Below are 72,089 nucleotides of genomic sequence, written 5' to 3'. Positions count from 1 at the left end.
TTAATGATGAATAAAGCTCAGCGATTGACAAAATTCCCTTTTCAATGTAAAAGGGTCTCAATAAAAATGATTATTGGAAGAAAATAAGCTGATCCCCCGTCTTGTTTGTGTTCGGTGCATTTACTGTAACTACTACAAGTCTTGAGCTGTTTGCCTAAATGGGGATTACATATTGTAAAGCTAATGTTTTATAACAATTTATGAATTACACTACTCAAAATACTACATATTACTTGATGCTAAAAACTGTACAATTAATATATGAATAATTAAAATGACCTGTGATCCTTAAAATAGCCAAATGCTCCTTTTAAAACAATACCATTTCTAGTGAAAAGAAAGGGTTGGACACCTATGGTTTTGAAGACAAGGCAGTTTCCCAAACTCGCGTTCCCCCACTCTGGTCCTTGAGTAACCCCAAGGCCCCAACAACACATTTGTTGTAGCCCCAGACAAAAATCACCTGATTCAACTTGTCAAGAGCTTGATGATTAGTTGACAAGTAGAATCAGTTGCACTTGTCTGGTGCCAGAACAAAAATATAACGTTGGGTGTACTTGAGTACCGAAGTTGGGAAACAGACTTTGAATCTCAAACCACCCCCTCTCCCCTACCAACTCTCTTGGGAGGGCCCTCTGTTGTCACGTGTTGCTGAAGAAACTCAGAGGGTGACTTTCAGAGCGTGACAATGGGATTGATAAACTCATCAACATCGGGACACACTCCTGACTTGAATGATGCAATTCATGTTCATTTTTAAATAATAAAATGAGCTTCAAATTCAAATGAACAAATCCCCCTTGTCGTTTTTCAAGACACAAACCTCAGTTTCATTTCATTTGGGAGGTGTTTGATCTGTTACATGTGCCAAGTCTCAAAATTAGACATAAACAGATGCATATTACATATAATTAGGAACGTCTCCCAATTCTTTTGTATGGAATTACGCAAACTCCAAACATATTGCAGTGCATCTTGGAATAGCACTTTGCTTTGCTCTGAAGCCTGCAGCCTTGCTGGCTTGGTCAAAGTGGCTGAGGGTCTAATTAGCCCTTCACTCTTGATAATTTTCACTCCCTCAGCTTTGGGACATTTGTGCAAATGGGAGGAAAGAGGGGTGATTAGGGATTCAGACACTGACATAGGTGACTGAGCGAGCTATGCACATCTCATTGTACAAAGTACTTCATTCAATAGACACGACCAATACTGACCATCAGCACTGCCAGGATGACCATGATGATTCTGAATGCCCTCATCTTTGATTGGTCCCTCCGCTCCCTGTCCTGCCCCCAACCCTGGATGAATCAGAGCTGTCAGAACAGTCACGCTGCAGAAGCACATGATCATAATAGCCAGTAGGAACAGACCAAAAAAAAGTTTTGTTTGGAAAGGATAAAAAGTACAATCCCATCACCCCCACCCAGACGACACTTGTACCAGGGAACTCTGAGCGACAGCGTGGACCATGGCCAGGTAGCGCTCCAGATAGGTACAACAGTCTACCAGACATGATAAGGCTGTTAGCTAACAAGGTGATGACCATCAGTACAACCACATTCAGATAGTAGCTAGGTCCTCCATGGGTGTCTGGACGAGAGGAGGTGGAAGAGAACATGTGTGCTTGCATGCCCATGCATCAGTGTCTGTGCCTGCATGTCCACTACTGATGCAATCAATGTTACGAGTAACTAAAATCATAACCATAAAATTGGTTTGTTAAACATTAGAAATAATAATACCAATAGTTTGAATAAACCTTACTGTGTATCCCTCAAGTGTGAGTGACATATTGTTCTCTTTATGTGAGTGGAGAGAGTAACCTACCCAAACAGATATACTGATATCAGATATCATAGCTAACAACGCATGATCTGTGAAATTACATGTTTGGGTACACCTAAAAAAAAAATACAGACTACCAAACATTAGGAACACCTTCCTAATATTAAGTTGCCCCCCCTTTGACTTCAGAACAGACTCAATTCGAGGCATGAACTCTACAAGGGGTTGGAAGTGTTTCACAGGGATGCCCATGTTGACTGCAATGCTTGCCACAGTTGTTAAGTTGGCTAGATGTCCTTTGGGGGTTGGCCCATTCTTGATAACACAGGAAACTGTTGAGCGCGAAAAACCCAGCAGCGTTAGTTCTTGACACAAACTGGTGCGCCTGGCACCTACTACCATACCCTGTTCAAAGGCACTTGAACAGGGTATGGTAGTAGGTGTCAGGCGCACCAGATTGTGTATGTGTGCCTCTGAATGGCACACATACACAATCCATGTCTCAAGGCTTAAAAATCATTCTTTGACTTGTCTCCTCCCCTTCATCTACACTGATTTGAAGTGGATTTAATAAGGAATCATAGCTTTCACCTGGTCAGTCTATGTCATGGAAAGAGCAGGTTTTCTTAATGTTTTGTATACTCAGTGTATATTAACTCCCAGGCCATGTCCATAAACCATGACTACCAATGATCAATGACTATACATGTTTTATACAGCTTCTGTTTGGCGTGTCTTTTCTGTTGCACTTGAAACTACCCTCCTCAATTTGGTTCCATGCTGGCTGAAGACCTAGCTAGCCAGTAACTAGCTAACACCAAAGACAGTAGCTTCAATGCTCCCTCCACTCAAGATACTACCTTTCCGAACTGCATATCATCTGAAGATGACCATCTCCCAAGAACTGCCAGATCACAAAATTGTTTTTTGTTTAGTTTTTAAAGTGAGAAATTATTCTCCTAATGAAAAGCACGATATAAAATAAATCCATTATTAATAATTCAGATGAAAGGGGTATAAGTATCTTTGCCTTAAATGAATAGGTGAAACTTGTATTTCGAAATTGACAAAGAAATAAACATTTATATATTTTTTTTAAAGACTTTGTTGGGACACAGTGATAAATTGAGTTGAAAAAATGAAAAGGAAGTTATAAAGTAAAGTTTCATGAATGAATTTAAAGCTTTTTTAAGCATTTATAATAGCTTACACTATACATTATTATAATAGTGCAACCTAAAAAGGGGTCAATTTACAGTGATTGTAAAGTGTTATGATTAGCCCTCATGGGGTTAGAGCTCAAGAAGGAAAAGTAATCTTAGGGCTCTATAATTCAATCTGTAGTGCTGAAGAGCTGCGGTACAGTGTGATATACACTACAGGTCAAATGTTTTAGAACACCTACTCAATCAGGGTTTTTTCTTTATTTTTACTATTCTACATTGCAGAATAATAGTGAAGACATTAAAACTATGAAATAACACATATGGAATCATGTAGTAACCCCCAAAAAAGTTATATTTTATATTTTAGTTTTTTCAAATAACCACCCTTTGCCTTGATGACAGCTTTGCACGCTCTAGGCATTCTTATTATTTTCATGAGGCAGGGAGAAAACTGCTGTTTTAAAGCTTAAATTACAGTGAATATGTAAATAAATAAATGTTCTGTATGCACACAAAAAAAGCTTATTTCTCTCAAATGTTGTGCACAAATTTGCATTTCTCCTTTGCCAAGATAATCCATATACCTGACAGGTGTGGAATATCAAGAAGCTGATTATATAGCATGGTCATTACACAGGTGCACCTTGTGCTGGGGACAATAAAATGCCACTCTAAAATGTGCAGTTTTGTCACACAACACAATGTCACAGATGTCTCAAGTTTTGAGGGAGCATGCAATTGGCATGCCAGAGAATTTATGTTAATTTCTCAACCATAAACTGCCCCAACGCCATTTTAGAGAACCAGCCTCACAACCATAGACCACGTGTAAGCATGCCAGCCCAGGATCTCCACATCCGGCTTCTTCACCTGCGGGATCGTCCGAGACCAGCCACCTGGATAGCTGGTGAAACTGTGGGTTTGCACAAATGAAGAATGAATAAGAATAACACAAACGGTTAGAAACCTCAGTGAAGCTCATCTGCATGCTGACTGCAGTTCGGCGTCGTAACTGACTTCACTAGGCAAATGCTCACCTTCAATGGCCACTGGCACGCTGGAGAAGTGTGGTCTTTATGGATGAATCCCGGTTTCAACTGTACTTATGGCGTTGAGTGTGCGAGTGGTTTTCTGATGTCAATGTTGTGAAAAGAGTGCCCCATGGTGGCTGTGAGGTTATGGTATGGGCATGCATAAGCTACGGACAACAAACACAATTGCATTTTATCTGTGACAATTTGAATGCACAGAGATACCATGACGAGATCCTGAGGCCCATTGTCATGCCATTCATCTGCCAACATCACCTCGTGTTTCAGCATGATAATGCACGGCCCCATAACGCAAGGATCTGTACACAATTTCTGGAAGCTGAAAATGTCCCAGTTCTGTCCCAGTTGGCCTGCATACTCACCAGACATGTCACCCAATGAGTATGTTTGGGATGCTCTGGATTGACGTGTATGACAGCCTGTTCCAATTCCAGCCAATATCGAGCAACTTCGCACAGCCATTGAAGCGGAGTGGGACAACATTCCACATGCCACAACCAACAGCCGGATCAACTCTATGCGAAAGAAATCTGTCGCACTGCATGAGGCAAAGATACTGACTGGTTTTCTGATCTATGCCCCTACTTTAAAAAAAAAAGGTTTCTGTGACCAACAGATGCATATCTGTATTGCCAGTCATGTGAAATCCATAGATTAGGGCCTAATGAATTTATTTCAATTGACTGATTTCCCTATATGAACTGTAACTCAGTAAAATCTTTGAAATTGTTGCATGTTGCGTTTATATTTTTGTTCAGTGTATATTGACAAATGTCAACAACAAAAAAGGTCCATCAAAGTTAAAACCTTATAGGAATGCTGTAAGTACAGAACTTACACTCTGACAGAGCTCTAGAGTTCCTCTGTGAATATTGGAGAAACTTCCAGAAGGACAACCATCTCTGCAGCACTCCACCAATCATGCCTTTATGGTACAGCGGCCAGACAGAGGCCACTCCTCAGTAAAAGGCATATGACAGCCCGCTTGTAGTTTGCCAAAAGGCACCTAAAGACTCTCAGACCATGATGTTTACATTCCTCTTTACCCATCTCATATGTATATACTGTAATATAAACTGGGTGGTACGAGCCCTGAATGCTGATTGGCTGACCGCCGTGGTATATCAGACCGTATACCACGGGTATGACAAAACATTTATTTTTACTGCTACATTACATAATCAGTTTATAATAGGAATAAGGCACCTTGGGGGTGTGTGATATTTGGCCAATATACCACGGCTAAGGGCTGTGTCCAGGCATTCCGCATTGTGTCATGCTCAAGAACAGGCCTTAGTCATGGTATATTGGCCATATACCACACCCCCTCGAGCATTATTGCTTAATACTATTCTACTGTATTTTAGTCAATTCCACTCCTACATTGCTCGTCATAATATTTCTATATTCCTTAATTTTATTATTTTACTTTTAGATTTGTGAATTTTTAGATAGGATGTAAGAGCACAAGCATTTCACTACACCCGCAATAACATCTGCTAAATATGTGTATGTGACCAATCAAATTTGATTTGACTTGATTTGAGTAACAAGATTCTCTAGTCTGATGAAACCAATATGTATCTCTTTGGCCTGAATGCCAAGCTTCACATCTGGAGGAAACCTAGCACCATCCCTACGGTGAAGCATTGTGGTGTCAGCATCATGCTGTGGGGATGTTTTTCAGCAGCAGGGACTGGGAGACTAGTCAGAATTGAGGTAAAGATGAACGGAGAAATGTACAGGGATCCTTGATGAAAACCTGCTCCAGAGTGCTCAGGCCCTCAGACTGGGGCGAAGGTTCACCTTCCAACAGGACAATGACACTAACCACACAGTTAAGACAACGCAGGAGTAGCTTTGGGACAAGTCTCTGAATGTCCTTGAGTGGCCAGGCCAGAGTCCGGACTTGTACCTGATCGAACATCTCTGGAGAGACCTGAAATAGCTGTGCAGCGAAACTCCCCATCCAACCTGATAGAGCTTGAGAGGATCTGCAGAGAAGAATGTGAGAAACTCCCCAAATACAGGTGTGCCAAGCTTGTAGCGTCATACCCAAGAAGACTTGAGGCTGTAATCTCTTCCAAAGCTGCTTCAACAAAGTGCTGAGTAAAGGGTCTCAATACTGATGTTAATATATTTCATTAAAAAATTTAAAAAATGTTTGCTTCGCCAATAAGGGGTATTGTGTCTAGATTGATGGGGGGGAAAAAATGATTTAATCCATTTTAGAATAAGGCTGTAAAGTAACAAAATTTGGAAAAAGTCGAGCGGTCTGTATACTTCCCGAATGCATTGTATATATATTTAATCTACATTACAAAATAATAGACTTATCTGAGAATCATTTTGTTAGTGACAACATTTTTAGATGAGACAGAATTGTTTTTTTTGGACAAGAGTAGTGGCAGCCAGAGAAAGTATTGGAAAATAGTTGGTGACATAAAGAGGTTTCTGTGAGAATACCCCACATTACCCTATTTTCAGACACTGTTGAATAATTGGGTCATTCCTCGAAATGAGTGCCTTTTGCATCCCTTTGATATTTTAATTAGAAATTGTGCGCGAATACAGAATTTTTAAATCCTGTTATATAAAAAGAAAGTGCCCTTCAATATAGACCACATGGAAAATTCTAAAATCTGACTTCTAGGAAAATTTTACCCCACTTAACCCCAACATTTCTCTACGTTTTCACCATTATTGTAAAGCCCTAGTTATTTTGTTGCTTTGACAAAGTCATTTCTGAATACTATTATTATTTATTTAATGCGATACATTTTAAGGTAACCCAGTTACATGAACTAAATTATTGTTTTAATATGGTGAAACTATTCCCCCCAAAAATTATTTGAAAGAAACATTGAACATCTAATAGTCAAACAGAAGGTGAGCTGGTTCTACTCTTTTTTGCCATTTTCTGGTGTTTGAGTGGGGCATAACGTGTCAACCCTGTTACTGATAAGTAGATGTGTGAAGCTTGCATTCAGTCGCCCTTCCCTGTTGCACCCAGTGGTGGTCGGTGCTGTTTAAGATGGCTTTTTTTTTATGAACATGCCTTATTTCTATTACAGCATATTGGATGACTGTCATTCATATTCCATTCATGCAGCTCAATGTAACATCGATAGGTTAACTACTACATGACACTCAAATTTTCCGTATACCCATCATGAGGTTGCTACAACATAACCTATGAATGTAAGTTTACAACGTAGGTGCACATGTTGAGAGACATTTGAGTAATCAAGGTGACAGATGATAATACATTCAATACCATCTTACCCATTCTTGTCTGCATCGAGCTGATCTAGGGTGTAATCATTAGTCCGACAGTTGCAAACAATGGTTTCTATGGGACAAATTAAGGTATGTTTATCCCTGTTTCGTTCCGTTTGCTTCCGTTTAAGAATGTTTTTCAACAGAATCGGCAGAATGAATACACCCCTGATCACACTAAAACACAGTTAACTTTCACCACAGCCACATACAAACAGCATGATCACTTTGATCATTGTAGCTATAATTCCTTCTCGACATGCTCTCCTCCTGTCACCTTTTCCCATCGCTTGTGGAATTCAGTGCACAAAACATCAGCTGTCTGTGACCAGGAGAAAAACCTTTCCAAGCCATAACCTTCATATCATAACCACTATACACTATACACATATGCTGCCAAACATACCCTTGTAAAACTGACCATCCTACCAATCCTCGACTTTGACGATGTCATTTACAAAATAGCCTCCAATACCCTACTCAACAAATTGGATGCAGTCTATCACAGTGCAATCCGTTTTGTCACCAAAGCCCCATATACTACCCACCATTGCGACCTGTACGCTCTCGTTGGCTGGCCCTCGCTTCATACTCGTCGCCAAACCCACTGGCTCCATGTCATCTACAAGACCCTGCTAGGTAAAGTCCCCCCTTATCTCAGCTCGCTGGTCACCATAGCATCTCCCACCTGTAGCACACGCTCCAGCAGGTATATCTCTCTAGTCACCCCCATAACCAATTATTTCTACAAAAATCTCTGAAACTGGAAACACTTATCTCCCTCACTAGCTTTAAGCACCAACTGTCAGAGCAGCTCACAGATTACTGCACCTGTACATAGCCCACCTATAATTTAGCCCAAACAACTACCTCTTTCCCAACTGTATTTAATTTTTATTTATTTATTTATTTTGCTCCTTTGCACCCCATTATTTTTATTTCTACTTTGCACAGTCTTCCATTGCAAAACTACCATTCCAGTGTTTTACTTGCTATATTGTATTTACTTTGCCACCATGGCCTTTTTTGCCTTTACCTCCCTTCTCACCTCATTTGCTCACATTGTATATAGACTTGTTTATACTGTATTATTGACTGTATGTTTGTTTTACTCCATGTGTAACTCTGTGTCGTTGTATCTGTCGAACTGCTTTGCTTTATCTTGGCCAGGTCGCAATTGTAAATGAGAACTTGTTCTCAACTTGCCTACCTGGTTAAATAAAGGTAAAATAAATCAAATAAAATAAATACACAGCCTACAATCGCTGTCACCATTATTAGCTGGTGTCATAGTCAACATAGCTACTAGAACTAAAGCGTTAGTAAACCCCCTACAATCATGCAATACAGTGTACAGTCAGAAAGCAGTTTAGCAGTTACACCGGTGTGCCCCAGTGGAAAAAATGAATAAAACCAAAAGCTTACCTTGACTTGGAAGAGTTCCAGTGTTGGATAGCCACAGCCAGCTAGCTAACATAGCATCCCTCTCTGTTTGAGCCAGGTGTTTGAGTAGGCTAAACTAGCTGAAAGTGGGAAAATAATACAACAAAATATAGCTAGCTCTCTCCCTTGCTTCTCCTTCATTTTTGAAGAAATTAATTTGTTCAAAACAGTTGTCTTTCTCTCTCTTTGAGTCAACTGCTCACCACATTTTATGCACTCCAATGGTAGCTAGCTGTAACTTATACATTATCTGATCCTTTGATTGGGTGGACAGCATGTCAGTTCATGCTGCAAGAGCTCTGATGAGGACGTCCTCTGGAAATTGACATAATTACTGTGTAAGTATATGGAAGGGGGTGAGAACCATGAGCCTCCTAGGTTTTGTATTGAAATCAATGTACCCAGAGGAGGACAGAAACTAGCTGTCCTCCAGGAACATCATGGTGCTACCCTACAACAGTGTTTTAAACAGTGTGTTTTAATCTAATTATTTGGTGATGTGAATGTATTTAGTATAATTTTATCTAAAAAGAATAACTTATTTAATATTTCACCATTTTTATGAAATTTATGGAGGATGGTCCTCCCCTTCCTCCTCTGAGGATCCTCCACCGGTTGCACACAACAAGCTTCCATTCCCCCTGTCACAAGGGAATTTATAGCTGATTTGAGATTAAATCATCAACCCAGTTACAGTCAACCATGTTACTTTAGTTGACACTTTATAGGCACTTGCTATTCATAGGTTGCACCTCCATCCCTGGGTTGCGTCATGCCATTGTTATGAACGTTCTCAAGCCGCCCTTTATCGGCGGTGCCATAGTGGGGCCGTGAAGTGGTGATAAGCCCAGTCATTCTGGAAGGAGGCTAACTACTGTTTTGTCAAATTTCACTATAGTGCATGGAAATACGATGACATTGCTAAAGTACTCAGATATTTAGTAGGATTACACTTTGCCAGCATTAGCATGTTGTCAAATTTACTTTAGATAGATGGCAATGTTGACATTAGCTAGCATTAGCTAGCCTCCCCTCCAACTTAGCTAGCCAAAGTTATAGTTGGCTATTAATCTGGGGACATCAAAATTATGACAAAGGCTTTCCTATTAGTTATTTGCCTTGTATTTCCAAGCCACTGTAATGCACTTTTGATGAAAATCTTCATCAGCGCTCATTGACGATGCATTGAGTAGCATGCTCGGTATGGCATCAGTCCAAAACGAATGTTCAAAACCATATTGTGAAGAAACATGCAACCCATTTATATTTTTTAAATTTAATCTCATGAGACGTGAAAACATGTTTTTTATTAAGTTGAACATGTGCTCTTCATGACAAAATGTAAAAATTATGTGAAGAAAAATCTCACCAAGTTACACTACCAAAGGGGACTCACTTCGTGGAACGACCCAGTTAACTCGCTGTAAATACACTATCAGCCAGAACAACTTTTTCAGTTGCGCTCCTTTGCAAGACAAACAAAATATGAAGAACATATTGGCTGTCTGTGTCAGTGGATTCGTCCATTATTATGCATATGCTTTTTCATTGTTTGATTCCAGACGTGGTCTATTGCGCATTTTTGTTTGTAGTAAATAGTGGCGACCCGTCATTCAGGGCAGAGCCACACCTGTTTTGAGCCCCACATTTTTAGCACAAAAAAAGTAACAATTATTATATATATATATATTTGGAGGCGTTGCCTGTTTTGAACGTTATTTTGGCATTAATACCAGTCACATATCAGTTTGCAAACAATGTAAAAAAATATATATATCATTGAGTTAATAAAGCAGCATACAAACATGGTCTCTTTTTTTGTTTTCTTAGGTAAGGTAGCTCCAAAATGCAGGTGTTTCAGCCTAGCTCAGTGCTTTCTGTGGTGGTGGGACAAGCCAGCAGAAAATACGCTCATTGTCTTAGTCTTAATTATGGATTGCCTCTTATGCGCTTGTCATCCACTTACGCCATAGTTTGTACATATCAATTGTCAGTAGAAACCACATTTGTTTAATTAAGCAAGACAGCCATATCAGCTATGTTTTTATAAATGTCAGTAAATGAGGCTGAATGAACTGTTTCATCGTCAGACAAGGCTCCGCTGATAGCCAGGTGTAGCAGTGGTATAGTGCAATTAATGTATTGTTTAGTGTTGTGTAGTGGCTTTGCTGGCAAGCATCCCATTTTATATTTATTATTTCCAGAGATGGAAACCAGAGACTTGTTTCCATCAGATTGACTTGCTGCAGATATGTGATGATGTTTCATGATAAAGTGCACATAAAAATAGATTTTGCAGTAAATTTCCATGTACCGAATAAAAAATACATGTTAAATGAGTTCCATAGCATTTTCAACTCAACTGATTTTCTCACAAAAAAAATTATTGAGCAAGTGAGCCCGCTCTGGTATTGGCATGTGTGCTCTAGCTCTAGCCAACAGCGCTATTGGCTAGAGGTAGAGCACACCTACACAGAGTACAAAACATTAGAAACACGATCCTAAAATGTAGTTGCACCCAATTTTGACCTCAGAACAGCCTCAATTAGTCAGGGCATGGACTTTAGAAGGCGTTGAAAGCTTTCCACTGGGATCCTGACCCTTGTTGACTCCAATGCTTCCCACATTTGTGTCAGGTTGGCTGGATGTCCTTTGAGTGGTGGACCATTCTTGATACACAGGGGAATCTGTTTAGCATGAAAAACCCAGAAGCGTTGCCGTTCTTGACACACTGACGCGCCTGGCACCTACTACCACACCCTTTTCAGAGGCACTTAAACCTTTTGTCTTGCCCATTCACCCTCTGAATGGCACACATACACAGTCCATAGCTGTGTTCAAATACTCATACTAACATACTGTATACTTAATGAGCATATACTATTAGTACATTTTAATATACTGTAAATGAAACGTATTGTTTCAGTTGAGCTTACTAAAGCTTCGCCTGTCTACCGGAAGTTGATGCTGTTGCTATGCAACCTCTTGCTAGCTTGTTAGCATAACAAATGACTAGCTAAACATTTTACGATTTCAGTTGTGTTCATAAATGCAATCTTCAGTGCCAGAGTGCGCTCTGGACGTTCGTAAATCCAGAGCATTGTCAGCAGTGGTGGAAAAAGTACCCAATTGTCATACTTGTGTTAAAGTAAAGATACCTTAATAGAAAATTACTCAAGTAAAAGTGAAAGTCACCCAGTAAAATACTACTTGAGTAAAAGTCTAAAAGTTGGTTTTACATTTTAAGTATCAAAAGTAAAAGTATAAATAATTTAATATTCCTTATATTAAGTAAACCAGACTGAATAATTTTATTGTTTTTTAATTTACTCATAGCCAGGGGCACTCTCCAACACTCAGACATAATTTACAAGTAAAGTGTTTGTGTTTAGTTAGTCCGCCAGATCAGAGGCAATAGGAATGTTCTCTTTAATAAGTGCGTGAATGTGACATTTTTCCTTTCCTGCTAAGCATTCAAAATGTAAGAGTACTTTTAGATGTCAGAGAAAATGTTTGTAGTAAAAAGTACATTATTTCATTGAGGAATGTAGTGAAGTGAAAGTTCAAGTGAAAAATATAAATATTAAAAAAGTATTACTTAAGTATTTTTACTGAAGTACTTTACATCACTGATTGTCAGATTGTCCGTTCATAAATTCTGAGCGTGTCAGAGCGCAGAGCAGGGTTGATCCGAGCCTTCAACGCAGTCAAGCTAACTGGCTAACGTTGGCTAGCTACTTCCAGGCAGAAATGAGACTGAGAGAACACCTCACTCTGACCGTTTTACACACCCTAGCAGAGCTGGTTAGGCTGTTTTCATGTTATCTAGAGCATTGGTGACTGTAATTGTGCTGCTGGCAACAACATAATTACTTTTTTTTTTTGCTGACATTTATTGACACCGGTCATATTCAACCGGTGTTGAGCATTCCTAAATTCATCATTCTCAGGGATGCAAACTGGTGAGGGCCCAAAAAGGTGACTTTTTTACACTGAACATGCAAAAAAATCCCTGCTAGGGGGAAATGCAGGTTAACTAATTAAACAAAGAATATGATCTACATGATCAGTCTCTGTGTGTAAAATAAAAAAGTGGTTAAGTAGCCCTATATTTGAGATATTAGATATTACAATCTCTTTCAATAATGACAGGAATGGAGGAGGTATTTTCTCCAGTGAGATTGCTAAGCGAACACCGCCATGTTTAGGCTGGCTAACAGACTGCTGCCTTGCCTGCACCCTCTCTCATTTAGTTTCCAGTTGTCCAATGTATTCTAAGTCAGTGTAGTGACCCGTAATCCTACATAATTGAAGATCATCCCATAATTTCAGATAATTCTAAAACGAGCAGCATCCACCACGTTTTGTTTCTGAACCTGTCTCCAGCCGCTTGATCTCGGTTGGGAAAAGGCTCATAGGGGTTGGGTTAAATGCAGAAGACACATTTCAGTTGAATGCATTCAGTTGTACAACTGACTAGGTATCCCCCTTTCCCTTCCTTCATTTGCGGTAAATTTGCAGATGCTGTCGAAGGAGACTTGGTGGAAGAGGGACTGGGGGTTGTAGACGGTGCGGATGGCCCGAGTAATGTATGGAGGAGAGCCACAGAACCCCTGGTTCACCCAGGAACGTTTCCCCAGGCTGTGCAACTCACCTGTCCACTGAAATGGTTCTCCGACTGGTTGTTGAAGTGCTGCATTGGTGCCTGGTTGGGATCACCTTGCTCTCTATACTCCGATATGGGATATTATTACTGTAGGTTCTCAAGCAACATGATAGTGAGGCAAGACCAGTCTAGCAAGGTTGTTAACCATCACCTGTTGGTGGGATCATTTTAAAAAAGGGCAGATGACATAGGCAAAAGGTATTTTGACAATGAATATAATCTAGGGCTAGACATACACTTACAGTGGGGCAAAAAAGTATTTAGTCAGCCACCAATTGTGCAAGTTCTCCCACTTAAAAAGATGAGAGGCCTGTAATTTTCATAATAGGCACACTTCAACTATGACAGACAAAATGAGGAAGAAAAAAAATCCAGAAAATCACATTGTAGGATTTTTAATGAATTTATTTGCAAATTATGGTGGAAAATAAGTATTTGGTCAATAACAAAAGTTTATCTCAATACTTTGTTATATACCCTTAGTTGGCAATAACAGAGGTCAAACATTTTCTGTAAGTCTTCACAAGGTTTTCACACACTGTTGCTGGAATTTTGGCCCATTCCTCCATGCAGATCTCCTCTAGGGCAGTGATGTTTTGGGGCTGTTACTGGGCAACACGGACTTTCAACTCCCTCCAAAGATTTTCTATGGGATTGAGATTTGGAGACTGGCTAGGCCACTCCAGGACCTTGAAATGCATCTTACGAAGCCACTCCTTCATTGCACAGGCGGTGTGTTTGGGATCATTGTCATGCTGAAAGAACCAGCCACGTTTCATCTTCAATGCCCTTGCTGATGGAAGGAGGTTTTCACTCAAAATCTCACGATACATGGCCCCATTCATTCTTACCTTTACACGGATCAGTCGTCCTGGTCCCTTTGCAGAAAAACAGCCCCAAAGCATGATGTTTCCACCCCCATGCTTCACAATAGGTATCTGACCATATGACATTCTCCCAATCTTCTTCTGGATCATCCAAATGCTCTCTAGCAAACTTCAGACGGGCCTGGACATGTACTGGCTTAAGCAGGGGGACACGTCTGGCACTGCAGGATTTGAGTCCCTGGCGGCGTAGTGTGTTACTGATGGTAGGTTTTGTTACTTTGGTCCCAGCTCTCTGCAGGTCATTCACTAGATCTCCCCGTGTGGTTCGGGGATTTTTGCTCACCATTCTTGTGATCATTTTGACCCCATGGGGTGAGATCTTGCGTGGAGCCCCAGATCGAGGGAGATTATCAGTGGTCTTGTATGTCTTCCATTTCCTAATAATTGCTCCCACAGTTGATTTCTTCAAACCAAGCTGCTTACCTATTGCAGATTCAGTCTTCCCAGCCTGGTGCAGGTCTACAATTTTGTTTCTGGTGTCCTTTGACAGCTCTTTGGTCTTGGCCATAGTGGAGTTTGGAGTGTGACTGTTTGAGGTTGTGGACAGGTGTCTTTAATTCTGATAACAAGTTCAAACAGGTGCCATTAATACAGGTAACGAGTGGAGGACAGAGGAGCCTCTTAAAGAAAAAGTTACAGGTCTGTGAGAGCCAGAAATCTTGGTTGTTTGTAGGTGACCAAATACTTATTTTCCACCATAATTTGTAAATAAATTCATTAAAAATCCTACAATGTGATTTTCTGGATTTCTTTTTCTCATTTTGTCTGTCATAGTTGAAGTGTACCTATGATGAAAATGACAGGCCTCTCTCATCTTTTTAAGTGGGAGAACTTGCACAATTGGTGGCTGACTAAATACTTTTTTGCCCCACCGTATGTGCATACTGCACCATCAAAGAGTGGGCCACCAACAAAAATGTTAACAATGGAGCACGTGCATCCTATGACATTTTCACATGCACATCTATTGATTTATATGATATATATGTAGGAGTCAATGAATGCCATTCCATGAGAATGAAACATTACTTTTCTAAACATAATGGTAAGCTATACAAGTCTCATAACAACAGAAACATAAACAGTAGAGTCATAGGTCCTATGTTTTGGTGTATGGTAAGAATTGTTTTTGTATTTATCTCAATCTCTAAGGGTAGGCTATATATCATTAGTTGAAATTACTGGAAGTCTTACAGACTGTGGCTTTTAAAGGGGCAATCTGCAAATCAAACAAAGGGCTAGATTCAATCCGGACCGAGGAAGATCCACGTTATAGGGTGATTGAAATGTAGAGGTAATGTCCGATTGAGCCGTCATATGCAACGTTTACCGTGAATGCAATCTCTGCGAACATTGCCTTCAAATTTCAAACGTGATATAGCGTGGATCTTCCATGGTCCGGACTGAATCTACACAAAAGTGGTCACCCCCCGGCTGCTGTTGTTTCGGTAAACAGCTGAGGGATGGGGTGGAGAAATGTAACTACTCTCAAATTCATAGACCGAGCTATTTATGCAAGGACTGACTATTATTTTCCCCTAATCCTACCACCCCTCCCCTAATTGGAGAAAACTGATGGACAAAAACACTTCGGCTTCTATACCCAGCTTATACATAGTATATACATTTTACAGACACAGTATATTAGTATATTAGTTTTCTTTATTTTGTTTTTAGTCCCATCTTTCAGCTCCCCTCCACCCCTCACATCTATATCTGAACACCATCCAGTTTCTATTTTTCAATTGTGCTCTAATGTTCCACAAAAGTTCTGAACTGTTCTATTCTCATAGTTTCTACAGATTGTAAATTAAAGATAAAAATGTTTGCTAAGTGTATTATTATATTATTGATCAATTGGCTATGACTTTTCAGATCACCCAGCAGTGCTATTTGTAGAGATACTCCAAGTAAATGTTGCAATTATTCAGCCATTCCTGAACCTGCGACCAAAAACATGCTACATATGGACAGTACCAAAACAAATTATCTAATGATTCTGTCTCTTCGCAGCAAAATCTGCAGAGCTGGGATGGTATATGTAACATTCTATTGGTTGCAATAAGTTTTGAATCGGTCGTAATGTGTAAGTAGATAAACTATGTGCCATGAAATCGGTACATTGAAGATCTCTTCCCAAATATTTGGCAATCTGTATGGCACAGCTGTCAAATTTTGTTCCTTAAATTAAATTGGTATACTTTTATTTATCACAATTGTCTTTAACCAATTTCAACAAATGTGGTTTCTACTGACAAACTATTGCATAAGGGGACGACGAGGCAAACCGTAATTTCGATTAAGACATTAATGAGCGATCTAGGACGTACGTAGTCATAAATAGTGACAGAACAGTGACAGAATTCAGAACATGGGCCGTTCTTACAGTGTTCTCCCTGTACACCAAGTCAGAAACGTAGGATAAATCAAGGGGGCATGTAAGCAGACAATGAAAGCTCTTACAATATTCAATGATTACATTGCTCTAAAACAGGATATAGGCCACATGTGAACTACCAAGTCAGAACAGTAGGCGAAATTATGAGGGGGAAAGTGACCAAATTTTTAGTGTGAGCCACATGGGCTACTAACAGCTTACTACACAACATACACAAAGTATTACTTTCTTAGCTACAAACAGTATACATATCTCCCTGGCATATTACAACATTTATGCAGCACCATACAATACATTTTTGCACTATCCTTGTTGTGCTCACTTGAACAGGAAGATGGTGCGTCGGTCCTTCATGGAAATTTTGCCATCAAAGTCTGGTATTCTCTGGATTTTGGTGCTTTCAAGACAACTGGGAACTCAGAAAAAAACAATGTTGAATCTTGATGACATCAGGGATCTTCAGGTCGGAGCTCTAGAAAGAGGCCAGAGTTGCCGACTTGCAATTCCAAGTTGGATGACCGTTCAAAATGTATTTTCGCAGTCAGAGCTAATTTTTTTCAGAGTTCAGTTGTCTTGAACTCACTGAAGTCAGATTTCCCAGTTAAGAGTTTCCAGATGTTTTGAGTGTGGCAGAAATCATGCTGGATTGACAGCATGGCCAATGTTGAATGTTTATCCTTTTAAGGGATAAAATAGACACTTAAGCAGGCTAGTGATTGCTTTGCAATGGTTGCAGTTAGCCACTGACTCCTTCCAAACCACTCATTGTTAAATTTGCGATTTCCAACTTGTGAAATGTTTATGTCCAATTAGCACCAATACGTTTTATCTACAATTTCTCTTCGTATGACTAGGATTGAAAAAGATTTGCCAGCAGATTGTTGACGTGATTCATGATGATGACTGCTACAGTAGCTTGCGAGCTAAGATCTTGAAAGTATGATGTTGACATGTCAGTCCAATCAAAGCAACTGTAGATATAACGTGATTTGATGTTATTTTATCTGTGGCCAATGACCTTAAGTAACTCTATGGCAGTACCTAAGGGGCTTGGAATTTTTTATCTCAACCTTAGATTTTGCAGTGACGTAGTGTAACCATGAGTGACAGAACACTGAGCCAATCACGGTGCAACTAGAGAACATTACCAACCCCTATGCACAGTATTTCCCGCTGGCTGCCCCACCACCACAGAAAGCACTCTGCCTACAAGCATTTCGCTTCACCCGCAATAATATCTGCTAAAAATGTGTATGCGACCCATAACATTTGATTTAGAGCCACCTTTCTCAAGAAAGCAAAAAAGAGACCAAGTTTGTATTCGTATTTATTAACTCAATTATTATTATTTTTATATTACATTGTTTGCAAACAGATATGTGAGACATATTAATGCCAAAATTCAAAAGGCACTCGCACATCTGAGCTATCTTTTGTGCAGGCGCATGGTAAGAGTTGGATAAGATGAGGAAAAAGGAAACTGCACATGAGGCCGATACGTAAAGCTTATTAAAGATCAGTGATACTATCAAGAGCAGTGTGCAGTTTCCTTTTTCCTCAGACGTATTAATGCCAAAATAACATGCAAAACAGGAACAACAAAAAAAAGTGTTTTTAGCTGCCTCTATGGTACAGTTTTTATTGCTATCTGTACTGTTAGTGTTTTTTTGTTGCACTTTGCCCATTGCTCTTGAACCCTTTGCTTACAGTAGTTCACTTGCTTTTCCAGCTGCTACCGATATGCTCTCCCAACACAACTACGGTGCAAAGGTGTGCATTTACAAATAATGTATTCCTTGTGAAATATTCTGTTTTATCTGAATATCATGGGAAATTCAATCATATTGTCGAACCAATTCTTGATCAAATTTTAAAGATATACAGTACTGTACTAATCATAAGTTTGCACACACCTACTCATTCAAGGATTTTTCTTTATTTTTTACTATTTTCTACATTGTAGAATAATAGTGAAGACATCAAAACTATGAAATAACACATATGGAGTCATGTAATAACCAAAAAAGTGTTAAATCAAATTATATTTTAGATTCTTCAAAGTAGCCACCCTTTGCCTTGATGACAGCTTTGCACACTCTTGGTATTCTCTCAACCAGCATCATGAGGAATGCTTTTCCAACAGTCTTGAAGGAGTTCTCACATATGCTGAGAACTTGTTGGCTGATTTTCCTTCACTCTGCGGTCCAACTCATCCCAAACTATCTCAATTAGGTTGAGGTCGGGTAATTGTGGAGGCCAGTTCATCTGATTCACTCTCCTTCTTGGTCAAATGGCCCATACACAGCCTGGAGGTTGTTGTTGAAAAACAAATGATAGTCCCACTAAGCACAAACCAGATGGGATGGCGTAACACTGCTGAATGCTGTGGTAGCCATGCTGGTTAAGTGTGCCTTGAATTCTAAATGAATCACAGACAGTGTCAACAGCAAAGCACCCCCACACCATCACACTTGCTCCTCCATGCTTCACGGTGGGAACCACACATGCAGATATTATCAGTTCCGCTACTCTGTCTCACAAAGACACGGCGGTTGGAACCAAAAATCTCAAATTTGGACTCATCAGACCAAAGGACAGATTTCCACTGGTCTAATGTCCATTGCTCGTGTTTCTTGGCCCAAGTAAGTCTCTTCTTCTTATTGGTGTCCTTTAGTAGTGGTTTCTTTGCAGCAATTCGACTATGAGGGCCTGATTCATGCAGTCTCCTCTGAACAGTTGATGTGGAGATAGGTCTGTTGCTTTAACTCTGTGAAGCATTTACTTGGGCTGCAATCTGCGGAGCAGTTAACTCTAATGAACTTTTCCTCTGAAGCAGAGGTAACTCTGAGTCTTCCTTTCCCGTGGCGGTCCTCATGAGAGCCAGTTTCATCATAGCACTTGATGTTTGTTTTGACTGCACTTGAAGAAATTTTCAAAGTTCTTGACATTTTCCAGATTGACTGACCTTCAATGTCTTTGCTTATTTGAGCTGTTCTTGCCAAAATATGGACTATTTTACCAAATAGGGCTATCTTCTGTATACCACCCCTACCTTGTCACAACACAACTGATTGGCTCAAATGCATTTAGAAAGAAAGAAAATCCACAAATGTACTTTTAACAGGGCCATCTGTTAATTAAAAGGCATTCCAGGTGACTATCTCATGAAGCTGGTTGAGAGAATGCCAAGAGTGTGCAAAGATGTCATCAAGGCAAAGGGTGGCTATTTTGAAGAATTTGTTTAACTCTTTTTTGGTGACTACATGATTCCATATGTGTTATTTCATAGTTTGGATGCCTTCACTATTATTCTAGAAAATAGTAAAAATAAAGAAAAACCCTTGAATGGTGTCCAAAGTTTTGACTGGTACTATATATATATATATACACACAGTTGAAGTCGGAAGTTTACATACACTTAGGTTGTGCATTACAACTCGTTTTTCAACCACTCCACAAATTTCTTGTTAACAAACTATAGTTTTGGCAAGTCGGTTAGGACATCTACTTTGTGCATGACAAGTAATTTTTCCAACAATTGTTTACAGACAGATTATTTTAATTATAATGCACTGTATCACAATTCCAGTGGGTCAGAAGTTATATTATATTTATCCTATTTAACACATGTACAAGTGTGTACTAATACGCATGTGTGAATTGGAAATGTGTTTTTTGTACATCCCAACTCTCCCTGAGACACCCTCAGAGAGTGGGGTCACGGCCAGGGTCTGCCATTATCACCTTGTTGCTGGAGCAATTAGGGTTAAGTGCCTTGCTCAAGGGCACATTGCAGATATCTCACCTTGTTGGCTTGAGGATTCGAACTAGCAACATTTTAGCTACTGGCTCAACGCTCTAACCGTTAGTCTATCCGCCGCCATATCAATCTAACTAATCAAAAATAAATAAAATAATAAATCTGATCTATTGGAAGATTATAGTTGACTTGGTGGCACGTGAACTAAGACTTGGCGAGTGTGTCTGTTTTTTGTGAATCAGATGCTTCAAATGATACAATTCAATAGGAATGGCGGACAAGCAAACACAACAGCATTAGGTTGACAGTTTAAAATTAAACCGTTTTTGTCATTCTAACTTTAATGTATCACTTCAAATGTATCACATAAACCAGATGAAACAAACTGCTCAGATTATAGTCCTGCTCAACCATCTCTTAATCCTACTAGCCACCACAGATTAGATTGACTAGTAGATTAGACCATTTCAATGGAGAGTCTCTATTTGGGCATGCTTTTTAGTTCAGTACTTGGCTGAATCTGTGTCTGGGAAACCGGCCCTACGAGACTCCAGAGAAGAGTAGTTTGTAAGTTCAAAGGGCCAGTGGTGATTAGGTTGCTGGTGAAGTAGGTTGGCAAAATTCCATAAATTTTCCAAAACTTTCAACTAGAATTTCTGAAAAAACCTGTGCATTATGGGGAAGTTTACAGACTTTTACAACCCTGTGGCAGAGTCTGCTTCTTACACAGCTAGCTCCTCACAGCTCATCGCTCTCCAACTGTGCCTCCGTAGATGAGCTGGAGAACAGGATGGGGCTGTTGTCTGTCGTGGGAAAGGCAGACTTGATGTCTAGGCCTTGGCCAGTCAGTGCTGCATAGCGACTGCCTTACCACGGAGCCTTCTTCATAGGCAGAGGAACATGTTGATGCCACTGGGCTGCAAAGAACAGAGATGGCTCTGGGCATTGTAGTCCATGCATTTGATATCTTGATACACTTAAAACACAATCATTAGCAACTATTGAGTCATTCAAAACTATCACAATAAACACTGTGACGGGCAAGAGAAAGCTGTTAAAAGTTGTATTGAATTTAATTTACCATAGATGTCTAGTCTCGCTGTGCATGAAACAATTCCAGCCTTATTCTTTGCTGATACGGTGTACCAGCCAGCATCCTCTTTCCTGGTTGGCTGAATCAGGAGGAAAACATATCCAGTGGCATCCTGGTGTAAGCTAGAATCAAAAAAACATATCTTCAATTAAATGATCACACAAAACTAAATGTATTTATCAACTGTGTTCTAATTAAATGTTTTTGGTGAATAACAAGCATTAATTTTCTAATCTGGCTGAATTGGAATGTACTCTATGCATGGGTTTTGTGTGTTACCTCTTGTCTACATGAGTTTGAATATAAGTGGGCAGTCAACTTTCTGGTTGGAGGGTGAGAGGTTAGTTCGGGAATATTAACCTGACTCTGGCCTTGGTGTGAGGAATGGTGTCATTGTCTTTCTTCCAGTAGATGACAGGTGGAGGCATGCCCAGCACCCTGCACTCCAGTCGGACGGGGGTGCCCTCTGCGATGCCTGTGTTCTGGAGCTTCTCCACAAACTGGGGGACCTGCTTCATCTCTTTTTCTGAATGGGAAAATAAGTTATTCTCTGTCATGTACAATTACTATAATACTTATTAATTGTCATGGCATACGTCAATATATAAACAAATGTATGTTTTTGTCATCACTTATTCAAAACCTATCATTGATTACCTACATTATATAATTGTTACATTTTATACTAACTTTCAACAATAAGTCATCATAAATGCTTCTAAATATTTATTAATAATGTAATACTAATTTGTTACCAAGATGTACACTATTTGGGTTTCATGAAAATACTTGTTTTGAGAACTCTTACCCACAACTCTTAACTCTAGACTGAAGGAGCTCTGTCCTGCTTTGTTGCTGGCAATGCAAGTGTATGTCCCAGCGTCGTCCTGTTTTAGAGGGTCTATGACAAGGGAATGGATTCCATTCTCCCTCACCAGCATCCGGTGGTAGAAGTTTGGGTAGATGGGCCTCCCGTTGATCAGCCACATCAGCTCTGGGTTTGGAAGGCCACTAACCTGGAAAACAGAGAAACACAATAGCACTTCTTGTGAGATGTATACAGTACTATCTATCTTCAAAGGCTATCCTAACTGATATTTAGCACAATGTTTTTTTATAGTAAATCTAAAATGTATTAAATGACCATTGCTTAAATCACTCTATTCAGTTATTTTACAGTCCATGGTTATGTCACATACCTTGCAGTCTAATCTACAGACTCTGCCCTCATGAGCCACCATGTCCCCTGGAGCCTGGAGGAAGTGAGGTTGGAAGAAGCGTTCCTGGGTTGGTTCACCCTCTTCCACTTCCTGTATGCGGGCCCGCACCCTGTAGGCATGTAGGGATGTGCAGAACATGTTACAGTACATGTATATTGGCCCGGGTATTGCTGAGATATCTTGTCATCTGCAATCGTTAAGACAATGATGTATGAGATTAGTGTTGCTATCATAGGGATAAAACTCTGATTGGTTTATCTCTATATGGGTTTATGGTTGCTATGAGGGTTTGTGTCTGTTCAACAGTAGTCTGGGCAATATCTACATCTGCGATCTTACTGTTCGTAACCTCTACAAACAACAGTAGGAGCTGAAATCATGCTGGCTCTCCATGCTGAGGGGTCTTCTTGCCTCTGCAGATCACAATGCACACTCAGTCAGTCCTTCTCACCTCTGAGAGTGAATCATAGGTGTCATTCGGTTTCGGAGAGGACCTGTTTGGATGATCAAATGACCAGAGCAGCTGATTCGTCCCTGGTGATCATCAATTAATTCATTATCAAATCAGATTTGGCAAAGGGGTAAGAAAGTTGTATAAGAGTGAAACAATTACAGGAGGTTATGTTACCTGGGGGTTAGCTGCCAGGACAGTGTAGTTGCCATCATCGTCGTTATTGGTGACCTCTATGTGTAGGGCACAGGTTCCGTCCCCCTCTCGTATCTTCTTATAATGATAATTTTTTCTCAAGATCTGCTTGCCATCCTTGAACCAGTAAACCTGAAATGGGTTGAAGACCGAGGAAGATTTCTAACAAATGTTGAGTACATGTCCACTCACTGTATGGTGAACATACAGATGAACTGCCATACCGAAGTCCAGATCCTCGGCGACCCCCCGAATATAATACAACAGAGAGACCCAATCAAGCAGAGCACTCTGTCCTTCCTCCCTGGCATTGGCAGATAAAATCCTGACAGGATCACATACACATACTAAAAATCTTTGTTATCACTATACTATAAGGCAATTAAGATGAAAACCTCTGCTAAAAACACATTCTGGGTGACATGATAACATATTTTTAAAAACATAAATGTACTGTCTCACCTTAGGTACAGGGATCCCCACCACTTTACAGGAGAACGTCATAGGCACACCCTCCATGGCCCTGAAGTTCTTCAGTTTTTTGCCAAACATGGGAGCGATGCACTTCCCTGTTGGGATCTCATCGTGTTGTACCTCGTCATCTGACTCCTCGACTGGCGTGCGCTCCAGACGGAACTCTATCTCACTCATCAGTCTCTGCTCAAAGTTGGACACTTTGTACTCCTAAAATAAAGAAAGGCCGCTCTATAAAAATAATTGCAGTAGTCATACCAATAGTGTAAGTCATTAAAGTGCTTTCCTTGCGTAGGTTAAATTTAAGCAAAACTAAAAAGAACATCACTGTTATAATAAATATCTAGGTATCATATCAATATATAATATAAATAATTATAATAAACATATTAAGATCAAGATGCTGCAAATAATAATACTATGGCAGGAATAAAAATAGTATGACACCTGATATAATGGCAGAGACTCCTGCATGTAATGAAGGAAACATATTTACCAATTGAAATATCGTATCAAATACTTTACCGAGATGGAATGGGGATACATTTCAGAAACAGTTTTGGAGTGTTTACAGTACTTGAGTAGATTTACAGAGGAGTCAGACCCAGGGCACCATTTCACCATTTAGCAATGGTGATATTGTTTTAAAGGCATGATGGGAGTCAATCCAATTCCAATTTTCCTAATTGAGATGCAATGAAGAACATTGGAATCAAATCAAAGTTTATTGGTCACATACACAGATTTGCAGACGTTATCGCAAATGCATATGTTTCTAGCTCCAACAGTGCAGTAATAACACCTAGCAATACACAACAATATGCACTAAACAAGTTTAAATAAATAAATTAAGAAATATCAGAACGAGCAATGTCAGTCCAGAATATAAATATACAGTGCAGTCGGAAAGAATTCAGACCCCTTCCCCCAAATGTTTTTGTTTAGTTACAGCCTTATTCTAAAATTGATGCAATATGTTTTTCCTCATCCATCTACACACAATACCCCATAATGACAAAGCAAAAAGTGTTACAAATAAAAAGCAGAAATACCTTACAAGTATTCAGACCCTTTGCTATGAGACTCAAAATTGAGCTTGGGTACATCCTGTTTCCAATGATCAACTTGATTGGAGTCCACCTGTGGTAAAGTCAATTGATTGGACATGATTTGATAGGCACACACCTGTCTATATAAGGTCCCACAGTTGACAGCGCATGTCTGAGCAAAAACCAAGCCATGAGGTCGAAGGAATTGTCCATAGATCTCCAAGACAGGATTGTATCAAGGCACAGATCTGGGGAAGGGTACCAAAAAATGTATGCAGCATTGAAGTTCCCAAAAACACAGTGGCCTCCATCATTCTTAAATGGAAGAAGTATGGAACCACCTTTTCCTAGAACTGGCCGCCCAGCCAAACTCAACAATTGAGGGAGAAGGGCCTTTGTCAGGGAGGTGACCAAGAATCCGATGGTCACTGACAGAGCTCCAGAGTTCCTCTGTGGAGATGGGAGAACCTTCCAGAAAGACAACCATCTCTGCAGCACTCCACCAATCAGGCCTTTATGATAGAGTGGCCAGACGGAAGCCACTTCTCAGGATAAGGTACATGACAACCTGCTTGGAGTTTGCCAAAAGCCACCTAAAGGACTCTCAGACCATGAGAAACAAGATTTTCTGTTCTGATGAAACCAAAAACTATTTGGTCTGAATGCCAAGCATCACATCTGGAGGAAACCTGGCACCATCTCTACGGTGAAGCATGGTGGTGGCAGCATCATGCTGTGGGGATGTTTTTCAGCGGCAGGGACTGGGAGAATAGTCAGGATCGAGGAAAAGATTAACAGAGCAAAGTACAGAGAGATCATTGATGAAAACCTGCTCCAGAGCGCTCAGGACTTCAGACTGGGGCGAAGGTTCACCTCCCAACAGGATAATGACCCTAAGCACACAGTCAAGACAACACAGGAGTGGTTTCAGGACAAGTCTCTGAATGTCCTTGAGTGGCCCAGTCAGAGTCGGGACTTGTACCAGATCGAACATCTCTGGAGAGACATGAAATAGCTGTGGTGACTGTTTAACAGTCTGATGGCCTGGAGATAGAAGTTGTTAATCCGTCTTTCTGTCCCAGCTTTGATGCATCTGTACTGTCTCCTCCTAGATGGTAGTGTGGTGAACAGGCCGTTGCTCGGGTGGCTGAAGTCCTTGATGAAGCACTAAATAAACTTCAGTTAGTTCTAAATAGGGCTGCTAGAATCCTGACTAGAACCAAAAAAATTGATCATATTACTGCAGTGCTAACCAACCCTACACTGGCTTCCTGTCAAGGCAAGGGCTGATTTCAAGGTTTTACTGCTAACCTACAAAGCATTACATGGGCTTGCTCCTACCTATCTCTCTGATTTGGTCCTGCCGTACATACCTACACGTACGCTACGGTCACAAGACGCAGGCCTCCTAATTGTCCCTAGAATTTCTAAGCAAACAGCTGGAGGCAGGGCTTTCTCCTGTAGAGCTCCATTTTTATGGAATGATCTGCCTACCCATGTAAGAGACGCAAACTCGGTCTCAACCTTTAAGTCTTTACTGAAGACTCATCTCTTCAGTGGGTCATATGATTGAGTGTAGTCTGGCCCAGGAGTGGGAAGGTGAATGGAAAGGCTCTGGAGCAACGAACCGCCCTTGCTGTCTCTGCCTGGCCGGTTCCCCTCTTTCCACTGGGATTCTCTGCCTCTAACCCTATTACAGGGGTTGAGTCACTGGCTTACTGGGGCTCTTTCATACCGTCCCTAGGAGGGGTGCGTCACTTGAGTGGGTTGAGTCACTGATGTGATCTCCCTGTCTGGGTTGGCGCCCCCCCTTGGGTTGTGCCGTGGCGGAGATCTTTGTGGGCTATACTCGGCCTTGTCTCAGGATGGTAAGTTGGTGGTTGAAGATATCCCTCTAGTGGTGTGGGGGCTGTGCTTTGGCAAAGTGGGTGGGGTTATAACCTTCCTGTTTGGCCCTGTCCGGGGGTGTCCTTGGATAGGGCCACAGTGTCTCCTGACCCCTCCTGTCTCAGCCTCCAGTATTTATGCTGCAGTAGTTACTGTGTCGGGGGGCTAGGGTCAGTTTGTTATATCTGGAGTATTCCTCCTGTCCTATTCGGTGTCCTGTGTGAATTTAAGTGTGGTCTCTCTAATTCTCTCTTTCTTTCTCTCTCTCGGAGGACCTGAGCCCTAGGACCATGCCTCAGGACTACCTGACATGATGACTCCTTGCTGTCCCCAGTCCACCTGGCCGTGCTGTTGCTCCAGTTTCAACTGTTCTGCCTGTGATTATTATTATTGGACCATACTGGTCATTTATGAACATTTGAACATCTTGGCCATGTTCTGTTATAATCTCCACCCGGCACAGCCAGAAGAGGACTGGCCACCCCACATAGCCTGGTTCCTCTCTAGGTTTCTTCCTAGGTTTTGGCCTTTCTAGGGAGTTTTTCCTAGCCACCATGCTTCTACACCTGCATTGCTTGCTGTTTGGGGTTTTAGGCTGGGTTTCTGTACAGCACTTTGAGATATCAGCTGATGTACGAAAGGCTATATAAATTAATTTGATTTGATTTGATGATCTACTTGGCCTTCCTGTGACACCGGTGCTGTAGATGTCCTGGAGGTCAGGCAGTATGCCCCTGCTGTTGGGCTGCCCGCACCAGCCTCTGGAGAGGCCTGCAGTTGTAGGCAGTGCAATTGCTATACCAGACAGTGATACAGCCCGACAGGATGCTCTTAATGGTGTAGAAGTTTGTGAGGGTCTTAGGGGCCAAACTTAATTTCTTCAGCCACCTTCACCACAGTGTATTTATTTCAGGTCATCAGGGATGTGCACGCAGTCATGGGTGAACAGAGAGTACAGGAGGGGGCTGAGCACACACTCCTGCGGGGCCCCCGAGTTGAGGATCAGTGTGGCGGAGGTGTTGTTGCCTACCTTCACCACTTGGGGTCCGCCCGTCCAGGAACCAGTTGCACAGAGAGGGGTTCAGACCCAGGGCACGGAGTTCAGTGATGAGCTTGGAGGGCATTATGGTGTTGAAGGCTGAGCTGTAGTCGATGAATAGCATTCTTACTTAGGTACAGTATTTCTCTTGTCCAGATGGGATAGGGCTGTGTGCAGTGAAGTGGAGATTCCGTTGTCTGTTGGGGCAGTATGCGATTTGTAGTGGGTCTAGGTTGTCGGGTAAGGTGGAGGTGATATAATCCTTAACTAGCCTCTCAAAGTACTTCATGATGACAGAAGTGAGTGATAGTCATTTAGTTCAGTTACCTTCACTTTATTGGGTACAGGAACCATGTTGGATATAAGCAAGTGGGGACAACAGACTGGGATATGGAGAGATTGAATATGCCAATGAATACTCCAGCCAGCTGGTCTGCACATGCTCTGACGACGCGGCTTGGGATGCCGTCTGGGCCGACAGTCTTGCGAGGGTTAACACGCTTAAATTACTTACTCACATCAGCCACAAACAACGAGAGCACACAGTCCTCGTGAGCAGAGGGGGCCCACGTCGTGACTCAATGTTGTTTTCCTCGAAGCGGGTGAAGAAGGTGTTGCTGCCATCTATCCATGTGTTTTTTTGGTTTGGATCAATTCTAATCGCCAGAGTGGGAACAACATCATCTATGCACTTCCTGATGAACCCATTCACTGAGTCAGTGTATAGTGTGGAATTTCAGTGTATACGTACACTACCATTCCAAAGTTTGGGGTCACCTTGTTTTTGAAAGAAAAGCAATTTTTTGTCCATTAAAATAATATCAAATTGATCAGAAATACAGTTTAGACATTGTTAATGTTGTAAATGACTATTTTAGCTGGAAATGGCAGATTTTCTATGGAATATCTACATAGGCGTACAGAGGCCCATTATCAGCAACCATCACTCCTGTGTTCCAATGGCATGTTGTGTTAGCTAATCCAAGTTTATCATTTTAAAAGGCTAATTGATCATTAGAAAGCCCTTTTGCAATTAGGTTAGTACAGTTGAAAACTGTTGTTCTGATTAAAGAAGCAATTCAATTGGCCGCCTTTAGACTAGTTGAGTATCTGGAGCATCAGTATTTGTGGGTTCAATTACAGGCTCAAAATGGGCAGAAACAAAGATCTTTCTTCTGAAACTCATCAGTCTGTTCTTGTTCTGAGAAATGAAGGCTATTCCATGAAACTGAAGATCTCGTACAGCGCTGTGTACTACTTCTTTCACAGAACAGCACAAACAGGCTCTAACCAGAATAGAAAGAGGAGTGGGAGGCCCCGGTGCACAACTGAGCAGGAGGACAAGTACATTAGAGTGTCTAGTTTGAGAAACAGACGCCTCACAAGTCCTCAACTGGCAGCTTCATTAAATAGTACCTGCAAAACACCAGGTTCAACATCAACAGTGAAGAGGCGACTCCAAGATGTTGGCCTTCTAGGCAGATCTTCCGTTGATACTTAGATGTATATTTTTTTTAATAATTGCAAACACACATTTTTTGGTAATGGAACTGAACAGGTAATGTTAGTGGTAATGGTAGTGCTGTCTGAGATGTATAGAAATTATGACAACATTACAACATAATGACTTTCAGAGGGATAACAGATGGGATCCATGGCTTCAGTTGAAATCTTGTATTTTAAATAAATGTTTTTTTATACGTAAGAAAGGTAGAAGGTTGCTCACATCTTAGAATGTCATATACAGTACCTCAGCCTATTTAGGACATAACATGAGTTTGGTCGATATTTCAGTTTAGAAATCGTTTAAATCAGTGGTCACCAACCTTTGCTGAGTCAAGATCACTCAGTCAAAATGCAAGCCAAGATCTACCGCTCAGATAATTTTTAAACAAGCCTATGCAACATTAACCAGGCTATAGGGCGGCCCAATACATTATCGCTGCACATTGGCTACGCTTGAATTGCCCTGCTAATGTTGTTCTTCTCAGACCATTTAGAAATTATATTTCAAAATTGTTGGTCTATGATCACACTGGTAAGAGATCATTTGTTCTATTACTTGTGAGGCACAGCTCAGTGAGCATAATAATGAGTTTTTTTTTTACTGGACTGATGACCTGCATCTGATGGTCAGTCTGTGGGGAGGGAGCAGTGGTGAGACTGCCTCTCACCCGACTCAACGTCCCTCCTCTCTCCCTCCCTCCGCTGAGAAAAGGGGACACAGTCTTCCAACTGACGCGAAACATACACTATATATACAAAAGTATGTGGACACCCCTTCAAATTAGTGGATTCGGCAACTTCAGCCACACCCGGTGTATAGAATCGAGCACACAGCCATGCAATCTCCATAGACAAACATTGGCAGTAGAATGGCCTTCAACCTGGCACCTTCATGGAATGCCACCTTTCTAACAAGTCAGTTCCTCAAATGTCTTCCCTGCTAGAGCTGCCCCGGTCAAATGTAAGTGCTGTCATTGTGAAGTGGAAACATCTAGGAGCAACAACGGCTCAGCCAAGAAGTGGTAAGCAACAAAAGCTCACAGAAAGGGATTGGCGAGTGCCAAAGCACATAAAAATCGCCTGTCCTTGGTTGCATAACGCTTCACCATCTGGCATTCCTAAATCGTCCAACATCAGTGCCTGACCTCAGTAATGCTCGTGGCTGAATGGAAGAAAGTCACGGCAGCAATGTTCTAAGTTATATTGCAAAGCCTTCCAGAAGAGTGGAGGCTGTTATAGCAGCAGAGGGTGGACCAACTCCATATTAATACCGATGATTTTGGAATGAGATGTTTGACGAGCCGTCCACATACTTTTGGTCATGTAGTGTATGTCGCACTGCATCATGCACCAATTCATGTTGTTACTCCTATGACTAAAGAAAGGGAAATGTTCCTCGATATTAAATAAGACACAAGCCGCAAATAATAACAATGCAAGCTTATCGAAACACTTCGCTATACTCATTAATTGTAGCTGCAGTGTTGGTTGTAGTGTGAGTGGAAGTAGGGAGAAGGCACATTTGATGGCTTTTAAAGTTTTGAACAAAGTATTAATAGTGCTGAATAACAACTTAAACATGAACTTACTCATTAAAAACAGCAGCTGTTCGCTGTATTCATTGAGTCTTTCTCATCATGGTTGTAAAAGTCTCACATTATCAACTTTCTGTGCATTCCAGGCATCATTTTACATTATATGGCACAAGGAAACTGCAGACTCTTGATCTGAGCTATCTGCTTGGCCAGCGTTAGAGTCCTATAGGTGCACTTGATTTGCTCTCTGGAACTGCCGGATAGGCGGAGGTCTACCTTCAGAAACATGAAATGGTTCCAAATGGGAACACCTTGCCATCCTGGTGCTCGGGCTGCTGAATGAAGTGCACCTACTGCCAACAGTGCGAAACAGATAAAATAAATAGGAATGCAAGGCTTTATCATAGTTTTTTTCATGTTTGGTGATCAACTAGGAATGGTTTGGAGATTGACCAGTCTATCACAACGGGTTGTGGCCCACTGCTTTAGATTATTCATGAAATGGATATTAGTTTACAAATACTTTAAAAGTGCATGACTTATTGGCGACAGATTCCGCATAAAAATAATATGCATATTTCCCCACCAGATATGTTTATGTCAAATTGTCTTGTTGCCGATAAAATTGTGCTAATGACGTAGTGCCCGCTCCGGTATTGGAAGGCGCACTCCATCCAACAGCGCGACGACATTTATTGGATATTTCAAACATTTTTAACAAATCAAAAACTGAAAAATTGGGCATGCAAAATTATTCAGCCCCCTTAAGTTAATACTTTGTAGCGCCACCTTTTGCTGCGATTACAGCTGTAAGTCGGGGTATGTCTCTATCAGTTTTGCACATCGAGAGACTGACATTTTTTCCCATTCCTCCTTGCAAAACAGCTCGAGCTCAGTGAGGTTGGATGGAGAGCATTTGTGAACAGCAGTTTTCAGTTCTTTCCACAGATTCTCAATTGGATTCAGGTCTGGACTTTGACTTGGCCATTCTAACACCTGGATATGTTTATTTTTGAACCATTCCATTGTAGATTTTGCTTTATGTTTTGGATCATTGTCTTGTTGGAAGACAAATCTCCGTCCCAGTCTCAGGTCTTTTGCAGACTCCATCAGGTTTTCTTCCAGAATGGTCCTGGATTTGGCTCCATCCATCTTCCCATCAATTTTAACCATCTTCCCTGTCCCTGCTGAAGAAAAGCAGGCCCAAACCATGATGCTGCCACCACCATGTTTGACAGTGGGGATGGTGTGTTCAGGGTGATGAGCTGTGTTGCTTTTACGCCAAACATAACGTTTTGCATTGTTGCCACATTGTCTGACCAGAGCACCTTCTTCCACATGTTTGGTGTGTCTCCCAGGTGGCTTGTGGCAAACTTTAAACAACACTTTTTATGGATATCTTTAAGAAATGGCTTTCTTCTTGCCACTCTTCCATAAAGGCCAGATTTGTGCAATATACGACTGATTGTTGTCCTATGGACAGTCTCCCACCTCAGCTGTAGATCTCTGCAGTTCATCCAGAGTGATCATGGGCCTCTTGGCTGCATCTCTGATCAGTTATCTCCTTGTATGAGCTGAAAGTTTAGAGGGACGGCTAGGTCTTGGTAGATTTGCAGTGGTCTGATACTCCTTCCATTTCAATATTATCGCTTGCACAGTGCTCCTTGGGATGTTTAAAGCTTGGGAAATCTTTTTGTATCCAAATCCGGCTTTAAACTTCTTCACAACAGTATCTCGGACCTGCCTGGTGTGTTCCTTGTTCTTCATGATGCTCTCTGCGCTTTTAACGGACCTCTGAGACTATCACAGTGCAGGTGCATTTATACGGAGACTTGATTACACACAGGTGGATTGTATTTGTCATCATTAGTCATTTAGGTCAACATTAGATCATTCAGAGATCCTCACTGAACTTCTGGAGAGAGTTTGCTGCACTGAAAGTAAAGGGGCTGAATAATTTTGCACGCCCAATTTTTCAGTTTTTGATTTGTTAAAAAAGTTTGAAATATCCAATAAATGTCGTTCCACTTCATGATTGTGTCCCACTTGTTGTTGATTCTTCACAAAAAAATACAGTTTTATATCTTTATGTTTGAAGCCTGAAATGTGGCAAAAGGTCGCAAAGTTCAAGGGGGCCGAATACTTTCGCAAGGCACTGTAACTGCAGTATGCTGCAATTACTGTGCCCAAAATAACAGTTTTTTTTACTACAGTAATGTTGCAGTGTAACTGCAGTTAGTGTGCAGTTATTCTGGAATTATTGCATCCAAAATACCAGTCAATTGCTGTTAAGACAGTTTCAAACCTGCAATCTTTTTTTGTAAGGGTTACAAAAAACATTCAACCCCATTCTGCAATTACTGAAGTACTAGGAATAAACATGTTTATCCAATATCGTTACTGGCGTAAATACAGTGTTTCTGCATAGGTATAAGAGCAACTTAATGTAAAGTGTTACCGAATGTTCTGAGCAAAGCATTGCTTGGGAGAGAGATGTTCGCTGTACCTCGTCATAGTTAAAGACAGTGGCGGGAATGTTTGATCCGAGGTGTCTGCTCGCTGTTTTCCCCTCATAAGTAGACGGCTTCTATGAGAGGATAGGGATGAATGATGAACACCAACACAAATGCACACACACTAATGAACAAACACACACACCCATGGATACACACAGAGACACACAGGCATCACTACCGCTAATGTGTGAGTAATGTGTGATTAATATGATATGCATGGTGTTACATACAGAGGTACACATACACATACAGTACATGATGAATGAATATGGAAAATGAATGATTGGAAAAGGATTGCTCGCTGATGCTCTGCTGATTGCTCAGTTTAGATGAATGCGTGTTCTTACTGCTTCCAGATTGTTTCACTTTGTCACTTTACCCCAGTTCCAATGTTAAAGGAAAACAAAATGAATTTGCAATAAGAATTCCAGAATAGCAAATTGGAAGCAAGTGAGAATGCACCATGCAGTCTCCACTTTGTATTCTTTTCAAATGTTTGAAGAACGTGGTATTCAAACAGGTGTTGGGTTGAAAAGAATTTGTAGAAGAAGAATGCTTTATTTATTTGAGATCCCTCTGTTCATTTGTTGGTTCCACTCCAAGCCATATTATTACTACATAACTCATTCATTTAGTTACATATTCAGTCATTCACCCAATCTATAATGGAAGGTACAGTATGTGCCTCACGACATGACAGTACAATTGAAGGGATATATCCTATACCTGTTGTACATGACCACGCATTAAACCTTCATTGAACCTAAGCTTTTTCTCAATATCGTGGAGGAGAGTTTGTTGGCTGCTACGAATATCATCATCTAAAATAGGACGAGTGCTTGTAGGCAACTTCTTCAGTATGCCTTGAAGTGGCCTGGGGAGCAAAACAAATTAATTAGCAAAAATGTATTTTTACAATATATAAAACTGAAACACAATGAATTGAATAGTGAAGTAAGAGGATTCCGCCCCTGCTTATTCCCTTCCCTCTAGTAATCTTCCAATCAGGATTATTTTTTAAACTGGGAACTTTCTGGAATTCAGGAATCATAGGGTCTTACCTATGAGCACTCCTGGGCAGGCCCATAGAGTTGGTGGCTTGTGTGGTGTGTAGAGAGGGCAGGACAGAGCTGAGGAAGGCCACATGGTTCTGGATGGGGCTGGAGGTACTGGAGGTCGGGGACGCTGCCTGCGGGGGCGACTGCTGTGGCAGGGCGAACACAGAGTTTAGGTAGGCAGCAGGCAACATGGTTGGGGAGTTGGGGGAGGACATGAAGGAAGGGGGGCTGGTGGGTGACTTGAGGACTCTGGTGGGTAAGACTCTGGGTTGCGGAGAGAACTGGTTGGGGTTGGAGGAGTTGAGCTCGGCAGCCAGCTTGTGGAGCAATGGAACGGGGGACTCTGTAGGAGAGGGACTCCTAAATGGAGAGAGGGGAGTCTGGGCAGTGATGAACTCCTTTGGCCTAGAGTAGTTGAAGCTCTGTGACGTAGGAGCCAGGTTGAGGAGGGAGGCGTGGGTTGTTCTGAGCAGGGGAGTGGGGGAGGTGTTCTGCATGGTTGTGGGGGCCTTTTTGAAATCTACAGGGATGGAGCTGAGAGACGCTGTGGGGGCTGTATTCAGATGAGGTGTGGGAGGTGTGCTAAACTTGGGTACGTGAATGGCTTTAGGCAGGGAGGAGTGGGTTAAATTCAGCTGGGAAGAATGGGTGGTGTTTTGCTGGGTCATATAGGGTGGGGATGCAGGGCTGGTGTACAGGTGTGGTGCAGGAACAGTTCTCAGCAGAGAGGCAGATGGAGGGGAGCTCTTACAAGAAGGAGCTGTCTTCAATTGAGGAAGGGACAGCAGGGTACCCATAACTGGTGCAGGAGGGGCTGTGTTCAGTAGCGTTGCAGAGGTAGTGTTCTTTGGTGGTACAGGGCTTGTGTTTAGCAGGGGTGAAGAAGTAGAATAGGAATGGGTGGTGTATGGGTTCAGTAGTGGTGCAGATGCAATGTTTAGCAGGTGGGCAGGGGGACTAGTGTTTAGCTGGGGTGTAGGGGTAGTGTTCAAGCTTGTCACAGGGGCAGAGTTGAGAAAGGGTGTTGGGGCTGTGGTCAGTATGGGTGCGGCGTGGGTGGTCTGCAGGAGCATGGGGGTAGATGAACGGGGCAGGTTTGACTGAGGCTGGGCTTGGGTCTGTGCCTGGGACTCGTGGTGTGTCTGGGCTGGCCAGGCAGATGCCTCCGGTTGGCTCTTGGTGGCTCCGTTTGGCTCAGTCTCAGTCTGCTGCTGCTCCATAAGCACCTGGTTGTGCAGAAGCTGCAGCTGGACAGGGTCTCTGAGAAAACAGAATATGTTGAAAACTTTATATAATAAAACTAGCCTGGTCCCAGATCTGTTTATGTGGTCTTGCCAATTCATAAATCCTTGTCACGCCAAACCATAGGAGTTGGCAAGACTGTATAAACAGATCTGAGACCAGGCTATAATTAAACCATATGTTTGTCTTACTGTGTTCCTCACCCAAATAACTACAAATACTCGAGACACAGTTCCGTAAAAAGTAATGAGCACAATATGTCTTTCAGGGGCAGGTTTGAGAAATAGTCTGCCCTTTTAACGTATAGGAGTATCCAGGGAGCATCCAGACTCTAAACACACTCAGATCTGCAATTGGAAATGTCAGTAATGTTCTGTATCAAGCTTGGTATAAGACCATTCATTGCATTATTCTAGCATTTTTAAAATGAGTTTTAATGCACTTACTGAGATGCATGTTCTGTAGCTTCTTATTCAATATCAGTCACTTTGATAATGTAGAGTGAAAACAAGACAATAACTTATTGTTCCTCAATCAATTATTATTATTAACACTATGCAGAACACATATCATCTTAGTGCCTTGATCGAACAGAAATATGAAAAACACAATAGCAGAGTGCAACAATTCATAGCATGTGCATGTAAAAAGCATAGCATTGCACTTCAGTATGTTAAGAAATCACCAACCTCAGTTTTTTGTAGTTTTAAACTCCACATAGTTAAGCACAGATATGTATTCAGTGGACAAATGACAACTGGAATGCAGCAGATCTGATAGGGAGCTCAAGAGGAGACATTCCCACCTTCAATGTTTGTTTACTGTTTTAAATACAGCCCAAACAACTCAAGCTGCTTTCTTCATTTCAAAACAAGGACCGCAATTGAAAAAATACACCACAAGACTGAGACCAAACCTTTTATAGAATTACTTTTATAATTAAGCATATTTTCTCGTAACAAAATCAACTGCAGGTGCAAAATTTGGGAAACACAATGGTGATAAACCAAATAGTTTGTGGTCTGATTGGTTGTTCATTTGGCCCTAAATCATGTTAGGATTTGTCTTAAGTTAAGTGATACTAGATAAGTTGAAAAATACTTGAGAATTAGAATACTTACAGTTTGGGCTTGGCTAGTACTGGAGGTGGTTCCTTATTGGCCAACTGCGACATATCTTCATATGAATGGCTATTGGATGCTTCACTCTGGTTTTCCGTTTCATCCTCAGGCAGTTTAAAGTGCACACGGAGGCCTGCTCTGGAGCTGGACCTGGGCCCGTTGTGGTTAACCAGAACCCCAGGCTTAAGGCAGGAGGAGTTGGGGGGATCAGGGAGGTTTACATGGGGAGGGGGCTCAGGTTTATGGATAGGAGTCCCTGCCACCTTAGGCCAAAGACCAACGGGAGGGTCAGGTAACACTGAAAAGGCTCTGGAGTCTCCCTGGTCAGTCTTGGGCATCTCACCACTGCTCTGGGGATCCTGGCATAGCCCACTGGAGCTAGTAGGCAGGTCTGGGTGAGGTGTGCTCAGGTAGAGTGGGTCCAGATGATATGTGTTGGAGCTACGGGTGCCTATACGGAGGCTGCTGCCCAGGCTTAGTGGATCCAGGCTGGGCATGTTGGGGCTGATAGGCACCTGGCGCAGCATGCTGGAGTTCAGAGGGTCTAGACGGAGGGTACTGGTGCTCAGAGGTTCCAGTCGTAAATTGCTGGAGCTGAAGGGATCCAGGCGGATGGTGCTGGAGTGAGGCTTGATGCTGTTGGTGACAAGAGCCTCAGCTTGAGGCTTTAGTCTGGGCAGAGTGAGATCTGATGAAGAAGGCTCTGGAACTTGTGTGGACTCCATTGTTAAAGTGCCTACGAGAGTTTTCACGTGGTTGTTGTTGGTGTTTTCATTTCCTAATGAGGTACAGGGAGAAGGATAGGTACAAAGCCAAGTGAAAGTCTAAACATCCCTCTCACAGTTTTCACATTTTTCACATTTTGCTGCCTTGAAATTACCTCTAAAATGGGATTGTATTGGATTTTCCCCTTCTAATCTACACAACCTACTCCACATTTTCAAAGTGAAAGAACAATTATAGAAAATGTTTTAAATGTATACAAAAATGTAAAACAAACATGGCATGATTGCGTACGTCTTTACACCCCTGAGTTAATACTTGGTGGAAGCACCTTTGGCAGCAATTACAGCTGTGTGAATTATTTTGAATAAGATTTTACCAACTTTGCACAACTAATAGGGCAACATTTATCCATTGTCTTTTTTTATTGGATTTTATTGCTCAAGTTCAGAAAAATTGATGGACAACAATATTCAAACCTGCTTTTAAAATTAGATTTAAGTCAGGGCTGAGGCTGGACCACTCAGAAGCACTTAACACCTCTTGGAAAGCCCTTATGTTGAGTCTTTGGCATTACAATTTGTAAAATTGACCCGCTGAAAAAGAAAACTAATTTCCAGGGTTAGGTATTCAGAAGACTGAAGTAGATGTTCCTCTTACTTTTTTACCTGGGCTTTGAACCTATCATATTTATTTTGTTCCTGACAAACTCCTCAGTCCCTGCCGGTGACAAGGATACCCATAACATGATGCTTCCACCACAATACTTGAAAATGCAGAGAGTTCCACTCTGATGGGTTGTAATTTGACTCAAACATTTTTGTTTTTAATTTAGGCCAAAAAGTACATTTATTTGCAATGTTGTCTTGCAGTATTACTTAACGTAAATAATTGATGATTTGGAGTGGATTTTTTAAGACCGGATTCTTTTTTAAAAACATTTTCAAAAAAGCCAGTAATGTGGAGTAAATACAATGTTGTTAATCAATGCACAGTTTTCTCTCAGCTCAGCCAATGAATCCTAAGATTCAAAGTGATGTCGTTGAGGAGTTTCCAATTGCCATACTCAAAGGGATATTCAGTGTCTTGAAATTATTTCTTAGAGACCCCTGATCTATGCCTGGGGAGAAAGAAAAATCCCAGACATGCTTTTAAAGCTCATTGGTGGCTCTGAGGTTGAATCATTGTTTGACATTCACTATCAATTTGAGGGACCTTCCAGAGACAGGTAAAGTTGTTCTTAAATCATGATAACCACAACTTTGACAAACAGATTGTTGTGTGATTTTGTATGAAAATATTAACTTACTTATCTAGATGTGCCACAGAAAAGAGTTTGAAGACCATTGCAATCAGGACTGTTTTATATTTTTATTAATTTCAGAAAAACTATAATTTTTCTTTCACTGTGGATTAAAAAAAAACTTTTTTGAATTTTTGGCAGAAAAATGTGAAAACTATGCAAGTGTGTGTAGACTTTCACGAGGCACTGTAAACAGTGTTATCTTATATTATCTTACAAATAGAACTTCCAAGTCTAAACTTTGTAAGCCAGTGACGTTACCTTTCACCCTTAGTGCAGCGATACTGGATACAGTTCCATATTTGTTGCTTGCAGTGCAAGTGAATTTTCCAGAATCTTCAGGGAAGACTTCAGCAATGACCAAAGTGCATATTTCCTCTAAAGGGAATACAAAATTAGGGAGATGAGCACCAGCTGAATGTCATTGTTGAAGTTCAGGCAACATGACTGATAGGTTAAAGTGCAGAAAAATTACTATACTGAACTAAAATATAAAATGCAACATGTAAAGTGTTGGTCCCATTTCTCATGAGCTGAAATTAAAGATCCCAGAAAAAGCACAAAAAGCTTATTTTTCTCAAATGTTGTGCACAAATGTGTTTACATCCCTGTTGGTAAGTATTTATCCTTTGCCAAGATAATCCATCTACCTAACAGGTGTGGTATATCAAGAAGCTGATTAAACAGCATGATCATTACACAGGTGCACCTTGAGTTGGGGACAATAAAAGGCCAATATAAAACGTGCAGTTTTGTTATGCAATGCCACATATGTCTCAAGTTAAGGGAGCATGCAATTTGCATTCTGACTGCAGGAATATCCACCAGAGCTGTTGCCAGAGAATTGAATGTAAATGTTTCTCCCATAAGCCGCCCCCAACGTTATTTTAGAGAATTTGGCTGTACGTCCACATGGCCTCACAACCGCAGACCACGTGTAACCACCCCAGCCCAGGATCTCCACATCCAGCTTCTTCACCTGCGGGATGGTCTGAGACAAGTCACCCGGACAGCTGATGAAACTGTGGGTTTGCACAACTGAAGAATTTCAGCAAACACTGTCAGAAACCGTCTCAGGGAAAATCATCTGTGTGCTCGTCGTCTTCACCAGGGTTTTGACTTGACTGCAGTTTGGTGTTGTAACCAAATGTTCACCTTCGATGTCCAGTGGCAAGCAGGAGAAGTGTGCTCTTCACGGATGAATCCCAGTGTCAACTGCACCGGACAGATGGCAGACATCATGTATGGCGTTGTGTGTGTGCGAGCGGTTTGCTGATGTTGTGAACAGAGTGCCCAAGGTAGCGGTGGGGTTATGTTGGGCAGGCATAAGTCACAGACAACAAACATAATTGCATTTTATCGATAGCAGTTTGAATGCACAGAGATACCGTAACAAGATCCTGAGGCCCATTGTCGTGCCATTCATCCAGCGCCATCACATCGTGTTTCTGCACGGTCCTATGTTGCAAGGATCTGTACACAATTCATGGAAGTATTCAATGGCCTGCATACTCACCAGACATGTCACCCATTGAGTATGTTTGGGATGCTCTGGATCAACGTGTACGACAGAGTGTTCCAATTCCCGCCAATATCCAGCAACTTCGCACAGCCATTGAAGAGGAGTGGGACAACATCCCACAGGCCACAATCAACAGCATGATTAACTCTATGCTAAGGAAGTATGTCGCGCTGCATGAGGCAAATGGTGGTCACACCAGATACTGACTGGTTTTCTGATCCATGCCCATACTTTTTTTTTTAAGGTATCTGTGATCAACATATGCACTGTTGACGTCGGAAGTGTACATACACCTGAGCCAAATACATTTAAACTCAGTTTTTCACAATTCATGACATTTATTAATCCTAGTAAAAATTCCCTGTTTTAGGTCAGAATAATAGTAGAGAGAATTGATTTATTTCAGCTTTTATTTCTTTCATCACATTCCCAGTGGGTCAGAAGTTTACACACACTCAATTTGTATTTGGTAGCATTGCCTTTAAATTGTTTAACTGAAACATCGTGGGTAGCCTTCCACAAGCTTCCCACAATAAGTTGGGTGAATTTTGTCCCATTCCTCCTGACAGAGCTGGTGTAACTGAGTCAGGTTTGTAGGCCGCCTTGCTCGCACGCGCTTTTTCAGTTCTGCCCACATATTTTCTACAAGATTGAGGTCAGGGCTTTGTGATGGCCACTCCAATACCTTGACTTTGTTGTCCTTAAGCCATTTGCCACAACATTGGAAGTTTGCTTGGGGTCCATGTCCATTTGGAAGATCCATTTGTGACCAAGCTTTAACTTCCTGACTGATGTCTTGAGATGTTGCTTCAATATATCCACATAATTGTCCTCCTCATGATGCCATCTATTTTGTGAAGTGCACCAGTCCCTTCTGCAGTTAAACACCCCCACAACATGTTGCTGTCAACCCCGTGCTTCACGGTTGGGAGGTTGTTCTCCGGCTTGCAACCCTCCCCCTTTTTCCTACAAACATAACGATGGTCATTACAGCCAAACAGTTTTATTTATTTTTCATCAGACCAGAGGACATTTCTCCAAAAAGTAACATCTTTGTCCCCATGTGCAGTTGCAAACTGTAGTCTAGCTTTTTTATGTCGGTTCTGGAGCAGTGGCTTCTTCCTTTCTGAGCAGAAGTAGAAATAAAAATAATGGGGTGCAAAGGAGCAAAATAAATAAATAAATTAAATACAGTTGGGAAAGAGGTAGTTGTTTGGGCTAAATTATAGGTGGGCTATGTACAGGTGCAGTAATCTGTGAGCTGCTCTGACAGTTGGTGCTTAAAGCTAGTGAGGGAGATAAGTGTTTCCAGTTTCAGAGATTTTTGTAGTTCGTTCCAGTCATTGGCAGCAGAGAACTGGGGTCTGGGGTCTTGGCTGATTTCTTTTGATTTTCCCATGATGTCAAGCAAAGAGGCACTGAGTTTGAAGGTAGGCCTTGAAATACATCCACAGGTACACCTCCAATTGACTCAAATGATGTCAATTAACCTATCAGAAGCTTCTAAAGCCATGACATAATTTTCTGGAATTTTCCAAGCTGTTTAAAGGCACAGTCAACTTAGTGTATGTAAACTTCTGACCAACTGGAATTGTGATACAGTGAATTATAAGTGAAATAATCTGTTTGTAAACAATTGTTGGAAAAATGACTCGTGTCATGCACAAAGTAGATGTCCTAACCGACTTGCCAAACTATAGTTTGTAAACAAGAAATTTGTGGAGTGGTTGAAAAATGAGTTTTAATGACTCCAACCTAAGTGTATGTAAACGTCTGACTTCAACTGTATGTATGCAGATGACTCAACACTATACACATCAGCTTCTACAGCGACTGAAATGACTGTAATACTCAACAAAGAACTGCAGTTAAGTTTCAGAATGGGTGGCAAGGAATAAGTTAGCCGTAAATATTTAGAAAACTAAAAGCATTGTATTTGGAACAAAACACTCACTAAACCCTAAACCTCAACTAAATCTTGTAATAAATCACGTGTAAATTGAGCAAGTTGAGATGGCTAAACTGCTTGGAGTAACACTAGATTGTAAACTGTCATGGTCAAAACATATTGATGCAGTAGTAGCTAAGATGGGGAGAAGTCTGTCTCCAATAAAGCGATGCTCTGCCTTCTTAACAACACTATCAACAAGGCAGGTCCTACAGGCCCTAGTTTTGTCGCACCTTGACTAATGTTCAGTCGTGTGGTCAGGGGCCACAAAAAATGACATAGGAAAATTGCAATTGGCTCAGAACAGGTTAGCACGACTGGCCCTTGGATGTACACAGAGAACTAATATTAATCTCTCCTGGCTGAAAGTGGAGGGATTGACATGTTGAATGAACCGAGCTGTCTGTCAAAACTACTGGCACACAGCTCGGACACCCATGCATACCCCACAAAACATGCCACAAGAGGTCTCTTCACAGTCCCCAAGTCCAGAACATACTCTGGGAGGCACACAGTACTACATTGAGCCATGACTACATTGAAAGCTTTTCCACATCAAGTAACTGACACAAGCAGTACAATTAAATTTAAAAAACAGATGAACACTTTATGGAACAGCGGGGACTGTGAAGCAACACAAACATTGGCACAGACACATACAGGCACTATACATACACATGGATTTAGTACTGTAGATATGTGGTAGTGGTGGAGTAGGGGCCTGAGGGCACACAGTGTGTTGTGGAATCTGTGAATGTATCGTAATGTTTTAAATTTGTATAAACTGCTTTAATTTTGCTGGACCCCAGGAAGAGTAGCTGCTGCTTTGGCAACAGCTAATGGGGTTCCATAATAAATACAAATACAAAACTCAGTAAAATCTTTGAAATTGTTGCCTGTTACTTTTTGTTCACTGTATAGCAGCATGGTAGCTGTACTATGTAGCTAACCTACTGTATGTACGGTATATGTATAGTGAAAAATAAATACAGTAAGCCTCTGCATTGTAAAATATGTCTGCATTTCTATATACTGTATAATTATTGCTCAATAGATTGTATTTTCTAAGATACAGAGAACTAATACGCATTCATAAAATGCATATGCTGTAAGTGAGCTGTTTTCCCCAATGGCACAGCAGCTACATTTGCTTCCATTCACGAGTGCTTCCCTGCGTTTCAGACACTCTGAAAGGCTCTGTAACCATGATAGTTCAACAGACACAGGTTGTTAAGGTTCCTTATAAGTTTGAGCTTTAGGAGGAGAAGTAAACTGGTTTTTATGCAGAGGAGTTACAGAAGCTACAGCCCCAGCCAGATACTCTAAACATCTGGAAAGAGGAATGGTGTACACTGGTTCATAGAAAACATCACCTAAGCTACAGTAGGACTTTGACTTTCTGAGGCCATTGTATCTAATGCTTGTATATATTGTATCTAATGCTTGTAATAAAATGTACATATCAGTAACACATAACACAAACTATTTTGATATATGCAGAAATATGCTGCATCTTAAGATTTTACAATTGTATTAATTGTACCATGACAGTCTCTCCTTTGCATAATACGTACCTGATTCATCCATGGATCGAGGCTCTAAAAATGAAGAAAATGCTAATATATATGTAATCATATGAAATCAGAGCTTTCTGTTCTTCATGCAGCCTTCTAAAAAACTTCCTCTCAGTTTTTTTATTTTTATACTTTAACAGTTTTTAAAATGCTTCCATTTATTAACTTCAAGTGAAAATGTACTAATAAACTAATACAAGAGAATTGAGGTAAATCACAGAACGTACCATAAGATGAATGTACATTATTCCGACACACAGTAAAGGAGGGAAGGTCTTGGTCTTACTCTTCTGCAGGATCCTGAAGTCAGGGGAGTCCTCTATGACAGTTCCTTCTCTGTACCAGTCCACCTTGGGGGAGGGGACTCCTTTAACACGGCACTCTAGCACCACCAGCTCGCTCTCCGATGCCAACAGGTCCTGCAGACTCTGAGGGGCCAAGTAGAGTGCACAGCCATCATAAGTTTATCATCACACACAAAACATGCAGTTTCTTAATGAAGTACATGAGCTTTAAAAATGTACCATATAAGACAATGTCATATTTTGTTCGAAGTTTGATGATGAAGTTGACATTGTACAGGTCTTCTAATTATTCATTGTGTGGATATAATATTAGTGGGGTACCTTTGTGAAAACAGGGGCAGCAATGATAGGCCTCCCGTCTAGACCTTGAGGATAGATGTCTGGACTTAGAGTATAGCTGTCTCCATTTAGGTTCTGAAAACAAAAGGATTTCATCAATTCAAGTGGAACTGACACCGTTTTAACTACTTTGCAGAAATGACATTAAACAAACACATAATCATACAAACACAATCATAATATCGGTCTAAAATATCAAATTCACATTTTATGCTTCAAAACCAACTTTATAAGAGTTTTAAAAAAATAGGCAATATTTGACAAAAAAATGTAATTGTAGCTAGCTAGCTACAGTGCCTTGCGAAAGTATTCGGCCCCCTTGAACTTTGCGACCTTTTGCCACATTTCAGGCTTGAAACATAAAGATATAAAACTGTATTTTTTTGTGAAGAATCAACAACAAGTGGGACACAATCATGAAGTGGAACGACATTTATTGGATATTTCAAACTTTTTTAACAAATCAAAAACTGAAAAATTGGGGGCCGAATACTTTCGCAAGGCACTGTATCTAGCAGCTGGACGGATGTCATGTTATCACTAGGGGCCTCATAAGCATTCCGTACGCACAAAATATGCCCTAATACACGCATGCGCCGGTTTGCATTTATAAAAACTGAATTTGACTTGAGAATGTTCTTATCCTTCCGCAAACTTTAGACCATGCATATGCAGTTTCCATTGGCTCTATTAGATGGCTATTTTAATTTCATTGTTTTGATCTGAAAGTGAGCGCGGTTTATAACATACAGTAGAATTAAACAGGTGAACAGACAGTTGATCTTTTGCATTGAAGTGTGTAGGCTACCACTGTAGTTCAAAAATAAATCTAAGTAGACAATGTTTCAGAATTCGGGTGCAGTGCAGCATATGGGTTTGGAAAAAGTTGGCTAAATGCCAAACATTATTGAATTCAAACGATCTGTTACAGGTTGATAACATTTTGCAATTGTTTTTGTCTATCAGAAACAGTCAAATACAGCAAATGTCACTGCAAAAGGAAACGTTCTGCCAGAACCTCCAAAGACATTTGATCGCAAATTCGCAATTGCTATTTCATTTAGATACCGTCTTGGTCTAATTCCATTACTTCTAAAGTATACACAGTTTTACAACTGGCTTGATTTATAATGGGAAACGTATGGCGAGTGCCAAGTTTATAAATCTCAATATTTTTGTGCATGTGCTGTGTTTTCAGGGGGCTCATTTATAACAGTTACGTATTTCACACTTAATATTTGAGTGCGTCAAATCTGAAAATACTGCTGTCTTTGGAGGTGATGGCAGAATGTTAAACTTTTGCAGGGACATTTGCTGTAGTCCTAGGCCATTTGACAGACAAATATCTGTGGGATCCATTTCTGAAATGTCTGCGCATGTGCACAAATATTGAGATAAATAAACTTGCCGCACGCCATACACACTTATGTTCTCCTTATAAATCAGACCTGCCATAAAACTATGAGCACGTGAACGAGCATTAAAACTCTGCCCGGAAAACGCCCTCCATTCCCCTTTTTAGAGAGTTTGGCCAATAACCGGAAGGTTGCTGGATCGAATCCCCGAGCTGACAAGGTAAATATCTGTCATTCTGTCCCTGAGCAAGGCAGTTAACCCACTGTTCCCCGGGCGCCGAAGACGTGGATGTGATCTGATTCTGAGAGGTTGGGTTAAATGCGGTTGGGTTAAATGCGGAAGACACATTTCAGTTGAATACATTCAGTTGGACAACTGACTAGGTGTCCCCCTGTCCTTATTCCTTTCATGTAAGAAATAACCTTTCAACCTGCAAACATTTCTCTCCGCCAACAAGAGAGGTGTGAACAGTTTGTGTCATGAACAGTGCTTGTGCCGATAAAAATCGACCTGCATGGGATGATCCGAATGCTGTAAGGGAGGCCTGAGTGAAAAGGTTTGGGAACCCCTGCTGTAGAGGTGTGCACAGAATGAAAATGTCACTGCAAAATATCAAAACAAGGGGCCTCCCGGGTGGCGCAGTGGTTAAGGGCGCTGTACTGCAGCGCCAGCTGTGCCATCAGAGTCCCTGGGTTCGCGCCCAGGCTCTGTCGTAACCGGCCGCGACCGGGAGGTCCGTGTGGCGACGCACAATTGGCCTAGCATCGTCCGGGTTAGGGAGGGCTTGGTCGGTAGGGATGTCCTTGTCTCATCGCGCACCAGCGACTCCTGTGGCGGGCCGGGCGCAGTGAGCGCTAACCAAGGTTGCCAGGTGCACGGTGTACCCTCCGACACATTGGTGCGGCTGGCTTCCGGGTTGGATGCGCGCTGTGTTAAGAAGCAGTACGGCTGGTTGGGTTGTGTATCGGAGGACGCATGACTTTCAACCTTCGTCTCTCCCGAGCCCGTATGGGAGTTGTAGCGATGAGACAAGATAGTAGCTACTACAACAATTGGATACCACGAAATTGGGGGAGAAAAAAGGGGTAAAAATTTTAAAAAATATATTTAAAAAAATTAAAATAAAACAAACTAAATGCACACTGCCTCTAGAGCGAATGCTTGCATTCTGCAAGTGATTGTATATTCCAAAACAATTTAGGCTAGTAGGCTAAATACTACAGCCCACACTTCGATGCGAAAGACTAATTGTTGTTCAATATTTAGTTTATCAACATTGGGTTTCTAATGTCCTGCCTTGGCTCTGATATTAAATAGGTAATGATGTCGCACAGCAATACTGTAGCCTACCCTTATTGTCAACTATTTTACATAAGCTAGCTGGCAATTTATAAGCTAGCTGGCAATTTAAAAAATATATTCTGCAGTAATTTATGCTGTGCTGGCAAGGATTGTGTCTATTTCTATAGGATAAAACAATAACCAATTGTTGTCGACCTGTCAGCAGAACATTTGATTTCAACAATGTTTTGCATCAACCTTTCCTCCAACCTAAATATGGACTGTCCGTGAATTGTGAAACAATTGCAGTATTTACAGTAGCATACATATCGGCCTATTTCAATGTAGAAACGTCAACTGTTCACCTGTTAAATACGACTGTACATTATAGCATAAACCGCGCTACCTATGGGATTGCAAAACTTGAACTATACAGTAGCCTATCTATACTAGGCCAATTAAATGAGAGATGTGCATGGTAATTTGTTGTATGGCTACTTCAGGAATATGAACCCATCACGGCCACAAAATTAGGAATTTACTCTGCAATGTTTGTGAAAATAAAATAAATAGATACAAACGCACGGTTTACAAATGAGCCCTTTGGACTGGACAAGACTGACAAATTTTTATTTGTTTCATTTATTTACTGCACTGTCTCTTATTTGCCCAAACTTACAGCCACTTTCCCATTCATATTACTGTAGAATTTTCACAAATACCGGACTCTTGTCATTTCCAAACATTTTATGAATGCATGAAAACATGAAGATTAGCATATCTACGTGTGCTAGCTTGTCACACACAAAAAAATGCATCATATTCTTCCTGAGGGTGTATATGAGCAGATCTTAATACCATTTAATGTTACTAAATTGGTGTCAGTTCCACTTTAAGTAACCAAACACAAATACACATTATTGTCAAGTACTGTGTGGGTCTTGAATAAAGATTACTGAGCAGAAAGGAACTTTTTTGACACATGCAGTATTTCAGATATCATTCATTTACATTTAAATGTTTGCAGTATATTCAGGAGCCAGAGATTGAGAAGATTATTACCTCGGCTAGAGTCGTCTGTACCGCAGCAACCTGGGCAGGCAGTGTAGAGGAGACCACCTGGGTCAGCGGTAGTGCCGTGGTAGAGACTGTCTGTGTCGGTAATGGTGTGGACGTCACTGGGACACGTGACGGTGTTGGCAGTGACAGAACTGACACCGTGTCCACAGGCGGTAGATCTAGAGTAGAAACTTCCTGGACAAGTAACTGTGCTGACATCTCCTGGGCAGGGACCAATGTAAACGCCACCTGGGTGGATGGTGCTGTTGTCACCTCCGTAACAGGAAGGACATTAGTAGCTACCTGGACAGGTACAGATGCAGTGACTACCTGGCTAGAAGGCAGTGAGGTGGCCTCCTGTGGCTGTTCTTCAGTGCAGATGGTTGCGTCATCCACACACAGAGACACAACACTGACCACTGGAGGTAAAGATTGGGCACCCGGCTGAGCTCGGGTCCTCTGTAGTCTTTAGGTTTACAAGAGAAACAGGATACATTGTTACTAACCAGGTTCCACTGGGCTAAAATTATTTTTAAAGTGTTGAAGTTACATATAGTTCCTTCAGGAAGAATTCATATACCCCTGGACTTATTTCACATTTTGTTGGGTTACAGCCTGAATTCAAAATGGATACAATTGTTGTTTATTTCTTCATCCATCTACACACAATACCCCATAATGACTAAATTAAAACAATTTGTGGAAATGTATTGAAAATTAAATACAGAGATATCTCATTTACATAAGTATTCACATCCCTGAGTCAATACTTTTGGCAGCAATTACAGCTGTGAGTCTTTCTGGGTAAGTCTCTAAGACCTGTCCACATCTGGATTGTTGATGATCATTGCTAGAGAACCATTTTCAGGTCTTGCCATAGATTTTCAAGACAATTAATAATTACAAGCATACCCATAACGTGATTCAGTCACCACTATGCTTGACAATATGGAGAGTGGTCCTCTATAATGTGTTGTATTGGATTTGCCCCAAACACAACACTTTGTTTTCAAGCCAAAAAGTGAATTGCTTTTTTGCAATAATACGTTAGTGCCTTTTTTGCAAACAAAGGCATGTTTTGGAATATTTTTTTATTTTGTACAGGCTTCCTTCTTTTCACTCTGTCAATTAGGTTAGTACTGTGGAGTAAATACAATGTTGTTGAGCCATCCTCAGTTCTCCTATCACAGCCATTAAACACTAACTGTTTTGAAGTCACCATTGGCCTAATAGTAAAATCCCTGAGCGGTTTCCTTCCTCTATGGCAACTGAGTTAGGAAGGATGCCTGTATCTTTGTAGTGACTGGGTGAATTGATACATCCTCCAAAGTGTAATTAATAAATTCACCATGCTCAAAGGGATATTCAATGTGTGCTTTTTTTACCAATAGGTGCCCTTCTTTATGAGGCATTGGAAAACCTCCCTGGTCTTAGTGGTCGAATCTGTTTGAAATTCATTGCTCGACTGAGTGGCCTTACAAATAATTTTATGTGTGGGGTACAAAGATGAGGTAGTCATTCAAAATTCATGTTAAACACTATTATTGTACACAGAGTGAGTCCATGCAACTTATTAAGTGACTTGGTAAGCATATTTTTACTCCTGAACTGATTTAGCTTGTCATAAACAAAGGGGTTGAATTGCTTAGTGACTCAAGACATGTCAGCTTTTCATTTTGTATTCATTTGTAAAAAAAAGTTTTATCTAAAAACATAATTCCACTTTGACATTATGGGGTACTGTGTGTAGGCCAGTGACACAAAATAACAATTTAATCCATTTTAAATGCAGGCTGTAACACAATTCTGGGGGGAAAAAGTCAAGGGGCGTGAATACTTTCTAAAGGCACTGTATGAGCTACACTGAGAGGCCTGTTACATTGCAGAATGTAAACCTTTGAGCTTGCTTTTACTACCCAATTAAATGTTTTCCAATTATATTTTGAGTAGAGGAAGAGTAGAGTACTCACTGTGCAAGTTCAGAATGTTGTTCCCCCTCCGAATCTGTAGAGGAGGCACCTGTATAAAATATAAAAGAGGGTGATATGCAGCACACTAGTAGGGATGATCTTAGTATGATTGTCTATATTAATGTTTTAATTTAAAATTAAACATTTGTACCAGAGGAGATACTAATTAAATAGCAGTAATACTTTTTAGGTTGTATAGTAAGTATTTATGTGACGATGCGCTCTAGATCGGTCACTTGACTTGAAGGTCGAAACTCAATGGTCACCTTCGACGTAGATTTCGGCGGATGTAGAGCCTGTGCCGTAGAAGTTGGATGCAAAGCAAGAGTACCGCCCTGTGTCTTCCTCGAATGCCTCAGCAATGGTCAGAGAGTGCAACTCGCGGTTGTTGATGATCTGAATGTCAGGGCAGTTCTCCAGCTCCTTCCCCTCACAAAACCACCTGGAAAGCCACACAATACATATGCTCCTTTTAGTGTCATTACATTAGCTATTCAGCCCATTGTGCATAATCGCTGTATAACATCTTACTGCTTCCAACTTCAAAATATACACAGAGTGTACAAAACAGTAGGAACACAGAGTCACATCCCCTTTCGACTTCAATGCTTCCCAGAGTTGTGTCAAGTTGGCTGGATGTCCTAGGGTGGTGGATCATTCCCAATACACACGGGAAACTGTTGAGCGTCAAAAACCCAGCAGCGATGCAGTTCTTGACACACTCAAACTGGTGCGCCTGGCACCTAATACCATACCCAATTCAAAGGCTCTTAAAACTTTGGTCTTGCCCGTTCACCCTCTGAATGGCACAAGTACAAAATCCATGTCTCAATTGTCTCAAGGCTTAAAAATCCTTCTTTAACCTGTCTCCTAAAAAATATCTACAGTGATTCAAGTGGATTTAACAGGTGACATCAATAAGGGATCATAGCTGGATTCACCTGGTCAGTCTGTCAGGGAAAAAGAGCAGGTGTTCCTAATGTTTTGTACACTCCGTGTAAGTTAAATGAAGATCAAGTTGAGTTGACAAAAAAAAAAATATATATATATATATTATATATATATATTCTGTATTGGCAACTCTCTTCCAGTCATAACTCATTAGTGTATGTGGTGAGTGTCTTGACCCAGCTCCCTCCCATTACGTATGTGTTGTAACTTTAATGTGTTACAGAGTTAATGTTTAAGTTTATTCATTGAGCTGTATCTAAAGATATTTCTTTACAGTTATTTGCATATGTAATTGTATTGGGTTGTGTTGAATTACGCTTTTGCAAGTTCCAGAATGCCTTGCGAGAGGAAGGAGAGAGATAACGCGCCAATTATGTGCAGGTGCAGTGATTGTGGCTGACTTTCCGAAAGCATCTTACCTGCATTGCTCTGTACCAAAACAGTTGTTTAATGTAACGTGAACAAGTATTATTACCAAAAAATAAGCTTTCGTATCAAACCCGACGTCCGAGTCATTACTTTGAAGTTAGTTAATCTAAAAGTATGTTTGGCCAACGACAAGTAAGTGTAGCTACAATCAGGTCAGGGGAAGAAGTTCTGGTGAGCTCTCTTACACTGTAAAACAAGCCGCAACCACCACACCACCTTACCATGCCAAATGAGCCCTTAGTTACCACTTGCTATATGCCAATAGTGATCGATGTAAAATCTAAATGAATAACGTTCTGAAGATGAAAAATATACACTACTGTTATATACCTGACTGTGACTAGTTTAAAACCACCTCAACTAACTTAACGATTTTCTATAAATACCCCCAAAAGTTTACAGATTTGATAGAGCAAAAGCAAAAGTATTTCTAGTTTTGTATTGTCTACTACAATATTCAGTTAAAGATGTTCAAGTATGAATTTACATGAAGTTGTCTTTCAGGCTTCGTGTAAAAAAATGGCTAGTATTTCCAGTATGACATCAATGGAGTCCTTGATCTGCTAGAATGGCAACTCCATAAAGACACTTGTTAAATCAGAGATGATTTAACGGCCAAATACTAAACCTATATTATTGTACTAACTGGTATCCTCTCATACCCTGTGTACTAAAAAGCCGACCAGCCACCATGTCTCTGTACTGTAGATCTATTTTGGGAGGATGAGGCAATGATGCAGTGTAAAATATATCAGATAGACATGTAGACAAGATCCAGCATGAATGAATGTTCTGCATACACAGAAAAATAAAAAATTAAGTTGAGACTATGCAGTCAAATATAAATACTCAGTGTTACAGAGTCCCCCTGCCGAGAGCGCTGTGGGACTAATTTCTAGCGTGTGTGTTATAGTTTATGTCTGACTGGAGCTGTGCGGTCTGACTCTCACCCATCCTTACCCTTTCTCCCCCTCCGGTGAGAGATCGACATCTCCTCCAGCTCATGCCTTCAGCCAAATCAGACAATAGCCATGTGTCTCAACACTGTGCACGCTCTAGCTATGCAGACTCTCCAGGCCCTGATTGGCTAGCCAGCCTGACCCACACTCTCCAAGGGAGTAAATATTACCTGAACAGTGTTATTCCAGTCTGAGTGTGGGAGGACATAAACTCAGCAAAAAAAAACATCCTCTCACTGTCAACTGCTTTTATTTTCAGCAAACTTAACGTGTAAATATTTGTATGAACATAACAAGATTCAACAACTGAGACATAAACTGAACAAGTACCACAGACATGTGGCCACCAGCTGCATTAAGTACTGCAGTGCATCTCCTCCTCATGGACTGCACCAGATTTGCCAGTTCTTGCTGTGACAGGTTACCCCACTCTTCCACCCAGGCACCTGCAAGTTCCCAGACATTTCTGGGGGGGAATGGCACCTGCCCTCACCCTCCGATCCAACAGGTCCCAGACGTGCTCAATGGGATTGCGATCCGGGCTGTTCGCCTGCCATGGCAGAACACTGACATTCCTGTCTCGCAGGAAATCACGCACAGGACGAGCAGTATTGCTGATGGCATTGTCATGCTGGGGGGTCATGTCAGGATGATCCTGTAGGAAGGGTACCACATGAGGGAGGAGGATGTCTTCCCTGTAAGGCACAGCATGGAGATTGCCTGCAATGACAACAAGCTCAGTCCGATGATGCTGTGACACACTGCCCGAGACCATGACAGACCCTCCCCCTCCAAATCAATCCCGCTTCAGAGTACAGGCCTTGGTGTAATGCTCATTCCTTCGACGATAAACGTGAATCCGTCCGTCACCCCTGGTGAGACAAAACCGTGACTCGTCAGTGAAGAGCACTTTTTGCCAGTCCTGTCTGGTCCAGCGACGGTGGGTTTGTGCCCCCATTGTTACCGATGATGTCTGGTGAGGACCTGCCTTACTGCGAGGACGATCAGCTGTCCGTCCTGTTTCCCTGTAGCGCTGTCTTACCCTGGGCATCTTTCTTTTGGTGTTTTTCAGAGTCAGTAGAAAGGCCTCTTTAGTGACCTAAGTTTTCATAACTGTGACCTTAATTGCCTACCGTCTGTAAACTGTTTGTGTCTTAACGACCGTTCCACAGGTGCACGTTCATTAATTGTTTATGGTTCATTGAACAAGTATGGTAAACAGTGTTTACATTTTTTACAATGAAGATATAAGTTATTTGGATTTTTACTAATTATATTTGAACGACAGGGTCCTGAAAAAGGGACGTTTCTTTTCTTGCTGAGTTTATGTGCATGGGATGCGTGACTACAAAAACCATCCCCATGTACATGTCCATGTTTATCTTCTCCTGTGTGTGTTAACTCTTGGGCTGCTTTTATTCCCCTCTAACCAGGGCCGGAGTCAGTGAGTCACAAACCAGTAATATACTTAGAGACGGGTTGCTCTCTCTCACTCACTATTGGACAAAGTTTAAAATCAAACCAATCAGAATGCAATACACAGTATAAGCGGAGGATGTTCTGAATCCTTTTCTAGGATTGCAAGTCTGCTACCCAATCTCTAACAAACCAGCGAGCCTATCAAAAGGATTTGCTGGATAGTTCAGCAAAGGTTTGAGTTTATTCCAAGGGGAGGTGGTCCTCTTTGGTGTGCCCCCTAGAGAAGATGGAAAATCCCAATTGAGATTCTTATCAAGAAAGAGGATCCAGTGTCCAAAATATCCCTGATGCAATCACCCACTTTACTCCTGATGTGTGGCTGATACTTGGTCGCAATGTACATATAGGAGACATCACTGGAATGTACTGCCTAAGGTCCATCTGGCAAAGCATGTCAGTTCTAATGAGTAAGGGTTTAATTTGAAAGTATGAGTAGTAGAGTATCTGGCTAATCTCTACGTAGACTGCCTGGCTGCTGCACCTGTCAAGGCTATTTTCCCTCCAGACTCCCGCCCTAGAGAGGAAAGCCCCCCCAACAGAATGCCCCAAAGCCTAGGAAGGCTATGACTGGGTGTCCCAGTTGCATACACACAATATTAAACAGACTGAGAATACGCACAATACCATTCCCTGACACACCAGAGCTACTAAATCATAGGAGGTGATACAGAGCACACTTAAAGCTAGAATCCTTAATTGAAACAATAACAAAGCGGCCACCCTGCCTGTGTTTTGGTAAAAAAGTGGAGGCAGGGGCCTGGAGAAATGTAACCACTTTCAAATGAATATACATATATGGATGCAAGGACTGACCATCCATGATATCAAAATTATAGTTGTAACTTGTAACCATGTTTTGAGGCTATACAGTGTTTGTTTACATTTACATTGTTCAAAAACATTGTAATAAAAAAAGCTTGTATTTTGGGTTCTGATGGGGTACGACAGTTGAACTGAGCTCATGAGGCATTTATAAGATATATCAGTGGGTATATATATAATTCATTTATAAGTCAAAAATGGATGTAGCAACTAAGGATTCTAGTTTTAATACTGAGAGAACATAACCACGACATCAAGAACAAACCCAAGTTAACACACCAACTGACAGATAGCAACTGTGTACAGTGCCAAGCTCTAACAAAATTACATGACACATCATATGAAATACTAAGCGAAGAGGCAAAAGCTCCTTAATATATTGATAATGATAAAACATCTAGCGTGGAGAGTGAGCAAAACATGAACTCATACACAACATAACAGCACTAAGAACTGACATAAAACACAATATAACATTTCAAATATACACCTATCATATCAACTGTTTTACCAAATCCTACTTTAACTTTTCTAACAACTCAGCCAATTCCATTCCACCACAAGACACTAATGGGCCCAGTGCCACTGCCAGTCCCAAAATGGTGGAGAGAAACATCAGTGACCAGAGCGTGTCAGTAGGTTAGCATCGTCTAGTGAGACCTTCAGCTGGCCCCTGCTTATTCTGACCGCTCAAGTGACCTCTCTCTGTCTATCAATTCAAGCAGGAATCTTTGAACAACGGTTCAAACTAGTACACCACATTCTGTTACTGTTATTTCTTGGCAAATAGGCCACAATCTGTGTTCAGATATTTAAGAACATTACTATGAGCTGATAAAAACCCACTGGCATTTAGAGTGCTGCACACAAACACTGCAATGATCTAATGTTACAGACATAAAACAGAACACACAGCACTTTGTCAGCTGTTTGCTAAAATCACCCGTCAAACATGCAGATCTCCCTTGACGTCTTAGAAAACGGAAAACTTTGTCTTGACAATCCCACACAGAGCATTGTCACAATCGACATATCTTATGACAAACACAGTGTATTGTTGTACAGTTGTATTGTCTAACTAATAGCTGATCTATACTTAGGAATTGTGACACTTCTCTGAGTTTACTGTACCCTCTCACTAAAAGTACTGGAGTCCATGGGTATCAGTATGTAAATACCAGCTCAGTATCATGAATACCCCGAGACATATCTGAATATTTGCAAATTCAAGACCAAACAAGCAAATATTACCCTGAGATCATTTTACAAAATACCTGTAAAAACAGATTTTCTTACTGGCCTTCTTTTCTTTGAAACAAAAGAAAGCTATACATTTCAAAATGTGTTTAACTGGTGTTCATATTCGACAATGTCAACAACATTCTGAATATCTTAATTGTCTCACTTTGCATCTTATTGCTCACTCACCCTTGATTCCTGCACTTCTTTCATATGTCCATTTAGATTGGGCTCCCGAGTGGCACAGTGGTCAAAGACACTGCATCCCAAGACACTGCATCCCAGTACAAGAGGCGTCACTGCAGTACCTGGTTCGCATCCAGGCTGCATCACATCCGGCCGTGTTTGGGAGTCCCATAGGGAGGCACACAATTGGCGCAGCGTCGTCCGGGTTTGGCCGTCATTGTAAATAAGAATTTGTTCTTAACCTGACTTGCCGAGTTAAATTATTATTATTATTTTTTTTAAATAATGTCTTCAACAGTAAAATAATCAAATTGTACTCACTATGTGATGGGTAATCTCCTGTTTTCAGGCTCATACATTGCCTTCGGAAAGTATTCAGACCCCTTACAGTCTTAAAAAAACTCAGCAATTTACTCACAGTACCCCATAATGACAAAGTGAAAACAGGTTTTTAGAATTTTTGCAAAGAAAAAAAAAAGAAATACCTTATTTACGTAAGTATTCAGCCCCTTTGCTATGAGACTTGAAATTGAGCTTAGGTGCATCCTGTTTCCATTGATCATCCCTGAGATGTTTCTACAACTTGATTGGAGTCCACCTGTGGTTAATTCAATTGACTGGACATGATTTGGAAAGGCACACACCTGTCTATATTAGGTCCCACAGTTGACAGTGCATGTCAGAGCAAAAAACATGCCATGAGGTTGAAGGAATTGTCTGTAGAGCTCGTAGACAGGATTGTGTCGAGGCACAGATCTGGGGAAGGGTACCAAAACATGTCTGCAGCATTGAAGGGTCCCAAGAACTCCATCATTCTTAAATGGAAGAAGTATGGAACCACCAAGACTCTTCCTAGATCTGGCAGCCCAGGCAAACTAAGCTATCGGGGGAGAAGGGCCTTGGTCAGGGAGGTGACCAAGAAACCAATGGTCACTCTGAAAAAGCTCCAGGGTTCCTCTGTGGAGTTGGGAGAACCTTCCAGAAGGATAAACAACTCTGTAGCACTCTACCAATCAGGCCTTTATGGTAGAGTGGCCAGATGGAAGCCACTCTTCAGTAAAAGGCACATGACCGCCTGCTTGGAGTTTGCCAAAAGGCACCTAAAGGACTCTCTTGATGAAACCAAGTTTGAACTCCTTGGCCTGAATGCCAAGTGTCACATCTGGAGGAAACCTGACACCATCCCTACGGTGAAGCATGGTGGTGTCAACATCATGCTGTCGGGATGTTTTTCAGCGGCAGGGACTAGGAGACTAGTCAGAATCGAGGGAAGGATGAACGGAGCAAAGTTCAAAAGGATCCTTGATGAAAACCTGCTCCAGAACACTCAGGACCTCAGACTGGGGCCGAAAGTTCACCTTCCAACAGGACAATGACACTAAGCACACAGCCAAGACAATGCAGGAGGGGCTTCGGGACAAGTCTCTGAATGTCCTTGAGTGGCCCAGCCACAGCCCAGAGTTGAACCCGATTGAACATCTCTGGAGAGACCTGAAAATAGCTGTGCAGCAACACTCCTTATCCAACCTGGCAGAGCTTGAGAGGATCTGCAGAGAAGAATGGGAGAAACTCCCCAAATAAAGTCAAGACTGTAATTGCTGCCAAAAGGTGTTTCAACAAAGTACTGCTTAAAGGGTCTGAATTCTTATGTAAATGTGATATTTCCATTCATTTTAAAACCTGTTTTTGCCTAGTCATTATGGGGTATTGTATGTAGATTGATGAGGGGGGAAAACGTTTTAATCAATTTCAGAATAAGGCTGTAACGTAACAAAATGTGGAAAAAGTAAAGGGGTCTGAATACTTTCCGAATGCACTGTATACTCCACTGCTTTGATTGGTGTAACGTTAACTAGAAACCACAAGTGTCTATCCAGATAATAAAAAGGCACCCGTGAACGAAAATACAAGGAACTTATAGTTGCATGTAATTTGTACCTGCATGAGCAAAGTCATTGTAGCCAATCATTTCACTTCCCCTGTGAGAACCATGAGTATGGGCCGATTTGGCTTTGCTGTACCACAACCAAAACCTGCCAGCAAGCCTACCTACCAAAAAAAAAAGTAAAGATACCAGAATAGAAAATTACATTAGTAAACGTTAGTCACCCACTACTTGAGTAAAAGTAAAAAGTATTTGGGTTTAAATATTCTTAAGTATCAATAGTAAATGTAATTGCTAAAATATACTTAAGTATAAAAAGTAAAAATATCAATAATTTAAAATGTCTAATACTAAGCAAACGAGAAGGCACCATGTTTTTGTGTCAACAGGAAGTATTATTAAAGAGATGCTTTACATTGAAATACAGACAGAGATGTAATAGTCCCAGAGTTAATGATCCAAGGTCAGTTTTGCTTAATCAAGCTCTCTCTCTATCCATCTTTCTCATCTGCAGGTATGTTTTGATGTGAGAGAGGAAGCCAGTCCCATCAGCGCCACCTCACCCGCTCTTAAGATAGCCTTGAGCCCCCAGTTGGCCCGAAGGTTGGTTAGGAGACACCGCAATTGTGATGAACTGAGAGAATATTAGGGTAGCACTGTAATTCATTAATCACATGCTGTCTGCCTCTGTTCTTACCGCTTTCCCTTTCTGTCTTCTACACCTTTCTGTCTTCTACACCTTTCTGTCTTCTACACCTATGTTCTTGAAGTACTTGAATGTGTATTTATAATATAATATTACCATAATTATAATGCCACCTGGATAATGAACTTCTTTCAATAAAGCGTTTCACATTCTCCACCTCGTCTTTCTTCCTCATTTTATAATGCACACCATATGTTCATTGAAGTACAGATTGAATGTGTATTTATAATATAATATTACAATGATCATAATTATAATGCATGTATTATGTATTTATAACACCTGGATAATGAACTTCTTTCAATAAAGCGTTTCACATTCTCCACTGGTTGAAATTAATTAAAATTTTCAGTAAATGCTCTAGCTTGCTAGATTCTATTCATCCACTGTTTCACAATACAACAGCCTGGTTTTGCTGGTTTTCTCAGGAGTCCCTAAAACATTAAACAACACGAATTATGAATTCATTCTCCTGTCATAACACTAGCTAGCTAGCTGGTTAATGTTAGCTAGTCAGCTAACTTGCTAAATAGCGATTTTCGTCAATTAACTTTATGACAAAAAAAATATGCACAAACGTTTGTCTCTATATTAACGAACATACTCCTCTCAAATGTAAGTGTTTTGCTTGACTCGTTATGACGTTATAACTACTTACATTTGATTCCACCGTAATGTTTTGTCAGCCATCTTCACCCAGGGACGGGCATCAAATTCGTCATTGGAACCACTCGATATGATTGGTCATATAAAAACCTTTGGGTCCAAATGCATAATGAGTGCTCTATCTCCCCCTTATGGTGGTCTGGAGCAATGAAGCCATGACACTGGGTACCTCTAAGTCCAGCGGTGTAAGCTTGCAACTTTTAAAGGAGGAACCACTGTGTGTGTGTGTGTGTGTGTGTGTGTGTGTGTGTGTGTGTGTGTGTGTGTGTGTGTGTGTGTGTGTGTGTGTGTGTGTATATATATATATCCTCCTTTAAAAGTTGCAAGCTTACACCGCGGGACTTAGTACCTTAGGTACCCAGTGTCAAACTAAGCACACACATGCTTAGTTTGTAAATTATGTCTGGGTGTTGGAGCGTGCCCCTTGTTATCAGTGTATATTTTATCTGTGTATATTTTCCTGTCCTGCTAAGCATTCAAAATGTAACGAGTACTTTTGGGTGTCAGGGAAAATGTATGGAGTAAAAAGTACATAATTTCTTTAGGAATGAAGTGAAAGTTGTCAAAAATATAAATCGTAAAATTAAAGTACATATACCTCCAAAAACTACTAAGTAGTATTTTCAAGTATTTTTACTTAAGTATTTACACCACTGGTAGCTAGTAGTGATGGGGTAAAAAAAAAGATAGTTACATATCAGGATATTATTTTTTACGATATATCGTATCGTCTTGACAATATCTCAATATTATTTTTGCGCTAGTTAGCTGTACCTGCATCAAAGCTCCAGTATATTTCCTTCATAGCTTGTCCTCCAACTTCTTTTTAAATAGGGAGTCAATTTGTTTTCAGAACTTTTATTTCCATGACTGAACGAAACTCGTTTTCTCATGGCTCCCTCTTGTCCCTCTGCAGCAGACATATGGGGTGAGCAATAAGTTTGGAACATTGAATCGCAATAAAATCACAGTATCGAATCGCAATACATATAGAATCGGGAGAATCGCAATACAGTGCCTTGAGAAAGTACTCACACCTCTTGATTTTTTCCACATTTTGTTGCATTACAAAGTGCGATTTAATTGCCATTTTTTCTCAATGATCTATACCAAGCACTCTGTAATGTCAAAGTGGAAGAAAAATTCTACTTTTTTTATATTTTTTATGAATGGAAAATAAAACAAATACATTTCATTAAAAGTACTCAACCCTCTGAGTCAACACATGTTTGGCAGTAATTACAGATGTGAGTCTTTCTGGTTAAGTTTCTAAGAGCTTTGCAAACCTGGATTGTAAAATATTTGCCCATTATTATTTTTAAACTTCTTCTAGCTCTGTCAAGTTGGCTGTTGATCATTGCCAATGGTTTAAAGTATTAAAGTAAAAAATACTTTAAAGTACCATTTAAGTCATTTTTGGGGGGTATCTGTACTTTACTATTCATATGTTTGACTACTTTTACTTTGCAACATTCCTAAAGAAAAACTGTACTTTTTACTCATTACATTTTCCATGACGTCCAAAAGTACTAGTTACATTTTGAACACTTAGCAGGAGAGGAAAATGGTCCAATTCACTCACGTATCAAGATAACATCCCTGGTCATCCCTATTGCCTCTGATCTGGCGGACTCACTAAACACAAATGTTTTGTTGTAAATTATGTCTGAGTATTGGAGTGTGCCCTAACCTTTCGATTAAGGTATCTTTACTTTTACTCAAGTATGACAATGGTACTTTTTTTCCACCAGAGATCTTTGCTTGACAGCCATTTTCAAGTCTTGACATAGATTTTCAAGCCAAATTAAATCAAAACTGTAACTAGGTCACTCAGGAACATTTAATGTCATCTTGGTAAGTAACTCCAGTGTATATTTGGCCTTGAGTTTTAGGTTATGGCGCTGCTGAAATGTGGATTTGTATCCCAGTGTCTGTTGGAAAGCAGACTGAACCAGGTTTTCCTCTAGGACTTTGCCTGTGCTTAGCTCTGTTCCTTTTCTTTTTATCCCAAAAAACTCCCTAGTCCTTGCCGATGACAAGCATACCCATAACATGATGCAGCCACCACCATGCTTGAAAATAGAAGACTGGTACTCAATGATGCGTTGTGTTGGAATTACCCCAAACATGATGCTTTGTATTCATTTCTTTGCCACATTTGTTGCAGTATTTACTTTAGTGCTTTATTTAAAACAGGATGTATGTTTTGGAATATTTGTATATGTACAGGCTTCCTTCTTTTCACTGTGTCATTTAGGTTACCACTGTAGAGTAACTACAATGTTTTTGATCCATCCTCAGGTTTCTCCCATCACAGCCATTCAACTCTAACTGGTTTAAAATCACCATTGGCCTCATGTTGAAATCCCTGAGCGGTTTACTTCCTCTCTGTCAACTGAGTTATGAAGGACGCCTGTATCTTTGTAGTGACTGTGTTTATACTTCACCATGCTCAAAAGGATATTAAAATGTTCACTCATCTACCAATAGGTGCCCTACTTTGCGAGGCAAAAAAAAAACTCCCTGTTCTTTGTCGTTGAATCTGTGCTTGAAATTCACTGCTTGACTGAGGGACCTTACAGATAATTGTATGTGTGGAGTACAGAGATGGGGTAGTCATTCAAAAAGCATGTTAAACACCATTATTGCACACAGAGTTAGTCCATGCAACTTATTATCTGACTTGTTAAGCACATTTTTACTCCTGAAGTTATTTAGGTGTGCCATAACAAAGGGGTTGAATACTTAGTGACTCAAGACATTTCTCCTTTTCATTTTTTATTCATTAGTAAACATTTCTAAAAACATAATTTCACTTTGACATTATGGGGAATTGTGTGTAGATCTGTGACACAAAAACAACATTTTATAAATTTTAAATGCAGGCTATAGCACAACAAAATCTGCACCTAAGTATCGTGATAATATCGTATTGTGAGGTCCCTGGCAATTCCCAGCCCTACTAGCTACAGTAGCTACACTCACAGCTTACAGTCCCTATTTTTTAAAATATTTATCAACTCCAAGTGGAAATTCCCATACCCAATTCGTGAGTATGTACAAGTAACCTTCGTCATTCTTCATAGGTGAAACCTAAATGTGTTTCCACTATAGGACAGGAAATTACATCAAAATAGTGGCGGCAACTTCCTCTGTGGGGGCCCTTTAAAAGCCCAATGCAGCCATTGTTATATCAATATAATTTCTGGGTTATTAAGTACCTTACTGTAATAGACTTCCATTAAAATGGGCAAAAGTAACTTTTTAGCAAAAAAAAACATTTCTCAAGCAAGAATTTTGCTGGGACTGTCCGAGTGGTCTGAGTGGGGAGGTGAAAACTGAAAACTGGCTTTTATTGGCAGACAGGTTTGGAACTCTCTTTGTTATTGGTCTATTAACCAATTGACTGCATGGTGATGTCACTATGGAAAGCCGAAACCCTTGCCTATGCACACCTGCTGATTATAAGGTCCTGTGTAGATTGAATTTTCAACAAGCAACTATCAGGAATTAACACTGATCAAATGTTGTCACACTTTTACAGTGTTAGTTTCATCAGCTGTTGTATAATATGATACAAAACTTTGAAATTTGACTGCACTGGGCCTTTAAGCTGACTTTAGCCACTGTAACTCACATAATTTTTTTTAGATAGGATTAGCTAAAGTTAGCAGTGGCTATTTAAATACATTTTAACTATGGATGACAGTTTCTCTTTGCCCCATAAACTTCTTTCAGACGAAGTGTAAAAGTCGAGGTATGTGTTTTAAAAAAAAAAAAAAAAAAAAAATAAAAAAAGGGAAGATATCCTTTCAATTAAGAAGATATGAAACTTTGGCTACCTAAACATTAACATTCAGTGAGGTTGAACGATTGGTTAGCCTTACCGGACTTCGGGCATGGGGAGTCCTCGAACAATACAGTCCAGCTGTACCTTGCTGCCCTCCAGCACCTCCCTGCTTTTCAGTTTTTGGATGAAGTGAGGGGGCTCACAGATGGGGTCGGCTGTGTACACCCCGGGGGTGATCTCCACCAGGGCAGGGCTTTCAGCCTCATCATACTGCTCCTCAGTAGTCCTCCGGTCCTGCATGGGGAAGTAAGCATGCCCAAACCCTGGATCCATGCCCAAACCCTGGACTTCTGATGGCTGAATACTGAAAGGATTAGTAGGCCTCTCCATCTCCATTTCCGTTTCGAAGTCTTGGAGAAGAATGGTTCGTTCCCTGTTGTCTGCATTCAGGGAGTAAACACTCCCATCCACTTGACCCTTGTTGGCTCTGCTCCTATGAGTTTTGCATGATCTGGGCCATATCCTTTTGGAGCTGTTAGCCTTGAACAGAGAGGAGAGCTCCTCGATGAAGTCTGCTGCCTTGTTGAGGAACTCCTTCTTGGACTGGGTCCCCAGGCCGTACTCTGGAGTGTTTATCCCCCTAGCCCCTGACCTCTTAAAGTCCTCAAAGGCCTCCCTGGCCACCCAGTTGTTCATTGTAATGTCCTGGATAATGGACGGTGGGAACGTCTGTCTGTCTGTCCTCATTCCATTGTCCTGGATGGACGGTGGGTACAACTCTCTGTCTGTCCTCGTGTCGTTGTCCTGGATGGACGGTGGGTACAACTCTCTGTCTGTCCTCGTGTCGTTGTCCTGGATGGATGGTTGGGACAGTGGATATTTCTGTCTGTCGGTCCTTATTGCGTTGTCCTGAATGGACAGTTGGGATGGCTGATATATCTGTTTGTCTATCCTTATCACATTGTTTGGTATGGACAGAGGTGAGAATGACCGTCTCTCTGGGAAGAATGTCACATGTGTTGGTAGGGGTTCTTTTAATTCCAGGTCAGGCTGGGTGTCGGGAGTGTTGGATGCAGTGGAGGTGACAGAAGGGGTGACCGGGGCCTTGAACTCTGTCCTCTCCTCGCAGGCCTTGTGTCCGATAGCCTGACAGGCCAGGTTGACACTCTTATCCAGTTCTTCCTGGCTCAGGAAGGCTGAGAGGTCTGGGAACTGGGGTTGGGGCTTGTCCTGCCCCGCGGAGTCCTCCGCCTTGCCTTTGAGGGGCGCGTAGACCAGGTGCCGCGAGGAGTCGGAACGGCTCATGCCGCTGTGTCTCGCCCTCGCTTCGGCCAAGTAGTTCTCTCTCAAGAGCTGAGACAATGATGTATGCTGGTTCACATTGTCCTCTTGCATGCTGTTGGGAAATAAGAGGGTTTCAAACTTTAACTTGATTGTGACTCATTTTAGTGTGTCAGTGCATAATGTATTCCCCCCTGTGAAAATTCATAATTACACTTCCATTTAAATTTGTTCAGACATGAATCATTTAGAAACTTATAATAAATCAATGTTTCTTACATTCATTGAATATTTGACAGAAATAATGCAATCTGTGTTCCACTTGTGGCTCACAATAAATTCCTATTTTAGCATTCATTATTACCTTGCTTTTCTCAATCTTCTGTCTTTCAATTGCAATGAAAATGCACAGTATACCATGCACAAATACCACTCCCCCAAAAACTGTCTTTCTTTGGAATCGGTTTGTTGGGCTCAACATTCGTTGGATCATAATTCTCCCACAAAATCAGCAAGCAGCCACATGGCTTGGAATAAGGGCACAGTAACAAACCTGACTAGTGAGTGCAACTGCTCAATATGACTAATTGTTTCAATGACATACAAAATATCTTGTTTCCATATTCATTGCCCCCCCCCCCAAAAAAAAAGACAAAAAAAGACTAGAGCATCATTGCCATTTGAATAATAATAAAAGCCTGCCAATGCATAAAAATGTGTTAACCCAGTTCAAAACCACAATGCATTCAATACGACTTAAAAATAGTACTCCATTTTAATTTCAAAACATCTTAAACTCTGTGGCCCCAGAAAGAGATTAGTTTCATGCATGAACATTGGATCGTGCCCAACTTTTCAGTGCATTCAAGATATGTTTCTTTCATCATGTCCAGCCTTTAAACAGCTTTTTGGCTCTGAGTAGTTATTGAATCCAGAAATGGAATATGGTACACAGATGCTACTGACACTCAAATCTGTGCAATTAAGAGAGGCAGCAATGCCCTTCTAATAGACCTGCAGCTGCTGTATACACGAATCCTTTGCAAACAGCCTCCAAGCCCCCCAAGTCATATCTAATTATAGTAAGGGCTCAGTTTACAAGAATAAAAAAAGTCCTCCTGGTCTTCTGTGCACTCAACAAGGATTTGATCACCTACCAAAACTCAAATGACACATACAAATCATTTTGTGCGAATTTATGAGGGTGATACTGAACACTTACAAAAACACTACGTCACCCCCCTCACAGACTGGAAATACAGACCTTGGGTTAAATCAGCAGCACTACCTGCCCAGGTTCATGGTAGAATTAATAAGACACATAAGTCACTTCAAATTCAATGACACAAGCCCATGCTTGACCAATGAAGTAGGTTTATGTCAGACTTGCTGAGTTTACTGTACACACCAATTAATATGTGGGGCAGCATGTAGCCCCATGGTTAGAGAATTGGGCCAGTAACCGAAAGGCTGCTGGATCAAATCCCTGAGCTGACAAGATAATAATTCTGCCCCTGAACAAGGCAGTAAACCCACTGTCCCCTGCTAGGCTGTCATTGTAAATAAGAATTTGTTTTTAACTGACTTGCCTAGTTAAATAAAGGTTTAAAAATATATATATAAATATGCAGTTGATGTATGAACCCAAATGAGGGTCAATGAACAAGAGGTAATTGGGGTTGGGTGTTTTACCTTCAAATAAACCCCAGCGGGCCCCGGCTGGAGCTGGCGGTAATCCTCGGAGCGCACCTGTGCTCAAAGAGAGGGGATTCCAGTCTTCCAGTGGTGGCCACCTGGGAAAATGTGGACACGGTGCAACTGGCCCAGATGGATTCCCAATTTATTGCACAGAGTTAGCCTTGGAGTTTACTGGAAAATATGGAGGCAAGTAGCTAGGGCAACCTGCCACCAGTAAAAGTAGTGACATTTGTCAGCACACTAGTCGCAAGTTATTTTGGGGTGACCAGGACCATGTGCCTGAGTGGCATCCCAGTTCATTGGCCAGTGGGGGCGTTCTGGAAAGGGATTCCTCCTCCGGAAGAGAAGCACCGTTCAAAGCACGACCACTCCACTGAATTAGAAGCCCCACTCCACTGAATTAGAAGCCCCTTGTTGAGCCTCCGACACACTAGGGTTAACACAGCAGATTACTGGTGTTGATTAAGTGCTCTCTGTGAACTAGCTGAAGGGGAATTATCATAGAGCCCTGTCAAATATATTGACTAATGATTATATACACATACTGCGTCATTCAACTAAGACATGCAAGCACAAATTTATCAGCATTAATAAACAAAACAAAGATCAAGCATTGTTCCAGGGAGCACTGAAATAAAGGCATGCTGCTGTACCTCTTCTTTGATACTGACACAGTAAATACTACTTAATGAATGCAACAATTACCTGCACCTGAGTGTCTTGTGTTGTAGGTGTTGATTTTCTCCTTTTCAATGCATCGTTTAAGCTTGTCAGTGAAAAGCCTTTATTCACAGTACTAATTAACTTTCGAAGAGAAACTCTACTCTGCCCACAAGATCCTACTGCTGCCATCAACCCCCAGTGATTTCACAGGTGATAATATACATCCTTTTCAAGATTTGTTTATTGAAAGTAAAACTGTACATAAGACAATGAGTGTGCCATCTCCAACATATTCAAAGACAAGCATCACATTACACTTAAAACAGTGCAAAGAGCTGTATCAAATACTTCCATTTTAACATAAACCACATGTAACAAAGGTAAATCTGTGACAGTAACTACCATACATTGATCATTACCACAATGAGACTGGATCGGTTTACATCATCAGGAACTGGAGAGAACACAGGGATGATTTTAATTAACTCCACCTACATCATTTGACATAATTATTGTAACCAAATTCACAACAGTTTCAAAAATGTATCCTAATCAATTGGCTCAGTGACTTGGTACAATGGGTAAGCTAATGCAGATACAGCAGCAACATGGGGAGACTGACACCATCATTTCTGGAGTCACAATGCAATTATTTTATTTTATTTTTTTAGAACAGGGAATAAGAACATTGTGAATCATCTTTGGCATGCTTGGTAAATACGATCTGGTTCAAAAACAAAGGCAATAAAATATAAATGTTGTAGAAAATAGACCTTTAAACAATTACCGACATAACCTATTCAGTTATAACCAAAACTTTAGGCCGTCATTGTAAATAAGAATGTGTTAACTGACTTGCCTAGTTAAATTAAATAAAAAATACTCCTATTTTGTATGCTAACAAGCTTTGTTGCTGTTTCATTCCCATTGAGAAAGAAATTGTTATACAGGACATATTTAATCCTGTAAGTTCCAGATAAACCATTGCTTAAAGTTGCCTAAACATCAAAAATAGAATGAAATGCATATCTAATTGGGTATGTGCCACTGTAGAACTTTCTTAAATTCAAGAGGAAATGTTCCCACTTCCCAGACCCTAGTCTTTCATTACAGACGTTAACATATCTGACTGATACAAAGTGACACAATTTGTTCCTATCCAAACAACTGTCAATATTAATTACACAGACCAGACAGACAAAAATCAAGTGTTCTACACAACAACAGATGAGGAATAGCAGCAGACTGTCATAGTTACTGAATCAGATCAATCAGACCAATAACAGATCAGGGAGGTCCAGGTTAGAGTTATGTTCATTAGGCACAAAGTGGAAGAAAACAGACAAACAGAGGAACCACCTGTATTTGTCCAATCAGAAACAATCCTTTTGTTTTCCATTGTAATTCATGTTTTCTACAGCATATCCTAATGAACATGACCCATAATTGACACAGTATGTGGTCAAACTGGGAATCATGCCCCATCCACCTGGTTAATGGCAACTTGAATATCCCAACAAAGCAGAGCAGAAGGCACACTTTAATGGAGAAAATAAGAACAAATACATTAAACTACATAATACCTTAACAATAAAGAAGATGGATTCATCACCAAAAGCTGACAGAATCATTATGCACCATTATGAATTCACTGTGCTTTTCAAAAAAGAGGCAAAGAAAGCAGTGTCCACTACGACTCTTGCGGGTCAAAAACGAGCCCATGCTTATGCTCACCCACTGCACTCGGCATCAGAGAATCTTAATCGTTCAGTGTTTTGTGAATTTGGGTTGAGCCAGGTCGATGACTGTCTGAGCACCTGCAAAAAACAACAAAACAGGTATTCATATTTTTGTACATATTTTTCAATAGGCCAATTATAAGTCATATGCAAATGAAGTGACATTTTTCTATTCAAAAGCAAGCAATGTATGTATGCATCATCCTTACTCTATGCAGACTCCTCGCTGGCTCTCTTGCGAGACTGGTCACCTCTGCAAAACAAAAGGAAGCATCGTCAAAAACCAGGGTTGTGTTCATTAGGCACAAAACACAAGAAAACGGTCCAAAACGGGGATGTACAATCTGAACTTGTCTAATAAGAAATGCTCACTAACGTTTTCCTAAAGGACACTACCCTGGGAGAAGTATTATTATTATTTTTTGCTAAACTCTGCCTTATAACACTAACCTGGGAAAGCCATTCAGAGAGAGCTCCATTTGTAGTTTCTGGTCATGAGCAGCATAGTCAGAGAGCTGGGATTCCACTGTAGGCGGGTTGATTTGAGGAATGAATCCAGAGAAGAGAGCTGGGGCTAAATGTGCCCAATCTGAAACAGGTAGCCAATAGTCATTATAATGGATGTCATAACACATACAGGGCAGGTGTTTTATAGTGAATGTTTACCTCTCCAACTTCAAGTCGAAGTAGTGCAAATCAGAGTAATCTATATTTCTCACAGTTTTGATTAGTGCTACACTCGTGTTTGACAGTTACATTAGTTAAACATTTCACTAGTGGATGTAACTATTTAGGTAGCAGCATGCCTTGTGGAATTTTAAAAAAAAGACAGAAAGGAAAGGGCACCTGGCCGAAGAGTATACAGGCCTTTCACGACACTGGCCATTGTTGAAGGTCTGACTTGAAAAGGCATGGAATGGGCTTCGAGGAGAAGAGCTAAAGGAAAACAGAAGAAAATAAAATAATAATTAAGCATCAACACAATTTTACAAGATGAGTAATAAGCTAGATATTTTGGGTTTGGCCTGCACAGTTGACCAGTCCACTGTACTTACGTATCAGCGTGTTCACATGTTTTTCTGCAACATGATCAGTAAAAAGCTTCATGAGATCTTCTCGCAGGTGTCGGTTTAGCTTCGTTTCAATGTAGAACTTATTCTTAGAAATGAAGAAGAAAAAATGCTTGTATGTAGGGTTGCACATTTTGGGGAAATGGAGGTAGAAACTTTCCGTGGGAATGAACAGAAATAAATGGGAATTAACGGGAAAATATGGGAATGCAAATTAATGCCGTTTAAATGTAGATGTTTTTTGCATTGGATATATTTACCATATCATATGAGACAAACATAAAACTTTTACCTTTATCATAAGTAGACAATGGCAAATGATTCAATCCTTCCAATAGAAATAAAAAAAACAATTTAGTTACGAATTGAACTTTAATTAAATGAGTTGACTCTTCACATGGGATGATTTCACTGAACAACAAAAGAAAGAGAATACTGAATTATCCACTGCATCTCCCAAAAACATTCTCAGACCCACTGGCTCCAGGTCATCTACAAGTCCATGCTAGGTAAAGCTCCGCCTTATCTCAGTTCACTGGTCACGATGGCAACACCCACCCGTAGCACGCGCTCCAGCAGGTGTATCTCACTGATCATCCCTAAAGCCAACACCTCATTTGGCCGCCTTTCGTTCCAGTTCTCTGCTGCCTGTGACTGGAACGGATTGCAAAAATCGCTGAAGTTGGAGACTTTTATCTCCCTCACCAATTTCAAACATCTGCTATCTGAGCAGCTAACCGATCGCTGCAGCTGTACATAGTCTATCGGTAAATAGCCCACCCAATTTTACCTACCTCATCCCCATACTGTTTTTATTTATTTACTTTTCTGCTCTTTTGCACACCAATATCTCTACCTGTACATGACCATCTGATCATTTATCACTCCAGTGTTAATCTGCAAAATTGTAATTATTCACCTACCTCCTCATGCCTTTTGTACACAATGTATATAGACTCTCTTTTTTTCTACTGTGTTATTGACTTGTTAATTGTTTACTCCATGTGTAACTCTGTGTTGTCTGTTCACACTGCTATGCTTTATCTTGGCCAGGTCGCAGTTGCAAATGAGAACTTGTTCTCAACTAGCCTACCTGGTTAAATAAAGGTGAAATAAAAATAATTAAAACATACATCTGTAAAATGATAGTCCAGAAACAAAAGCATTGGTTGTCTTCCTCTCAGGCTTCCATGTCTTCTCCCTGGACCTCCTCAATGTCCACCTCTTGAAAATTAGACTGAGGGCTCATCTACTCTGTCACTTTCCAACCTTGTTAAGGATGGCTCGTTGTCAGGCTCAAAAAGCCTCATATTTGCCCGGATGGCCACCAATGTTTCAACCCTTTTATTGGTCAGTCTGTTGCATGCTTTGGTGTGTGTGTTCCCTAACAGGGACCAATTGCGCTCTGATGCGGCTGATGTTGGTAGAATTTGGAGGTTGATTTCGGCAACAGGGGAAAGAGACTCAGATCCAAAGTCCCTTCCACCAGGTGGCTGATGAGATATGTTGGCATGACTGCCATATTGCATCTCCATCCCAATGCCCTTGCTTGGAAGTGTACTGTACTTCACCAGACTGCCAAGAACCATGCCCTTATCCAGGCCAAGGTGGCGAGACACGGTAGTGAGGACACCATAGGCCTGGTTGATCTCAGCACCAGACAGGATGTTCTTGCAAGCATACTTGGGGTCCAACATGTACACCGCGGCGTGTATGGGCTTCAGGTAGAATTCTTCACGCATTTTTAAATGTATTTCAGAATTGCAGTTTCCTCTGCTTGGAGCAACAGTGAAGTGGGCAAGGCAGTACGGATTTCTTCTCTTACATCTGCAAGCAGAGTCTGAACATCAGACAGGATGGCATTGTCTCCCTCAATCCGTGCAATGGCTAGTGCTATAGGTTTCAAGCTACTTACCACTCCCTCCCAAAATACATAATCCAGGAGGATCCTCGGCAGACTGATATGGCCATTTCTTGGAGAGACTCCTTCTCCTCCAGGAGACTTTCAAACATGATGACAACACCACCCCAATGGGTGATGCTGGGCAGCTTCAATGTGGTGCTCTTATTTATCTCACTTTGCTTGGTGAGGTAGATTGCTGCTATAACTTGATGACCCTTCATATACCTAACCCTTTCCTTGGCTCTCTCGTAGAGTGTATCCATTGTTTTCAGTGCCATGGTATCCTGGAGGAGCAGATTCAATGCATGAGCAGCACAGCCAATGGGTGTGATGTGAGGGTAGGACTCCTCCATTTTAGACCAAGCAGCCTTCATGTTCGCAGCATTGTCTGTCACTAGTGCAAATACCTTCTGTAGTCCAA

The 72,089-nt window shown here is 41.0% G+C and overlaps 3 protein-coding genes across 11 annotated transcripts in view; 1 reads left to right on the top strand and 2 right to left on the bottom strand.

The window, feature by feature from the left end:
- Positions 1-87, top strand: part of LOC112252561 (nucleolysin TIAR) — a 22,132-nt gene extending 22,045 nt beyond the window's left edge. For all 5 annotated transcript variants that reach the window (XM_024423875.2, XM_024423884.2, XM_024423893.2 and 2 more), the window contains one exon: positions 1-87. This exon is cut by the window's left edge and continues 1,247 nt beyond it. The gene's annotated coding sequence lies outside the window, so the exon portion shown is untranslated.
- Positions 88-20,156: 20,069 nt separating this feature from the next.
- LOC112252547 (myopalladin) lies at positions 20,157-66,519 on the bottom strand. Of its 5 annotated transcripts, XM_024423856.2 has the most exons (21): positions 66,288-66,519; positions 63,412-64,710; positions 50,469-50,644; positions 50,203-50,251; positions 48,236-48,698; positions 44,519-44,611; positions 44,179-44,320; positions 43,893-43,916; positions 39,110-39,226; positions 36,823-37,600; positions 34,463-35,719; positions 34,128-34,275; positions 33,392-33,472; positions 23,858-24,079; positions 23,378-23,527; positions 23,201-23,283; positions 22,729-22,858; positions 22,338-22,545; positions 21,890-22,055; positions 21,518-21,651; positions 20,157-21,353 (listed from the first exon to the last, which is right to left on the bottom strand). In XM_024423856.2, exons 2-21 carry the CDS (start codon positions 64,707-64,709, stop codon positions 21,304-21,306), a joined length of 5,769 nt encoding a protein of 1,922 aa, XP_024279624.1. In that variant the 5' UTR covers position 64,710; positions 66,288-66,519; the 3' UTR covers positions 20,157-21,303. The 5 variants fall into 5 exon arrangements, 3 of the variants coding, with proteins under 3 accessions (XP_024279624.1, XP_042178559.1, XP_024279633.1); XM_042322625.1 differs by lacking the exon at positions 33,392-33,472; XM_024423865.2 differs by lacking the exons at positions 20,157-21,353; positions 21,518-21,651; positions 21,890-22,055; positions 22,338-22,545 and having other exon boundaries at positions 22,732-22,858; positions 23,201-23,243.
- A 660-nt stretch (positions 66,520-67,179) lies between these two features.
- The window catches only part of LOC112252540 (CDK2-associated and cullin domain-containing protein 1), a 17,153-nt gene continuing 12,243 nt past the window's right edge, over positions 67,180-72,089 (bottom strand). The window contains exons 5-9 of the mRNA XM_024423845.2: positions 69,751-69,853; positions 69,542-69,631; positions 69,146-69,284; positions 68,905-68,948; positions 67,180-68,773 (exon numbers count right to left, since the gene is read on the bottom strand). Of these exons, the coding sequence (XP_024279613.1) occupies positions 68,906-68,948; positions 69,146-69,284; positions 69,542-69,631; positions 69,751-69,853 (375 nt within the window). The 3' untranslated portion in view covers positions 67,180-68,773; position 68,905. The remainder of the gene's footprint in view (positions 68,774-68,904; positions 68,949-69,145; positions 69,285-69,541; positions 69,632-69,750; positions 69,854-72,089) is intronic.

This window comes from Oncorhynchus tshawytscha, linkage group LG01, assembly GCF_018296145.1.
Source record: "Oncorhynchus tshawytscha isolate Ot180627B linkage group LG01, Otsh_v2.0, whole genome shotgun sequence".
Lineage (NCBI taxonomy): Eukaryota > Metazoa > Chordata > Actinopteri > Salmoniformes > Salmonidae > Oncorhynchus > Oncorhynchus tshawytscha.
Note: the sequence above shows the minus strand (reverse complement) of the source record. Positions and strands in the feature narration are given on the sequence as shown.

What these genes read in the sequence shown, in the direction of transcription:
- LOC112252547 (XM_024423856.2), bottom strand. Translation starts at nt 64,709, where the DNA reads ATGCAAGAGGACAATGTGAACCAGCATACATCATTGTCTCAGCTCTTG. An exon ending in CTGCCCAGGAGTGCTCATAG is followed by an intron (nt 34,276 to 34,462) that starts GTAAGACCCTAT and finishes TTTGCTCCCCAG; the next exon opens with GCCACTTCAAGGCATACTGA. An exon ending in CTGTCTTTAACTATGACGAG is followed by an intron (nt 24,080 to 33,391) that starts GTACAGCGAACA and finishes TCTTTATTTTAG; the next exon opens with GAGTACAAAGTGTCCAACTT.